The sequence below is a fragment of the Triticum urartu genome, chromosome 5A (assembly GCF_056163025.1).
Source record: "Triticum urartu cultivar PI428250 chromosome 5A, HENAU_Tu73, whole genome shotgun sequence".
Taxonomy (NCBI): Eukaryota; Viridiplantae; Streptophyta; class Magnoliopsida; order Poales; family Poaceae; genus Triticum; species Triticum urartu.
The window spans coordinates 632,467,209-632,539,297 of record NC_141877.1 but is presented as its reverse complement, the minus strand read 5'-3'; the positions used below and the strand labels follow the sequence as shown (position 1 = coordinate 632,539,297).

The window sequence follows — 72,089 nt, the reverse complement described above, 5'->3', positions numbered from 1 at the left end:
CGACCTTTCGGTCTCAGTGTTCCGAGGCCATATCTGCATATGCTAGGCTCGTCAAGTTTAACCTGAGTATTCTGCGTGTGCAAAACTGGCTTGCACCCGTTGTAGATGGACGTAGAGCTTATCACACCCGATCATCACGTGGTGTCTGGGCAAGACGAACTTTGGCAACGGTGCATACTCAGGGAGAACACTTTTATCTTGAAATTTAGTGAGAGATCATCTTATAATGCTACCGTCAATCAAAGCAAGATAAGATGCATAAAAGATAAACATCACATGCAATCAATATAAGTGACATGATATGGCCATCATCATCTTGTGCTTGTGATCTCCATCTCCGAAGCACAGTCATGATCACCATCTTCACCGGCGCGACACCTTGATCACCATCGTAGCATCGTTGTCGTCTCGCCAATCTTATGCTTCCACGACTATCGCTACCGCTTAGTGATAAAGTAAAGCATTACAGCGCAACTGCATTGCATACAATAAAGTGACAACCATATGGCTCCTGCCAGTTGCCGATAACTCGGTTACAAAACATGATCATCTCATACAATAAAATTTAGCATCATGTCCTGACCATATCACATCACAACATGCCTTGCAAAAACAAGTTAGATGTCCTCTACTTTGTTGTTGCAAGTTTTACGTGGCTGCTAGGGCTTAGCAAGAACCGTTCTTACCTACGCATCAAAACCACAACGATAGTTTGTCAAGTTGGTGTTGTTTTAACCTTCGCAAGGACCGGGCGTAGCCACACTTGGTTCAACTAAAGTTGGAGAAACTGACACCCGCCAGCCACCTGTGTGCAAAGCACGTCGGTAGAACCAGTCTCGTGTAAGCGTACGCGTAATGTCGGTCCGGGCCGCTTCATCCAACAATACCGCCGAACCAAAGTATGACATGCTGGTAAGCATTATGACTTATATCGCGCACAACTCACTTGTGTTCTACTCGTGCACAACATCAATGCATAAAACCTAGGCTCGGATGCCACTGTTGGGGAACGTAGTAATTTCAAAATTTTCCTATGCACACGCAAGATCATGGTGATGCATAGCAATGAGAGGGGAGAGTGTTGTCCACGTACCCTCGTAGACCGAAAGCGGAAGCATTAGCACAACGCGGTTGATGTAGTCATACGTCTTCACGATCCGACCGATCCAAGTACCGAACACACGGCACCTCCGAGTTCAGCACACATTCAGCTTGATGACGACCCGCGAACTCCGATCCAGCAGAGCTTCATGGGAGAGTTCCGTCAGCACGACGGCGTGGTGACGATGATGATGTTGCTACCGACGCAGGGCTTCGCCTAAGCACCGCTACGATATGACCGAGGTGGAATATGGTGGAGGAGGGCACCGCACACGGCTGGGAGAGATCAACTGATCAACTTGTGTGTCTAGAGGTGCCCCCCTGCCCCTGTATATAAAGGAGCAAGGGGGGAGGCCAGCCGGCCCTCTATGGGCACGCCAGGAGGAGGAGTCCTCCTCCTAGTAGGAGTAGGACTCCCCTTTCCTACTCCTACTAGGAGGAGGAAAGGAAGGAGGAGAAGGAGAAGGAAGGAGAAGGAGGAGAAGGAGAAGGAAGGAGAAGGAGGAAAAAGATGAAAGGAGGGCCGCCCCCCTAGTCCAATTCGGTTTGGGCTAGGGGGGCCGCGCCCTGCCTCCTCTCTTCCACCACTTGGCCCATGAGGCCCATTACTTCTTCCTCGTATTCCCGTAACCCCCCGGTGCCCCTGAAAATACCCGAATCACTCGGAACCTTTCCGATGTCCGAATATAGTCCTCCAATATATCGATCTTTACGTCTCGACCATTTCGAGACTCCTCGTCATGTCCCCGATCTCATCCAGAACTCAGAACTACCTTCAGTACATCAAATCACATAAACTCATAATATAATCGTCACCGAAACTTTAAGCGTGCGGACCCTACGGGTTCGAGAACTATGTAGACATGACCGAGACATGTCTACGGTCAATAACCAATAGCGGAACCTGGATGCTCATATTGGCTCCCACATATTCTACGAAGATCTTTATCGGTCAGACCGCATAACAACATATGTTGTTCCCTTTGTCATCGGTATGTTACTTGCCCGAGATTCGATCATCGGTATCTCAATACCTAGTTCAATCTCGTTACCGGCAAGTCTCTTTACTCGTTCCGTAATACATCATCTCGCAACTAACTTATTAGTTGCAATGCTTGCAAGGCTTAAGTGATGTGCATTACCGAGAGGGCCCAGAGATACCTCTCCGACAATCGGAGTGACAAATCCTAATCTCAAAATACGCCAACCCAACAAGTACCTTTGGAGACACCTGTAGAGCACCTTTATAATCACCCAGTTACGTTGTGACATTTGGTAGCACACAAAGTGTTCCTCCGGTAAACGGGAGTTGCATAATCTCATAGTCATAGGAACATGTATAAGTTATGAAGAAATCAATAGCAACAAACTAAACGATCAAGTGCTAAGATAATGGAATGGGTCAAGTCAATCACATCATTCTCCTAATGATGTGATCCCGTTAATCAAATGACAACTCATGTCTATGGTTAGGAAACATAACCATCTTTGATCAACGAGCTAGTCAAGTAGAGGCATACTAGTGACACTCTGTTTGTCTATGTATTCACACATGTATTATGTTTCCGGTTAATACAATTCTAGCATGAATAATAAACATTTATCATGATATAAGGAAATAAATAATAACTTTATTATTGCCTCTAGGGCATATTTCCTTCAAAAACTACTATACGTTTAGACCTGCTAATGGCCCGAGATGATTATAGGCCCACGTTTTGGCCCATATGAGTAACGGGCCGGCCTGAAGACCGACAACATTGAGATCCATTGAACCTTTCGGCCTAAATTCCATCATACCGACCAAGAATATACCTAGACTGTACAATAAAAAATTACGACATATTACATCCACTGGGAATCAAAGTTCGCCACCGGTGATAATAAAGTGCAACGTGACCGCGGATTACATACATTGGGCATCAAAGGTCGCCACCAGTGCATATAAACGCGTCGACAAAAGAATATACAAAACTGAGAGCACTTCAGAAAGCATTAGGCCTAGCCGGGACGGGCACCGCAAGCACCCGAACACGCTGATGAGACCTTAGTTGTGTCAACGGTAGATGCTCCATCCCTAGCTATATAGCACCGAAGCGCGCAAGGCAGTCCTTTGAGATCTCCATTGCATCATTGACACCAAGTCAGAGCTGAGATGAAGAAAGCCTTTCCGCTTTAAGTTGAGACTGAAGAAGTCGAACTGATTAAGGCAGCGACTGCACAAAGGTTGTCTCACAGCTGCTGGTGAGTAGCTTCAACTCACTGTCTTCATCAAGACAGGACCTTGGGGTCATCTCACTCACTTCAAGATGGTTTGGCTCACTATCTTCCCTAAAGTTCTGCCTGGCATAAGAGATACGACTCTGAAAGAGAAACAAGAAGACACGTAATAGGTTTCACAATTATATAAGCAAATAAATGGATCTGTTCTGCATAAGGAACATGTTTTTACAACTACAATTTAAAACTGGTAGTTGTTGCAAACATCCAATCAGATGTAAACACCAAAGTAAACAATAGTGGAGGAAATGATGCCTATCCAAATCTATACTAGAACAAAGTTTGAAGGCTTGAGAAGGATGAACTTACATTACATGTTAACACGGGCTGTACAAAGCCCTTCTCCATGTCGATGGAAGGATAATTCAATAAATTCCCCAAAGAAACTTCTTTATAAGCGTTGCCATTATTCTACATTTTGCAAAGAGTAAATATAGATCAAATAATATTGGAAGAAATAGAGGATAATGAAGCTCAGGTGCAGAGTGATGATACATAATCAAACAGAAATTAATTAAGTACAATGTTACAAGGAAAAAGGTACTAACAAGAGGAATGCAGACATTAACGTGTGCAGTGGCATTGGCTTTATTCAACATTTTGGTAAGAGTAAATGTAGATCTGATAATTTGGAGAAAGTGGAGGGCAGGGCAGATAAGATGCAGAGTAATGCTAGACAATCAACTATCTCGCAATGCAAGTACAGTAATACCACCACCGTTTGTTATTACTTGTCGCTCAAATGGATGTATCTAGCACTATTAAGTTCTAAATACATACAATTGATCAACAATTAATTCGATACAGAGGGAGTACATGACAACAGGTACTTACATGAGCAATCCAAAACTTCATAACCATTGTGTTAATTCTACATTTATCTAAGAGTAGATATAGATCTTGTAGTTTCGAGCAAAGGGAGGATAAAGAAGCGAACATTTACAGTGATGCTACATAATCAAACAACAATGGGTGTAAGTATGCTGACAAAGGGAAAGATGTACTGACAAGAGCGATGCAGTGCCCAGTATTGTTGTGAGATCCTACGATCCTTTGAGCAAGGAGATTCACCTGAAATTAGTTTTCATACAAGAGAGAAGGTAAGACACATGCAGAAATTTGGGAGTTCAAATTTTGAATTGATATCATAGATAGTACTTGAAACTGGGCTCCCTACAGTTCTAATAGGGGTTTGGCCAGTGGAGTAGGGGTAAAGTGTGGTACAGTTGGGCCTGTGTTTTTTATGGTTGTTGATCTATCTGATTTAACAAGTATCACTACCTTTTGCAAATACCTAGTTTGTACTCCTTGAGGATCTACACTCACCCTCTTCCTTTTGGACATCTGCTACTTCTTGAGCTTGCGTTGGTTTTTCCCTTGAAGAGGAAAGGGTGATGCAACAAAGTAGAGATAAGTATTTCCCTCATTTGAGAACCAAGGTATGAATCCAGTAGGAGACAACGCACAAATCACCGAATACTTGCACAAACAAACTTGCACCCAACGCGATAAAAGGGTTGTCAATCCCTTCATGGTTATTTGCAAAAGTGAGATCTGATAAAGATAGATAAATGATAAAGTAAATATTTTTGGTATTTTTGGTTTATAGATCGGAAAGTAAAACATTGCAAAAAGAGTAGATCGGAAACTAATATTGTAGATCAGAAACTTATATGATGGAAAATAGACCCGGGGGCCATAGGTTTCACTAGTGGCTTCTCTCAAGATAACAAATAGTACAGTGGGTGAACAAATTACTGTCGAGCAATTGATAGAAAAGACAAAGTGTTGGAAATATGCCCTAGAGGCAATAATAAAAGCATTATTATTATATTTCCTTGTTCATGATAATTGTCTTTATTCATGCTATAATTGTGTTGTCCGGAAATCGTAATACATGTGTGAATAATAGACACCAACGTGTCCCTAGTAAGCCTCTAGTTGACTAGATCGTTGATCAACAGATAGTCATGGTTTCCTGACTATGGACATTGGATGTCATTGATAACGAGATCACATCATTAGGAGAATTATGTGATGGACAAGACCCAATCCTAAACATAGCACAAGATCGTATAGTTCGTTTGCTAGAGTTTTTCCAATGTCAAGTATCTTTTCCTTAGACCATGAGATCGTGTAACTCCCGGATACCGTAGGAGTGCTTTGGGTATACCAAACGTCACAACGTAACTGGGTGACTATAAAGGTAGACTACGGGTATCTCCGAAAGTGTCTGTTGGGTTGACATGGATCAAGACTGGGATTTGTCACTCCGTATGACGGAGAGGTATCACTGGGCCCACTCGGTAATGCATCATCATAATGAGCTCAAAGTGACCAAGTGTCTGGTCACGGGATCATGCATTATGGTACGAGTAAAGTGACTTGCCGGTAACGAGATTGAACGAGGTATTGGGATACCGGCGATCGAATCTCGGGCAAGTAACATATCGATTGACAAAGGGAATTGCATACGGGGTTGATTGAATCCTCGACATCGTGGTTCATCCGATGAGATCATCGTGGAGCATGTGGGAGCCAACATGGGTATCCAGATCCTGCTGTTGGTTATTGACCGGAGAGTCGTCTCGGTCATGTCTGCTTGTCTCCCGAACCCGTAGGGTCTACACACTTAAGGTTCGGTGACGCTAGGGTTGTGAAGATATGTATATGCAGTAACCCGAATGTTGTTCGGAGTCCCGGATGAGATCCCGGACGTCACGAGGAGTTCCGGAATGGTCTGGAGGTAAAGAATTATATATAGGAAGTGCTGTTTTGGCCATCGGGACAAGTTTCGGGGTCACCGGTATTGTACCGGGACCACCGGAAGGGTCCCGGGGGTCCACCGGGTGGGGCCACCTATCCCGGGGGGGCCCATGGGCTGAAGTGGGAGGGAACCCAGCCCAAATTGGGCTGGGGCGCCACTCCCCTAGGGCCCATGCGGCTAGGATTGAGGGGAAACCCTAAAGGGGGCGCCCCCTTGCTTGGGGGGCAAGCCCCCCACCCTTGGCCGCCGCCCCCCCCTAGTAGATTCCATCTACTAGGGCCGGCGCCCCCCCCTTAGCACCCCTATATATAGTGGGGGAGAGGAGGGACTTCATACACCAGCCCCTGGCGCCTCCCTCTCTCCCCGTTACGTCTCTCTCTCGTAGTATAGGCGAAGCCCTGCTACTGTGACGCCCTGCATCCACCACCACGCCGTCGTGCTGCTGGATATTCATCAACCTCTCCTTCCCCCTTGCTGGATCAAGAAGGAGGAGACGTCTCCCGTCCCGTACGTGTGTTGAACACGGAGGTGCCGTCCGTTCGGCGCTTGGTCATCGGTGATTTGGATCACGTCGTGTTCGACTACATCATCACCGTTCTTTGAACGCTTCCGCACGCGATCTACAAAGGTATGTAGATGCATCCGATGACTCGTTGCTAGATGAACTCCTAGATGGATCTTGGTGAAACGAGTAGGAAAATTTTTGTTTTCTGCAACGTTCCCCAACAGTGGCATCATGAGCTAGGTCTATGCGTAGTTCTTCTTGCGCGAGTAGAACATAATTTGTTGTGGGCGTAGATTTGTCAACTTTCTTGCCGCTACTAGTCTTTTCTTGCTTCAGCGGCATTGTGGGATGAAGCGGCCCGGACCAACCTTACACGTACGCTTACGTGAGACCGGTTCCACCGACTAACATGCACTAGTTGCATAAGGTGGCTGGCGGGTGTCTGTCTCTCCCACTTTAGTTGGAGCGGATTCGATGAACATGGTCCTTATGAAGGGTAAATAGAATTTGACAAATCACGTTGTGGCTTTAACGTAGGTAAGAAGACGTTCTTGCTAGAACCCTAATTCAGCCACGTAAAACTTGCAACAACAATTAGAGGACGTCTAACTTGTTTTTGCAGCAAGTGGTTTGTGATATGATATGGCCAAACTTGTGATGAATGATGAATGATCTATATGTGATGTATGAGATGTTCATGCTATTGTAATAGGAATCACGACTTGCATGTCGATGAGTATGACAACCGGCAGGAGCCATAGGAGTTGTCTTTATTCTTTTATATGACCTGCGTGTCATTGAGAAACGCCATGTAAATTACTTTACTTTATTGCTAAACGCGTTAGCTATAGTAGTAGAAGTAATAGTTGGCGAGCAACTTCATGGAGACACGATGATGGAGATCATGATGATGGAGATCATGGTGTCAAGCCGGTGACAAGATGATCATGGAGCCCCAAGATGGAGATCAAAGGAGCTATGTGATATTGGCCATATCATGTCACGTTTATTATTTGATTGCATGTGATGTTTATCATGTTTTGCATCTTGTTTACTTAGAACGACGGTAGTAAATAAGATGATTCCTCATAATAATTTCAAGAAGTGTTCCCCCTAACTGTGCACCGTTGCGACAGTTCGCTGTTTCAAAACACCACGTGATGATCGGGTGTTTTATTCAGACGTTCACATACAACGGGTGTAAGACAGATTTACACATGCAAACACTTAGGTTGACTTGACGAGCCTAGCATGTACAGACATGGCCTCGGAACACAGAAGACCGAAAGGTCGAGCATGAGTCGTATAGAAGATACGATCAACATGAAGATGTTCACCGATGTTGACTAGTCCGTCTCACGTGATGATCGGACACGGCCTAGTTAACTCGGATCATGTAATACTTAGATGACTAGAGGGATGTCTAATCTAAGTGGGAGTTCATTAATTATTTGATTAGATGAACTTAATTATCATGAACTTAGTCTAAAATATTTTACAATATGTCTTGTAGATCAAATGGCCCACGTAGTCCTCAACTTCAACGCGTTCCTAGAGAAAACCAAGCTGATAGACGATGGCAGCAACTATACGGACTGGGTCTGGAACCTGAGGATCATCCTCATAGCTGCCAAGAAAGATTATGTCCTACAAGCACCGCTAGGTGAAGCTCTCGTCCCACAGAACCAAGACGTTATGAACGCCCTTGGCAGACACGTGTTGACGACTACTCCCTCGTTCAGTGCGGCATGCTTTACAGCTTAGAGCCGGGGCTCCAAAAGCATTTTGAGAGACATGGAGCATATGAGATGTTCGAAGAGCTGAAAATGGTTTTTCAAGCTCATGCCCGGATTGAGAGATATGAAGTCTTCGATAAGTTCTTCAGCTGTAAGATGGAGGAAAATAGTTCTGTCAGTGAGCACATACTCACTATGTCTGGGTTACATAACCGCTTGTCTCAGCTGGGAGTTAATCTCCCGGATGATGCGGTCATTGACAGAATCCTCCAGTCTCTTCCACCAAGCTACAAGAGCTTTGTGATGAACTTCAACATGCAGGGGATGCAAAAGACCATTCCTGAGTTGTTCTCTATGCTGAAATCAGCGGAGGTAGAAGTCAATAAGGAACATCAAGTGTTGATGGTCAATAAAACCACTAAGTTCAAGAAAGGCAAGGGTAAAAAGAACTTCAAGAAAGACGGCAAGGAGGTTGCCGCGCCCGGCAAGCAAGCTGCCGGGAAGAAGCCAAAGAATGGACCCAAGCCCGAGACTGAGTGCTTTTATTGCAAGGGAAGCGGTCACTGGAAGCGGAACTGCCCTAAATACTTAGCAGACAAGAAGGCTGGCAAAACAAAAGGTATATGTGATATACATGTAATTGATGTGTACCTTACTAGTGTCCGTAGTAGCTCCTGGGTATTTGATACCGGTGCAGTTGCTCACATTTGTAACTCAAAGCAGGGGCTGCGGAATAAGCGGAAACTGGCAAAGGACGAGGTGACGATGCACGTCGGGAATGGTTCCAAGGTCAATGTGATCGCCGTCGGCACGCTACCTCTATATCTACATTTGGGATTAGTTTCAAACCTTAATAATTGTTATTTAGTGCCAGCTTTGAGCATGAACATTGTATCGGGATCTCATTTAATTCGAGATGGCTACTCATTTAAATCCGAGAATAATGGTTGTTCTATTTATATGAGAGATATGTTTTATGGTCATGCTCCTATGGTGAATGGTTTATTCTTTATGAATCTCGAACGTAATACTACACATGTTCATAATGTGAGTACCAAAAGATGTAAGGTTGATAATGATAGTCCCACATACTTGTGGCACTCCCGCCTTGGTCACATAGGTGTCAAACGCATGAAGAAGCTCCATACAGATGGACTTTTAGAGTCTCTTGATTATGAATCATTTGACACGTGCGAACCATGCCTCATGGGTAAGATGACCAAGACTCCGTTCTCAGGAACAATGGAGCGAGCAACCAACTTATTGGAAATCATACATACTGATGTGTGCGGTCCAATGAGTGTTGAGGCTCGCGGTGGCTATCGTTATGTTCTCACGCTCACTGATGATTTAAGTAGATATGGGCATATCTACTTAATGAAGCACAAGTCCGAAACCTTTGAAAAGTTCAAGGAATTTCAGAGTGAGGTTGAAAATCAACGTGACAGGAAAATCAAGTTTCTACGATCAGATCGTGGAGGAGAATACTTGAGTCACGAATTTGGCACACACTTAAGAAAATGTGGAATAGTTTCACAACTCACGCCGCCTGGAACACCTCAGCGTAACGGTGTGTCCGAACGTCGTAATCGCACTCTATTAGATATGGTGCGATCTATGATGTCTCTTACCGATTTACCGCTATCTTTTTGGGGCTATACTTTAGAGACTGCCGCATTCACTTTAAATAGGGCTCCGTCGAAATCCGTTGAGACGACACCGTATGAATTATGGTTTGGGAAGAAACCTAAGCTGTCGTTTCTAAAAGTTTTGGGATGCGATGCTTATGTCAAGAAACTTCAACCTGAAAAGCTCGAACCCAAGTCGGAAAAATGCGTCTTCATAGGATACCCAAAAGAAACTATTGGGTACACCTTCTACCTCAGATCCGAAGGCAAGATCTTCGTAGCCAAGAATGGGTCCTTTCTAGAGAAAGAGTTTCTCTCGAAAGAAGTAAGTGGGAGGAAAGTAGAGCTTGATGAAGTATTACCTCTTGAACCGGAAAATGGCGCAACTCAAGAAAATGTTCCTGAGGTGCCTGCACCGACTAGAGAGGAAGTTAATGATAATGATCAAGATACTTCTGATCAAGCTCCTACTGAAATTCGAAGGTCCACAAGGACACGTTCCGCACTAGAGTGGTACGGCAACCCTGTCTTGGAAATCATGTTGTTAGACAACGGTGAACCTTCGAACTATGAAGAAGCAATGGCGGGCCCGGATTCCGACAAATGGCTAGAAGCCATGAAATCCGAGATAGGATCCATGTATGAAAATGAAGTATGGACTTTGACTGACTTGCCCGTTGAACGGCAAGCCATAGAAAATAAATGGATCTTTAAGAAGAAGACAGACACGGATGGTAATGTGACCATCTATAAAGCTCGACTTGTCGCTAAGGGTTATCGACAAGTTCAAGGGGTTGACTACGATGAGACTTTCTCACCGGTAGCGAAGCTAAAGTCCGTCCGAATCATGTTAGCAATTGCCGCATTCTACGATTATGAGATATGGCAAATGGACGTCAAAACGGCATTCCTTAATGGTTTCCTTAAGGAAGAATTGTATATGATGCATCCAGAAGGTTTTGTCGATCCTAAGAATGCTGACAAGGTGTGCAAGCTCCAACGCTCGATTTATGGGCTGGTGCAAGCATCTCGGAGTTGGAACATTCGCTTTGATGAGATGATCAAAGCGTTTGGGTTTACGCAGACTTATGGAGAAGCCTGCGTTTACAAGAAAGTGAGTGGGAGCTCTGTAGCATTTCTCATATTATATGTAGATGACATACTATTGATGGGAAATGATATAGAACTCTTGGACAGCATCAAGGCCTACTTGAATAAGAGTTTTTCAATGAAGGACTTTGGAGAAGCTGCTTATATATTAGGCATCAAAATCTATAGAGATAGATCGAGACGCCTCATAGGTCTTTCACAAAGCACATACCTTGATAAAATATTGAAGAAGTTCAATATGGATCAATCTAAGAAGGGGTTCTTGCCTGTGTTACAAGGTATGAAATTGAGCTCAGCTCAATGTCCGACCACGGCAGAAGATATAGAAGAGATGAGCGTCATCCCCTATGCATCAGCCATAGGTTCTATTATGTATGCCATGCTGTGTACCAGACCTGATGTAAACCTTGCCGTAAGTTTGGTAGGAAGATATCAAAGTAATCCCGGCAAGGAACACTGGACAGCGGTCAAGAGTATCCTGAAGTACCTGAAAAGAACTAAGGAAATGTTTCTCGTTTATGGAGGTGACGAAGAGCTCGTCGTAAAGGGTTACGTCGACGCTAGCTTCGACACAGATCTGGATGACTCTAAGTCACAAACCGGATACGTGTATATTTTGAATGGTGGGGCAGTAAGCTGGTGCAGTTGCAAGCAAAGCGTCGTGGCGGGATCTACATGTGAAGCGGAGTACATGGCAGCCTCGGAGGCAGCACATGAAGCAATATGGGTGAAGGAGTTCATCACCGACCTAGGAGTCATACCCAATGCGTCGGGGCCGATCAAGCTCTTCTGTGACAACACTGGAGCTATTGCTCTTGCCAAGGAGCCCAGGTTTCACAAGAAGACAAGGCACATCAAGCGTCGCTTCAACTCCATTCGTGAAAATTTTCAAGATGGAGACATAGAGATTTGTAAAGTACATACGGACCTGAATGTAGCGGATCCGTTGACTAAACCTCTCCCTAGAGCAAAACATGATCAACACCAGCATTCCATGGGTGTTCGATTCATCACAATGTAACTAGATTATTGACTCTAGTGCAAGTGGGAGACTGTTGGAAATATGCCCTAGAGGCAATAATAAAAGCATTATTATTATATTTCCTTGTTCATGATAATTGTCTTTATTCATGCTATAATTGTGTTGTCCGGAAATCGTAATACATGTGTGAATAATAGACACCAACGTGTCCCTAGTAAGCCTCTAGTTGACTAGCTCGTTGATCAACAGATAGTCATGGTTTCCTGACTATGGACATTGGATGTCATTGATAACGAGATCACATCATTAGGAGAATTATGTGATGGACAAGACCCAATCCTAAACATAGCACAAGATCGTATAGTTCGTTTGCTAGAGTTTTTCCAATGTCAAGTATCTTTTCCTTAGACCATGAGATCGTGTAACTCCCGGATACCGTAGGAGTGCTTTGGGTATACCAAACGTCACAACGTAACTGGGTGACTATAAAGGTAGACTACGGGTATCTCCGAAAGTGTCTGTTGGGTTGACATGGATCAAGACTGGGATTTGTCACTCCGTATGACGGAGAGGTATCACTGGGCCCACTCGGTAATGCATCATCATAATGAGCTCAAAGTGACCAAGTGTCTGGTCACGGGATCATGCATTACGGTACGAGTAAAGTGACTTGCCGGTAACGAGATTGAACGAGGTATTGGGATACCGACGATCGAATCTCGGGCAAGTAACATATCGATTGACAAAGGGAATTGCATACGGGGTTGATTGAATCCTCGACATCGTGGTTCATCCGATGAGATCATCGTGGAGCATGTGGGAGCCAACATGGGTATCCAGATCCCGCTGTTGGTTATTGACCGGAGAGTCGTCTCGGTCATGTCTGCTTGTCTCCCGAACCCGTAGGGTCTACACACTTAAGGTTCGGTGACGCTAGGGTTGTGAAGATATGTATATGCAGTAACCCGAATGTTGTTCGGAGTCCCAGATGAGATCCCGGACGTCACGAGGAGTTCCGGAATGGTCCGGAGGTAAATAATTATATATAGGAAGTGCTGTTTTGGCCATCGGGACAAGTTTCGGGGTCACCGGTATTGTACCGGGACCACCGGAAGGATCCCGGGGGTCCACCGGGTGGGGCCACCTATCCCGGGGGGCCCCATGGGCTGAAGTGGGAGGTAACCCAGCCCAAAGTGGGCTGGGGCGCCACTCCCCTAGGGCCCATGCGGCTAGGGTTGAGGGGAAACCCTAAAGGGGGCGCCCCCTTGCTTGGGGGGCAAGCCCCCCACCCTTGGCCGCCGCCCCCCCTAGTAGATTCCATCTACTAGGGCCGGCGCCCCCCCCCCCTTAGCACCCCTATATATAGTGGGGGAGAGGAGGGACTTCATACACCAGCCCCTGGCGCCTCCCTCTCTCCCCGTTACGTCTCTCTCTCGTAGTATAGGCGAAGCCCTGCTACTGTGACGCCCTGCATCCACCACCACGCCGTCGTGCTGCTGGATCTTCATCAACCTCTCCTTCCCCTTGCTGGATCAAGAAGGAGGAGACGTCTCCCGTCCCGTACGTGTGTTGAACGCGGAGGTGCCGTCCGTTCGGCGCTTGGTCATCGGTGATTTGGATCACGTCGTGTTCGACTACATCATCACCGTTCTTTGAACGCTTCCGCACGCGATCTACAAAGGTATGTAGATGCATTCAATGACTCGTTGCTAGATGAACTCCTAGATGGATCTTGGTGAAACGAGTAGGAAAATTTTTGTTTTCTGCAACGTTCCCCAACACAAAGTTATGACGATATCTAAGGCAATGATCATGAATATAGGCATCACGTCCGTGTCAAGTAGACCGACTCCTGCCTGCATCTAGAGTATTAAGTTCATGAAGAACAGAGTAACGCATTAAGTAAGATGTCATGATGTAGAGGAATTAACTCAAGCAATATGATGAAAACCCCATCTTTTTATCCTCGATGGCAAGAATTCAATACGTGCCTTGCTGCCCCTACTGTCACTGGGGAAGGACACCGCAAGATTGAACTCAAAGCAAAGCACATCTCCCATTGCAAGAAAAACCAATCTAGTTGGCCAAACCAAACCGATAGTTCGAAGAGAATTACAAAGATATCAAATCATGCATAAAAGAATTCAGAGAAGATTCAAATAATATTCATAGATAAGCTGATCATAAATCCACAATTCATCGGATCTCGGCAAACACACAGCAAAAGAAGATTACATCAGATAAATCTCCAAGAACATTGAGGAGAACATGGTATTAAGAATCAAAGAGAGATAAGAACCCATCTAGCTAGACCCATAGGTCTATGGTAAACTACTCACGCTTCATCGGAAGGGCAATGGTGTTGATGTAGAAGCCCTCCATGATCGAATCCCCCTCCGGCAGGGTGCCGGAAAAGGTCCCTAGATGGGATCTCACGGGTACAGAAGGTTGCGGTGGTGGAAAAGTGTTTTAGTGGACTCCTGCATCTACTACTATTACTGCACACATCGACCGCTATCCAGCATGCATCTAGAGTATTAGGTTCATAAAGAATGGAGTAACGCATTAAGTAAGATGACATGATGTAGAGGAATTAACTCAAGCAATATGATGAAAACCCCATCTTTTTATCCTCGATGGAAATAATACAATACGTGCCTTGCTGCCCCTACTGTTACTAGGAAAGGACACCGCAAGATTGAACCCAAAGCTAAGCACTTCTCCCATTGCAAAAAAACAATCTAGTTGGCCAAACCAAACTGATAGTTCAAAGAGAATTACAAAGATATCAAATCATGCATAAAAGAATTCAGAGGAGATTCAAATAATATTCATAGATAAGCTGATCATAAATCCACTCTTGGCAAACACACCGCAAAAAGTATTACATCGAATAGATCTCCAAGAACATCGAGGAGAACATGGTATTGAGAATCAAAGAGAGAGAAGAAGCCATCTAGCTACTAGCTATGGACCCATAGGTCTGTGGTAAACTACTCACGCTTCATCGGAAGGGCAATGGAGTTGATGTAGAAGCCCTCCGTGATCAAATCCCCCTCTGGCAAGGTGCCAAAAAGGTGGGATCTCACGGTTACAAAAGGTTGCGGCAGCGGAAAAGTGTTTTTGTGGATGCCTCTGGTGGTTTGGGGATATATGGAAATATATATAGGCGAAAGAATTAGGCCAGGAGGCTCACAAGGGGCCCACAATGGTGGGGGCGCGCCCTCCATCCTTGTGGCCGCCTCGTGGCTCCTCTAACTTCATCTCCAACTCTCCTGGTTTGCTTCTGGTCCAAGAAAAATCATCGTGAAGGTTTCATTCCGTTTGGACTCCGTTGGGTATTCCTTTTCTGCGAAACTCAAAATAAGGAAAAAACAGAAACTGGCATTGGGCTCTAGGTTAATAGGTTAGTCCCCAAAATAATATAAAATAGCATATTAATGCATATAAAACATCCAAAATAGATAATATAATAGCATGGAATAATAAAAAATTATAGATACGTTGGAGACATATCAAGCATCCCCAAGCTTAATTCCTGCTCATCCTTGAGCAGGTAAATGATAAAAACAGAATTTTTGATGTGGAATGCTACCTAACATATTTTATCAACGTAATTTTCTTTATCGTGACAAGAATGTTCAGATCCATAAGATTCAAGACAAAAGTTTAATATTGACATAAAAACAATAATACTTCAAGCATACTAACAAGGCAATTATGTATTCTCAAAATATCATGGCCAAAGAAAGCTTATCCCTACAAAATCATATAGTCTGGCTATGCTCCATATTCATCACACAAAATATTCAAATCATGCACAACCCCGATGACAAGCCAAGCAATTGTTTCATACTTCTGATGTTCTCAAACTTTTTCAACTTTCACGCAATACATGAGTGTGAGCCATGGACATAGCAATATAGGTTGAATAGAAGGTGGTCATGGAGAAGAAAAAAGAGGGAGATAGTCTCACATCAACTAGGCGTATCAACGGGCTATGGAGATGCCCATCAATAGATATCAATGTGAGTGAGTAGGGATTGCCATGTAACGGATGCACTAGAGCTATAAGTTCATGAAAGCTCAAAAATAAAACTAAGTGGGTGTGTATCCAACTTGCTTGTTCATGAAGACCTAGGGCATTTTAGGAAGCCCATCGTTGGAATATACAAGCCAAGTTCTATAATGAAAAATTCCCACTAGTATATGAAAGTGACATCATAGGAGACTCTCTATCATCACTAATAGAAAACAGGGCTTTGGTCCAGGCCGGGTAAGCCCATTAATCCCGGTTCACTCACGAACCGGGACCCATGGGGGCATAGGTCCCTGTTCGTGAGGCCACGGGGCCGGTCGGGCCTCGTGGGGCATTGGTCCTGGTTCGTCTAGCCCCTTTGGTCCCGGTTCGCACGAACCAGGACCAATGGTCCTTGCTCCTGGCCCACAACCACTGGTCCCGGTTCGTGGCTGGAACCGGGACCAAATGGGGTTCTTTAGTCTAGGTTCCAGCCACAAACTAGGACCAATGAGATGCCTATATATACCCCCTCGCCCACAAGTAGAGCAGTGGAGTGCTCTGTTTTTTTTGGCCGGCATTGCGTGGGAGAGCTTTGTGGTACTCTAGCTCACCTCCTATGCACATGAGGTGTTCGATGAAATGCCCGAGCCACACTTAAGCTTTCTCCTCTCGAAGCTCCTTGTCCAAGCCCCATTTTCCTCAAGAATTGTCTAGGTTCGGCGGTCCGTCCTGTCCTATCCCCGTCCTCACCGCCGTCAATCTCCCGCGCCGATCTCATCGCCAGTACCACCGTGGTGAGCCTCTTGATCTTATCTTCTTTATAAATGAAAGAAGTTCTTACTTGCATGATTTGGATAGATACTTGTGTAATTTTCTTACTTTTATTATTGTTTGTTATTATATAGTGCGATGGTTTTGGTATCCGCCTCCGTCGGCCCTCATCCTGTCTATGATTCGGATGTGGTATATATTATCTTTATAACTATTTTGGTTCATTTAGTGTTTATGACAATTATGCCGACCAACGTGACATAGATATTTTTTTATCTCGGAGGTACGTGAACTGGAAATTCCAACCGACCCTATTGTTGAGAGATTAAATTTAGTTGAAGAAGAAAACAATTACTTGAAGGAAAAATTGAAAAGAATTGAGGAGGATAGGATGATATTGGAGTTGCATGTTGCGGATGTCGTCGATGATCACAAGATCAAGATGGATGCAATGCGCTTGAAGATTAGAAAGATTAGAAAATATGCCATTCATACTGAGGCTTGGTATCATTATGTCATTGGATCAATTATTACCTTAATTGCGATTATGATCGCATTTGTTGTTGCATTGAAATGTTTTACATAGTTTCAATGTATGGTTTAATTAGATGCTCTGGAGAGCTATATGTTGTTCAATGAGAACTATGTATGTACTTTGGTTTTAGTGTGATAATGAACTTCTATTAATTTGGTCACTTATCTATTCATGATGTTCTGTAATGGTTTTTGACACACTTAATTATATATAATGCATGCAGATGAACCGGGAATGGATGTCCGGTAATAGACACACCTCCGAGTACATTGAGGGCATGCATAATTTTCACACAGTGGTTGAGGCAAACAAGCAGAATGGTTTTATGTGTTGTCCATGCCCTATATGTGGGAATACGAGGTCTTACTTTGACTCGAAAACCCTTCACACCCACCTGCTTTATAAGGGTTTCATGCCACACTATAATGTTTGGACCAAGCACGGAGAAAGAGGGGTTATGATGGAAGACAACGAATAAGAAGAGGATGATGACAACTATGTGCCCCCTGAATACGGTGATGCTGCAACGGGGGAAGCTGAAGATCAAGAGGAACTAGACGATGTGCCCGATGATGATCTTCGCCGGGTCATTGTTGATGCAAAGAGATAGTGCGAAAGTGAAAATGAGAAGTTGATGTTCGATCGCATGTTAGAGGATCACAAAAAAGGGTTGTACCCCAATTGCGAAGATGGCAACACAAAGCTCGGTACCACACTAGAATTGCTGCAGTGGAAGGCAGATAATGGTGTACCTGACAAAGGATTTGAGAAGCTACTGAAAATATTGAAGAAGAAGCTTCCAAAGGATAACGAATTGCCTGACAGTACATACACAACAAAGAAGGTTGTATGCCCTCTAGGATTGGAGGTGCAGAAGATACATGCATGCCCTAATGACTGCATCCTCTACCGTGGTGCGTACGAGGATTTCAACACATGCCCAGTATGCGGTGCATTGCGGTATAAGATCAGACGAGATGACTCTGGTGATGTTGACGGTGAGTGCCCCAGGAAGAGGGTTCCTACCAAGGTTGAAACGTCTGTTTAGAAACAAAGAGCATGCCAAGTTGATGCGACGACACAGAGAGGACCATAAGAAAGAAGGAAAGTTGAGAGCACCCGCTGACGGGTCACAGTGGAGAAAAATCGAGAGAAAGTACTCGGAGGACTTTGCAGGTGACGCGAGGAACATATGGTTTGGTTTAAACGTGGATGGCATTAATCCTTTTGGGGAGCAGAGTAGCAACCACATCACCTGGCCTTTCGGGTGAAACCGACGTTGTGGAGGCTTTTACTCCAAGTTTCGATCCCAAGGCTCAACATATAAATAGAGGGGTAGGGCTAGCACCCAAGAGACATCAAGAAACATCAAGCCGTGTGCCGGCAACCCCGTCCCCTCTAGTTTATCCTCCATCATAGTTTTCGTAGCGCTTAGGCGAAGCCCTGCGAAGATTGTTCTTCACCAACATCGTCACCATGCTGTCGTGCTGCCGGAACTCATCTACTACTTCGCCCCTCTTGCTGGATCGAGAAGGCGAGGACGTCATGAAGTTGAACGTGTGCTGAATGCGGAGGTGCCGTACGTTCGGTACTTGATCGGGACGGGTCGTGAAGGTGTACGACTACATCAACCGCGTTGATAAACGCTTCCGCTTACGGTCTACGAGGGTACGTAGACAACACTCTCCCCTCTCGTTGCTATGCATCACCATGATCCTGCGTGTGCATAGGATTTTTTTAAATTACTACGTTCCCCAACATGGGGTCCCTTTCCTTTGTCCCTTCTTCCCCTTCCTCCCCTCTCCTAGTTGGACTAGGAAAGGGGGGAAACCTACTCCTAGTAGGAGTAGGAATCCCCCCTTTGGGGGCGCACCATGAGGCAGGCCAGCCCCCTCCTCCCCTCCTTTATATACGAGGGAGGGGGCCACCCCATAGACACACAAGTTGATTGTTTAGCTGTGTGCGGTGCCCCCCTCCACATATTTCCACCTCAGTCATATCGTTGTAGAGCTTAGGCGAAGCCCTGCGTCGGTAACTTCATCATCACCGTCAACGCGTCGTCGTGCTGACGAAACTCTCCCTTGACCTCAGCTGGATCTAGAAGTTCGAGGGACGTCACCGAGCTGAACGTGTGTAGATCATGGAGGTGTTGTGCATTCGGTACTTGATCGGTTGGATCGCGAAGACGTTCGACTACATCAACCATGTTACTTAACGCTTCCGCTTTCGGTGTACGAGGGTAGTGGACACACTCTCCCCGCTCGTTGCTATGCATCTCCTAGATAGATCTTGCGTGATCGTAGGATTTTTTTTGAAATATTGCGTTCCCCAACAAGGTCTTCGACACCCCGGAGGGCTAGAGAAGAGCTACCTAGATAGTTGCCATGCTCATCACGACAGACCGTCGCTGCTATTACCTCCCTCCTTTGGTGCGTGGGCAGGGGGTAGAGGGGCGCACCAGCTCCTTGTGGGCTGGTGTGCTCTTCCCCTTTTGGCCCATAAGGCCCAATAACCTACCGGGGTTGTCCGGAACCTTCCGTTGACCCGATAAGTACCTGGTACCACCCGAAACACTTTAGGTGTCCAAATACGATTGTCATATATATCAATCTTTATCTTTCGACCATTTTGAGACTCCTCGTCATGTCCGTGATCTCATCCGGGACTCCGAACAACATTCGGTCATCAAATCATATAACTCATATAATACTACATCGTCAACGAATGTTAAGCGTGCGGACCCTACGGGTTCAAGAACTATGTAGACATAATCGAGACACCTTTCCGGTCAATAACCAATAGCGGAACCTGTATGCCCATATTGGCTCCTACATATTCTACGAAGATCTTTATCGGTCGAACCTTATGACAATATACGTAATTCCCTTTGTCCATCGATATGTTACTTGCCCGAGATTTGATCATCGGTATCTTCATACCTAGTTCAATCTCGTTACCGGCAAGTCTCTTTACTCGTTCCGTAATACATCATCCTGTAACTAACTCATTAGTCACTTTGCTTGCAAGTCTTCTTATGATGTGTATTATCTAGAGGGCCTAGAGATACCTCTCCGATACTCGGAGTGAAAAATCCTAATCTCGATCTATGCAAACTCAATAAACACCTTCGGAGATACCTGTAGAGCATCTTTATGATCACCTAGTTACGTTGTGACGTTTGATAGCACACAAGGTATTCCTCCGGTATCCGGGAGTTGCATAATCTCATAGTCGAAGGAATATGTATTTGACATGAAGAGAGCGGTAGCAATAAACTAAACGATCATTATGCTAAGCTAACAGATGGGTCTTGTCCATCACATCATTCTCCTAATGATGTGATCCCGTTATCAAATGACAACACATGTCTATGGTTAGGAAACCTTAACCATCTTGATCAACGAGCTAGTCTAGTAGAGGCTCACTAGGGACACGATATTTCTTTTATGTATTCACACATGTATTTAAGTTTCCGATCAATACAATTCTAGCATAAATAATAAACCTTTATTATGAATAAGGAAATATAAAGTAACAACTTTATTATTGCCCCTAGGGCATATTTTCTTCAGGTACTAAATGTCCGGACTGTTCGGTACCCAACCAAACCAACCCATATCTAAGAGCTCCTATTCCCCGACCAATGCAAGGGAAAGTGGGGAAAATGCGCACTTCCTCGTACGCTCTCGGCCGGCTTTTTTGGGCGGGGCGCCCCAATTTTCAATTTTTTTCCTTTTATATTTTCTTTGCTTTTAAAAAAGCATTTGGGATTTCAATAAAAGATTAAGTTTTATTTATTTCCCAAAAAATCTAAATATTAATGAAGTTTAAAAATCTTTAGTGTTTCAAAAATATTTGTCAATTTGAAAAATGTTCTGTATATAAAAAATATTCATGAATTTGAAAATTGTTACTGCATTTCAAAAGATGTCACGAATTTGAAATCGTTCCCAGATTTCAAAATGTTCATGAATTTGAAATTTTTTGAAGTATTTTAATAAATGTTCATGAATTAGAAAATTGTTCCTATATTTCAAAAAATGTTATTGAATTTCAACATTATTCCTGTATTTCAAAAAAAATGTTCACTATTTTGAAAATTGTTACTGTATTTCAAAAAAAATTATGGACATAAAAAATGTTCGTAATATGAAAATTATTCTGACATTTTGTAATGTTGATGAATTTTAAAATAGTTCTCATATTTCAAAAAACTTTCCCTATTTAAAAAATAAAATTTGGAATATGTTGAATTTTAATATTATGCCTGAAATTTCAAAAAGGTTTATTGATTTCAAAAGAAATCCAAAATTTTATAAAGTGTTCACGAAATTAGTGCCCCCACATCTGGGGTGGATATGGGGCGGACTGGACATGCCCGAACGCCGCCACCACGCCGAATTGGCCCATGCTAGCCCGTGAGGATCTAATACCGTCCCCACAAAAACCCTCTTGGACCAAACCCTAGTCGCACTCTCTCACTCTCCGCTCGGCTCCACTGCTCCACCCCGCCATCGTCTAATAGCGTCACGATGAGCGACGACGTCGATGCCCTTCCAGCCACCGACGTCTATGCGGGGGAGTACAACGGCCTCTCCGTCGATCGTAAGCAAGGAAATGGTGAGGTCCGGTGCGCCTCGCCGTTTACTTAGATAGTCTTGCTGGCGTTTCAATTAATCTATGTATCTAGGTGGATGAACTTGCTCTTTTGGGTCCGATTGTACATAACTTTAATCCCCAATCTATGTAGTATTGAATACGATATGTTTCTATGTTGCTGTTTTGACTTACGTAGCGTTCATTATGTGTGCATGGTATGTACGGATTTGAGGTGCCGGACATGAGGGCGACGACACGAGGAACTTTATAGGGGGGGGGGGGGGGGGGGGTTGTCAAATTTGACCAGTTGGGCTGTAGACGCTCTAACATGCGTGCATATGGCACGCAAATGCGAATAAAGTCTACAAGGCAAATGCGAATAAAGTCTACAAGCAACAATACAAATTGCACTACCAGGTAAAGCTATGTTGCACGTCCAAGTGAAAAATTGAACTTCATATTCTAAAGGAGTTTAAGCATGCAGCAACGGACACTTTTGTTGCTCTCGTCCCGCAAAGCACACCACGCCGAATAGCATAACAAAGTTGAAACAATCCTACCAAACAGTACATGTATTTTCTAGTACTAGATTATTTAAACGAAAGGCGCTTGCTTGCACATGATGCCTCCACCTTTCGTTCGTTCGGTCTGTTGCTCACCGGAGACGTTAGGGGAAGATTTGTTAGAATATATGCATCCGTGGCGTCGATGCATGCCCTGCGGATCGTACGTGCTCACTCCAGTGATCCATGGCCAATCCTGAAAAGGGAGTATATAAAATTATTATGAGGGGGGTAGAACAAGAGAGACAGGGGTTTGGTGTTTGCAGGTGCCAACGTCTTTATTCCCCTGCCACTCCACCAAGAATGCACCATACACATGCCATGATGGATGATGGAGATTTGGTCTCGTATGTGCGTCCAAGCCGAATCACCACAAAACTAATAACCAGGTTTAAGAAATCACAACTCGGATTGTTATTATATGATGATGAAGCTGGAGCTGAAGACTGTGTGTGGGTGATGTGTCGGCGCGCCCGACGATTCTTTGCGGCGAAAGTGCATCCATCCATCCTAGAGAGACGCCGCTCAGCTGATTGAATAAAGTGCGGAGAGAGTGAGAGAGAGAACGAGGAGGGAGGTTCCCTATATCCTTTGCTTGTGGCGTGCGTGCGTGTACCTTTCTTTGTGGTTAAGTTAATCAAAAGCCCATGTGGGGGAGGGGATCATTTCGATTGATGGGGTCCAAGTCGCCGTGTGGGTCCCCCGCTGACTCATACGTACTCTACTAATTAACGGGCTGTTTGGATTGTGGCTAAGGGGCGGTTTGGTTCGTGACTAAGTTCGCCAAAGGTTGTCATAATTAAGATTAGGCAAGTTTGACTAAATTAGATGTGTGTTTGGTTCAAACCACACATTATGCAAGACACACTAGGGTCTCGCATCACATACACTTAAAAAGTATGGTACGATTTTCTTAGGCCCTGTTTGGTTCATAAGTTTTAGGACTTTTTTTAGTCCTAACTTATAAGTCCCAAGTCCCTAAAAAATCCCTACCTGTTTGGTTCCTGAGACTTGTAAGTCTCTATAAGACCATATTACAACTATAAGTCCCCCCCTGTTTGGTTTAGATGAGACTTATAAGAACTTTTTTAAGTCCTTAAACCAATAAGTCTCTGAAAACAAACCCTCTTTTAGACTTGCCAACTTGTGGCTCTCATTTTAAAAACTAACCTTAGATAAATATGACAACATTATATAATAAAGTATGGCATTGCTAAACCTAGAACCAAACAGCCCCAACCGTCCTCGCTTTTTGCCACAAAGACTAATAGTAACATATCTTTGTGGCGCTATCATGATGGAATGACCAATCACTTGCATGCTTGGAGTAGTAAATTGACAGGAATTTACATGAGCCGGCTGGCCAGTAGAGCGCGTGGTCGGTTAGAACAACTCCAAACGGGCAATCCATTTCGTCCGCCTGCGTCCGTTTAATCGGCGTGCATAAAAATGATGGCCCAACACGTTGATCCAAATCCAAATCACATCCGTTTCACGCCCGTGTCGATGTATTTGTGGCTTAAATTTACGTTTCAAATGTGTCGGCGCAGACGCGAAACGGACGTCACGTGCGCTTTCTCGGCATCCGTCGCGTCCCCATCTGACGGCCGTCCAACTACTCGCTGCCCACGCCGTCAGTTTAATTTATGATCACGGACCCACGCGTCAGCGACGACAGGCGTCCTTTTGGATGGGAGTACTGCGCGAGTGGGTGTTCGCGCCACCGGTTTGGATGAGGGCGACGCCGGCGCAGGAGACGGCCTACCTCGAGATGTGGCGCCAGCGACGGCTGGTCGAGGAGCGCCGTCGCGGCGAGTACGAGGAGATGCTTGAGCGCGACCTCGAGGAGGAGCAGCGCCAGGCCGCGGCTGCATAGGTGGCCACACAACCCCCCGCGCCGGCACTGCCCGCGGCCTACATCGCCGTCGCCTGGAACACGACGTTCCCCTGGGCCGGCCCTGCACCGATGCTCATCGACCTCACCGACCCCGAGAAGGAGGAGGACGACGACGATGCCTGGAGCTGCGCGCCGCCTCATAGTTTAGGTTGTTTTTTATTTTTCTTAAATGCTAATGCGGACGCATGGAGTCTCATCAGCCTTCGTGACAGGCTATAATGTTTAATTAATGTTTCTTTTAAATATGCATGCGTTTTTCCTAACGCCGTTAAAATGGATCGGGCCAGCGTTGGGCGCCACGCTCTGACCCAAACGCGAAAGCGAACGTTCATGTCTGCCTAACTGATCTAAACAGACAAAAAAATAGACAAAATCATCGTCTATTTGGGTCGGCCCGTTGAAGTTGCTCTTACGGTTAGTTTACTTCACTCCGGCTTCTTGCCCTTGAGGCTGGTAGTGGTAGCGAGTAACAAAGGTGCGTGCCTCCCTCATGAGTAGAGCAGGCATGATTGTGTCTGAAAAGAGCGAGGCCGCCGCGCCGTCCGCGACAGAAGAGACCGCCGGCCCATGCACAAACGGACACGAAATGGCTTCACAAACATGTGCGGCGTGGCGCGTCTGGGCACGGCCACGCAGAATCGTGGAGCAATCAATTCCCATGCCCCCAGCGTCCCTGCGTCGAGCAGCCAGCAATTAATTTTCACACGGATTTTACTGTTTCTTTTTTCTCTCTTTCTCTCAAAAAAAAAAGAAAAACGGCCGTGAGCACGCACGGACACGGACACGGGCACGGGGTTACGTTTTGGAACACGGACGCGGAATGGTGCGTGTGTTCGGTCGTCCACCCTCGTCGAGTGAGTAGTAAGTGTCACGTACGGCTTCACCAACCGGCAGGCCAGCACTGCGCAGCACAGGAACCTCGCGCGCGCGCGTGAAGTAAAGGCGGCGGTGAGTCGACCTGAGCGAGCGGTCGCCGCCGTGCATGTGCGAGGCAGATGAAAAAGATGCCTTTTCTCCTTTTCCCTTTCACCGCCGCACCGGCGGCTGGTCCGTCCGACGTGTGCCTGTGGCGCTGTCGAGTCGGCGCGGAGTCACCCGGGCGTTGGCTTTTCTTTTGCCTGCCGGTGCGCGGAGCCAAGAGCCAAGGTTTCATTTCACACTTGCACCTGCACGGAGGCGCCGGACCATTCCACGGGTAGGCAAACAGTTAAGTAACCAGGCCAGGCCCCCTTTGGGGAGGAAGGAAGGACGGGTCGCAATGAATGAATTCCACGTTCCAGCCTCCCAGACCGGGCGAGCCAGTAAATTTCATTTCCCATCTCGTCCACCACTGCACATGCCACTGTACTACTCCTACTAAAAAAAAGTTGCTCCTGCGCCGTGGACTGGGGCTGGGGCTGGGTGGGCGACCGTTGCTCCGCGTGCGTGCGTGGCAGACTGCCGCGCGTGCTCCTCCCCACTCCCGTCGGCCTCCGCTCTACAAATCACCACCCTTCCCCATCTCGAGGACGCCACTCCCCTCCCATCCCTCTCACCTCACCTGAGTCCAGTCGCTTTCCGCTCCACTTCGCTTGCCCCGCACACCTGCTCTGCTCTCGCTGCCGCGCCACCCTCCCCACTCCCCAAGTCCCGAGGAACCAAGGAAGGAGGCGACCCACCCACACCCCCACACCCACGCACGAGCCAACGCAGCCATGGCCGCGCCGCCGCCGAAGCAGGAGGAGCTGCAGCCGCACGCCGTCCGGGACCAGCTGCCGGCCGTCTCCTACTGCCTCACCAGCCCGCCCCCATGGCGTGAGCACCCGCATTCCTCGCTCGCCGCCCGTTGCTTCATTTCGAATTTTTTTACTCCGCCCGGATCTCCCGCAACCAACTGACCTCAACTGAACCTCTGCCGTTGCGTTGCAGCGGAGGCCATCCTGCTGGGCTTCCAGCACTACCTCGTCATGCTCGGCACCACCGTCATCATCCCCACCGCGCTCGTCCCGCAGATGGGCGGCGGCAACGTACGCCCCTCCTCCCCTTCCCCTCTCCCCCTCTCCTCTCCTCTCCTCTGCTCGCCCGGCCTCACGGTGCCTGAACCGAATCCGCCCGATGCAGGAGGAGAAGGCGCGGGTGGTGCAGACGCTGCTCTTCGTCGCCGGGATCAACACGCTGCTGCAGAGCTTCCTTGGCACGCGCCTCCCCGCCGTCATCGGGGGCTCCTACACCTTCGTCGCGCCCACCATCTCCATCGTCCTCGCCGCCCGCTACAGCGGCATCACCGACCCGCACGAGAAGTTCCTCCGCACCATGCGCGGCACGCAGGGCGCGCTCATCGTCGCCTCCACGCTCCAGATCATCATGGGCTTCAGCGGCCTCTGGCGCATTGTCGTCAGGTTCGCCCCCCTTCCTCTCCCCGGTTCCCCCGCAGAGGGGGTTCAGGTTCCAGGTGTTTGGCTCCATCAGTGTACCGATTTGTGTTGACCCCTGTGCTTTCTGGTGATGCCGCAGGCTGCTGAGCCCGCTGTCGGCGGCGCCCCTCGTCGCGCTCGTCGGGTTCGGCCTCTACGAGCTTGGATTCCCAAGTGTAAGCCTTCTGTTTGTGCACACACAAATCTGCACTTCTGAATTATGTCTGTGTGTAGTTGACAGCAGTGGGGATAACAATAACATAACAGTATGAATCTGCTGTGTAGGTTGCGAAATGCATCGAGATCGGTCTTCCAGAGATCATACTGCTGGTGGCTCTTTCCCAGGTAGTACATGCATCATCAGGACAGGATGGCCAAGCTGCTGTGCTGTGTGATTTCTTACTAACAATATCTGAAGCCTTATGATTGTTATGCAATTTTTTCTGCAGTACGTACCTCATCTGGTGCCTTTGCTGGGGACTGCATTCGAGCGGTTCGCCGTTATAATGTCGGTGGCCATCGTGTGGCTTTACGCCTTCTTCCTCACCGTCGGTGGGGCGTACAAGAATGCTGCTCCAAAAACCCAATTCCACTGCCGCACTGATCGATCTGGCCTAGTTGGGGGTGCTCCCTGGTAAAAATTTAAGACCATTACAGGATAACCGTATTCATACATATTATGAATGTTTTCTGCAATTTACAGTGGAGGAATTCAGCTACTGATCAGATCATTGCCTTACAATTTGCAGGATAACTGTGCCATACCCATTCCAGTGGGGAGCACCGACTTTTGATGCTGGTGAATGCTTTGCCATGATGGCAGCTGCTTTTGTTGCTCTTGTGGAGGTATTGTGGACAACTAACTGATGATGCTTACATAGATACACATCATTTCCACATCGGAAGGCATCGAGCATTGAGTGAATAACACTCCCTGTTTTGCAATGCAGTCTACTGGTGCTTTCATTGCGGTTTCACGGTACGCCAGTGCAACGCCATGCCCTCCTTCTGTTATGAGTCGCGGCATCGGTTGGCAGGTAACAAACATCTGAATCCCTCCATTGCTCTGCATTTAGTATTATCTGAATACTGAAGGGACTTGTAAGCATCTTCTTACCTTCATTTGTTTTGTGTGCTTATGTAGGGGGTTGGCATTTTGCTGGCCGGCTTATTTGGAACGGCTAATGGGTGCTCTGTATCTGTGTAAGTGGATTGCAGATGATTGGCTCTTGCAGTGCTTATATACTTTATTCATAGTGTGATCTGAATACTGAAGATGTTTTTACACTGTTCTGGAACAGGGAAAATGCTGGGCTGCTAGGTTTGACACGTGTTGGCAGCCGGCGTGTGGTGCAGATTTCCGCTGGGTTTATGCTATTCTTCTCTATTCTCGGTAAGCCTCATGCTTTGATGTAATTCGTGTTCAACATACTCTTGTGTTAACTGAATATCTATCAAGTTTCAAAGATCTATGGTCTGAGGCTCTTCAAGCATTATCTGTATTCTTCCAGGAAAAGTTATTCGTTGTTGCAATACTGCATAAGCAGTGGAAGAGGAATACATTAATAGATAAAGCAGTTCATTTTATAAATAACCAGCTCAGGAGCAGTTAAGCCAAAAGCCTTGAAATCTGGTTTTATGATGACAAAAGAAATAACTGAAAGCAAAACTAGGTCCTGGTATCCTGTATAAATATATTGGTAGGAAAGTGTGGTCTCATGATTCCGTTTTGTTTTGCACCAGTTTTAAGCTCCTCCTGCACCTCACACAATAACCATGAAGTGTATCTGATGGCACTGCTTTTGTGCTGCATTTGCAGGGAAATTTGGAGCTGTTTTCGCATCAATTCCGGGCCCAATAATCGCAGCCATATACTGTCTTCTCTTTGCATATGTTGGTATGTATTTGAAGCTACTCGTAAATAATAGATCTTGCTTTATTCATGACGGTTGAATTGAATAAATTTGATATGTTGTTTCTGTGCAAACAGGTATGGCAGGGGTCGGGTTCCTTCAGTTTTGCAACCTCAACAGCTTCCGAACAAAATTCATCCTGGGATTCTCCTTGTTCATGGGTATATCGGTTCCACAGTATTTCAATGAGTACACCTCTGTTGCAGGCTTTGGCCCGGTACACACGCACGCAAGATGGGTAAGCTCCAGTGCAAACCAAGTGTTATTCAGTTATAATGGCTACCATCTGACACCTCGTGTAAAAAACCAATCAACATAATCATTTTCTCAGTGAAATGCGAACAATAGTGCGTAAACATTTGCTGCAGTAATCATGTGCTGCCATAATTGGCTCAGTTATAAGTTTATAACCACATAGCACTTGTAGATATGGTAATCTGACTGATATTCCAGACATGCTTTTATGTTCTGTACCATGATCTTGGTGGTGATACAGAATCTACAGGTTCTTTATACCTAGTGAGGTGATCAGTGATACACTCACTGATAGTACTTATTTGTTTTTGTGTTGTTTAACTCCTGTTCCTGAATATATCCTCCTTTCACATGCTGAATACTCCCTCCGTTCCAAAATATTTGTCTTTTTAGTGATTTCAAATGGCTACCACATACGGATGTATATAGACATATTTTAGAGCGTAGATTCACTCATTTTGCTCCGTATGTAGACTGACACCTGATGTTTCTCATTTCCTCACTGCCAGTTCAACGACATGATCAACGTGGTGTTCTCGTCGAAAGCGTTTGTCGGAGGCGCCACCGCCCTTCTCCTGGACAGCACCCTGCACAGGCACGACAGCACCGCCAGGAAGGACCGGGGCCACCATTTCTGGGACAGGTTCAGGTCTTTCAAGACAGACCCGAGAAGCGAGGAGTTCTACTCCCTGCCCTTCAACCTCAACAAGTTCTTCCCGTCCTTCTGATCGATGCTTCTAAAGAGAGAACGGAAACGACACACGATTGATTAGTCCTCGCCTCTAGGGAAGTAGCTTCTTGCGATGTGAATGCTGTTGTCCTCCCTGATGATTTTTTGTGCCTCTGAGTTCTGAATCCTGCAGATCTCGGTGTAAACTGTTATGAGAAAATAGAGAGGTGCCTCGATAGTTTCTGAATGTATATTGGGTCATCAATAAAATGAAAGATTCGTCGCTCGGTCCTGATCGATCTTTTAGCTGTGCATCTTGTTGAACCGCTGACGATGCTATCTGGAGTATCTACGTATTTAACACTGCACTATACTGAACGTTTAAACTTTGTCTCACCATTCTAAGCTGGTACCTTGGATGCAAAACATGGACGCTTGAGAGGAAGAGGATAGTATAACCCTGTCACCAAGTATCCTGTTTAGAGTATGCTAGTTGAAACATGGGCAAACAGATGTAGGCAGCGACCAAATGGTCGGCGTTCGCCATCAGCCAGCTTGTGTCCTTCCCGATCAAACTTTCAGTTGTGTGACACACTGAGCTGTACAACATTTGAACTCGTTGTAAGCTAATCCTGGGTGCAAGATGCTTGAAGCAAGCCGATTAATATAGGAAACTATGTAATTAAAAAACCATGTAAGGGTAATAATGCAAAAACTCCTCTGTATGTGCTTCTACAGTTATACCATCTACCAACAACAAAAACAACCAAGTTTTTCTGGTAGTTTCCGCATGTATGCGTGCAATTGCACTTTGTTTTATTGATTAATATAGTGTGTGCAGCTAAAAAAAAGCTTTTAGTCCCAAACAAGTTGGGATAGGCTAGAGCTGAAACCCATCAGTGGCAGGTTTTGAACAGGAATTAAAACATATTTTACATGCGAACTAGGTAAACTTTCTTAGGTAATCCTAGGTCCAATGGCAGAAGGCCAGTGGCGGCGCTAGGAATCCAATCATGTGTAATCAATTAAACCTTGTGCAGTCAGATGGATACATTTTATAAGATTTTTCACATGATTTTGCTTGTTTGTTATTTTTGCAAAAAGCTATGTAGTCAATTGACTACCCAGCTCAAGTGTGGCTTTGCCATTGGCTGAAGCTGGAAGCCTCAATGGCTATGCTGCCAAGAGGGCTCTTTTCCAGACTAACACTGAAATCACACTGGAATGCAAAGTTATGGCAGTCATGCTGGATGAAACATGGGCACCACAGGACAGTAGCATGATCATATGCAACTCAAATCAATCATAACAATTCAACAATGAACCCATAGGACAAAAATAATTTACTCGGACATAAAGAAGATGCAATAAATCATCATATAATAATTAATAGCATTCAACACCATGTTCAAGTAGGGGATTATAGCGAATTGCGGGAGAGTGGACCGCTTAATAGAGAGGAAGGAAGGTGATGGAGATGTCGGTGAAGACGGAGAAGTTATTGGAGATGATCGCCGTGATGATGGTTCCCCCTGCGGCACTTCGACGCCACCGGGAGAGAGGGGGAGAGAAGCCTCCCTCCTTCTTCTTGCACCTCCCCCTAGATGGGGAGATGTTTCCACTTCTGGTCCTTGGCCTCCATGGCGCCCGGAGGGGCTAGAGCCCCTCCCAGATTGGATCTCTCCTCCCCTGTTTCTCTCTATTTTGGAATTATTTCTGAAGAGATCCATAATCTTGATTATGCTGGAATTTTAACACAATTTTTTAATAAATTAGCTTTCTTACGACGAAAGAAGAGCCCCACCGACCTTCAAAACCCCCACGCGGGTGGGGCTTAGGTCATGCCGGGAGGCCGTGTGGAATCCCCGGGCACCGCCTTACGACGGTCCCTTTGTCCAAAAATCTGATATTTTTCATAAAAATCTCACAAAAAATTTCAGCCCGTTTCGGCTCAGTAAATTTTTGGCATATATTTTCAAAACAATAGAAAATAGGAACTGACCCTCAGCATTGGATTAATATATTAGTCCAGTATTATGCCAAAAACATAAAAAAGATGTAAATATAGCACTAATACTTTAAAAATTATAGATACATTGGTGATGTATCAAACTGTCGACACGAATCACAACGAGAGAAACCGCTCATGACGGCGTGCTGGCGGCCACGGGAGCATCAGGACGGTGCGACAACACTGTGTGGCTGGCTTTGGGATGGTGAAAACTAACCCGATAAGGTGTAGTGAGAGTATTTGGAATGGAGACAGGCAACACATTGAAGTATAAACATGCTTCATAAACAACAACACTGACCGGCGGGAAAACCGAAAGGTCAGAATTAAAGGATCAACACATATGGGTCAAATATAGCAACTTATCAGTGGAACTGTTGGTCTGTTTCAGCCGTCGGTATATGAATTTGAACATTTTGAGAACAAGACGTATGAAACTGCAGTACCCAGTGATCCATTACATCCAACTATGGGCCTCATATATGCAACTAAAAAAACTATGGGCCTTATGATTAACTGCAGTACCCAGTGATCCATCAATAAGCCCATTGAATTGTTACAGTAGACAGCCCACTTGTGTCATCACGCAGGCCGAATGGCAGAGTTGCCGGTGGACCCCTTCTTCCATCCTTGTCTAAAAAAAAACCATTCTTCCATCCCCACGGCCGGCCGCCCCCTCGCCGCCGGCTGCTGCCAGCGCAGTCCGGCGTCTCGCAGCGGTGGTCACCAGACTCCGGCCCCATCATCGCCTCCCTCCTCTGCCCGCCCGCCCCCACTCCACGCCTTCCCTTGCCGCCTGCCGCCCGCTCGACTCCCTCCTCTCCTCGCCGCGCCCTCCCACGCCCGCACTCTTCCTCTGTCCTCTCCCTCCCCGAATGCCACCGCTTTCCGCCCCCCTCCGTGCCAAGCAAGCCTCTTTCGTGCTCCGACTCTTCCCCCGCCCTGGCAGCCGGACTCCCTCGCCTCCCTCGCCTCCCTCGCCGCGTTCAACTCCCCCCTTGGCCGCGCTCGCCCGCGTCTGTCCGTGACCTCCCTGGCACGAGCCAGCTCTTTTCCTCCATGCGGGACGCCGCCGTCCGGCCCGGCGTCGTCACGCCCGGCATACTCGTCATGGGGCTCTGCCAAGCCGGCCGCGCTCAGGGCGCTCGACGGAATGCCCGGCCCAAACTCTGCCGTTCGCCCGGCTCGGATGTCGTCATTCATGCTGAACAAGGTCGTGGATGGGATGTGTGAGAGCGGGAGGACTCAGGCGGCCGTTGCGTTCACGGAGGAGGACTGCTGCTTGGCTGATGTTGCGGCCGACGGATCCTGCCGTGCGGGTAATGAGACTGCTGCTTGGCTTTCCAGGCGGCGGAGAGGATGGAGAAGGAGAGCTCTCCTCCACAATAGGAATGTGGTTTTGTTCCATGAGGTGGTGGATGAAGGGCACTCACCAGATGCAGTCATGTATTTTTCCATGATATAGGGATTCTTTAGCAGGAGGAATAGGTGCAAAGTAGGAGATTTCTCAACTGTGGATGAGTTATTGGGGAAGATGATGGATATTGCAAAGTTGGTAAAATGATGAGGCATTGATGATTTTCTGGTCCATGGATGAATCCGGTATTCAGCCCATCACTTTGATTGACTCTCTCTGCAAGAGTGGATATACTCGGTGCATGTGCATGATTTTAATTTTTCATCTTATGTTCTGATGCAGCAAATGCAGAGAGTAGCATACGATGGACGTAATTTTCTGTTGCATCGAAAAGCAAGTTAACTCGGCGTATGCAGTAGCAACTACCAACCATTCATACTGGAGCAAAGGTCCAAGTATAGATTGGACAAGAAGCAGGGTGATGCCCTTTTTTTCTGCCAACGCTGGAAGTGAGGTACCATTTCTGTCAGTTACTCTTTCCTGCAAGATAAACTTTTCACTCTCCCTTACCTGAACAACTGAGTTAGCAGCGACGAATGATTCATTGTCTTAGCAAGCTAGGCACCACAATTTGTCATTGCATTAACTTCGACGAAATAACAAGGCTAAGCTCCAACTGAAACATTTTTACTCTACACTGTAGGCCAAAAGCCCCACAACGGAAAACATTATTTTTTCTCTCCAAGAGAAACATAAGCATTACAATCCGATCCACAACACAACATCAAAGGCTTGCCTGTTCTGAACAGCCAAGGCATTATTTTTTCTCTCTAAGAGGCGTATTACATCGATTGTATATATACACTCTAGTGCTGCTTTTAGCAGCGCAGCCAAAATACAAAGGCTTGTTACAGAGACATACAAGCAAACACGAATAGGTTTCCTTGTGTGGTGGTTCTGCATCAGCCAGCAGCCATTTTCACAAGTCAGCGGCTTCAAGTAGCAGTCTCGTCATCCATGTCAGTAGTTTGCGGCCCGGTGGATGATGGGGAGTAGCTTGCGCTGGGGCTGCATGGCAAAAATTGCAAATGTCAGAACAGCAAATGGATGGTGTGTACTTTCATCACGGCTGGACAGATGAGATTGACTTGATGCATTACCTGTAGTTGGGGGAAGTTGGGCTGTAATCTGGGCTAGGTCCTCCAGAGGTAGTGTGCGGGCTGCAACACTCAGGCAATGCGTTAGGAAACCCATGTCTTGATTGTTACAATAACAGCCAGTGTTTTTTTAAGTTAAAAACAAGGATGCATGATGATCAACTGAAATGGACTCACCTTGTCGGGCTGTACGATGGGCTTGGTTGTGCATATGATGGTGAGGTGGGCGAGTAAGTCGGCGAGGCAGGGCTGGGGAAACAGAGATGTAAGCAGACCAAGCATCAACAGATGAATGAACAGATGCCAAAGCTATCAACAGAATACCTGTAGTTTGGAGGAGCTTGACTGTATGGGCTCATCATCTTTGGGCTGCTTGGAGAATAAGCATGTGAAGGACTGTACGAAGGTGACGTAGGGCTGTAGCTCGGTGACCTCGGGCAGTAGTTCGGTGAGGTAGGGCTGTAGCTCGGTGACGTCGGGCAGTAGTTCGGTGAAGTAGGGCTGTAGCTCGGTGACGTCGGGCAGTAGTTTGGTGAAGTAGGGCTGTAGCTCGGTGACGTCGGGCAGTAGTTCGGTGAAGTAGGGCTGTAGCTCGGTGTCGTCGGGCAGTAGTTCGGTGAAGTAGGGCTGTAGCTCGGTGACGTCGGGCAGTAGTTCGGTGAAGTAGGGCTGTAGCTCGGTGACGTCGGGCAGTAGTTCGGTGAAGTAGGGCTGTAGCTCGGTGATGTCAGGCTGTAGTTCGGTGACGTAGGGCTGTAGTTCGGTGATGTCGGGCTGTAGCTCGGTGACGTCGGGCTGTAACCAGGCGACGTAGGGCTGTATGATGAGGGCAATGTAGGACTGTATGATGCTGATGTTGGGCTATAGAGTGGCGATGTTGGACTATAGGATGGTGACGTGGGGCTGTATGCAAGAGATGTCCGGCTATAAACTGGCGATGTTGGACTATAAACTGGCGATGTTGGGCTATATGAAAGGGATGTCGGGCTATAAACTGGGGATGTTGGACTATAAACTGTCCGATGCCGAACTACAGATCGGCGATACCGGACTATAGATTGGCGATGTTGGCGAGTATGATAGACTGGTCGGACTGTAGGAAGGAGGGCCAGACGTATAGGATTGGCTGTAGTTTGATGGGACGGGAGAGAATGCCATGCCCCCAACATATGGCGAGAACTGAGCACCTGTAACGGGGGAAGCCCGGAAATTTGGACTCAGCACTGGCGACATCATTCCTCCATCATGGTACGGTGTCCCGGAGATGGATGAATGCGCTGATGCCATGCCATAGCCATAGTCCAGACCTTCAACATAGCTCGGGAGTTGAAGCTCAATGGCCTGCTTCAGCATCTCCTCATTCAGATACAATCCACAGCCTCCTGTACCAATAGGAGCGAGCTGGCCAAGCATAATGTTCTCGGTGACACCTCTCAGGTAATCAGACTCCGCATACACAGCAGCATCAAGCAAGATATCCACTGTTTCTTCAAAAGAACATCTCATGAGAGGTCCTGTGTCATTACGATTGATACCGTGCCTAGTAATAGCCATCAGGTGACCTCTGTATGTCATGGTATCGCAGAGAATGGCCAGATGCCTGTAGTTCACATAGGACCCATCAAAAGATATCACCACCCTCAGCTCATCCAAGAGAGACCTGCGGACAGCCTCGATCCCAAGAACCTCAATCACTTCGATCAGATGGTTACTCCTTGTCCTTGTAGCGTCAACATCCTCATGGCACATCACTGCCAAGAGGTTTACACCTTCTGTATCAAGCATCCACTCTTCTTTTTGAGTGAAACCATCATTTTCATCAAATCTATTCACCTTCTTCTCTTTGATGAAGACCTTGTTAATATCTGCAATGCCTCCAAGGGCCATCTCAGTCAACATGTTACTCTCAACCTTCTTGAGGAAGACATCATCATCCTCATCCTGTTTTGGAGTTTCATCATCATTTTTAATGCGGATACGAAGAATGAGCTTATCCGCGTTATCATCATTGAATATGCATGACAAGTCATCATCAAATTCATGTCTGATCTTCTCTGCAATTTCAGCCATGCTCAACCTCTTATCTACCATCATCTCACGGTTCAGTTCGATACGCAGCAGCCAAGGAGACAGCTTATCCGGGTCAATATCCTCATCAGGCATTTCATAATATGACTTGACAAATTCCACATCCTCTTCAATGGTGGTTCCTAGAGGATCAGGATCATACCATATCTCGGTGGCATGGGTCACGCTACGTAGCGTAGTGTACTCCAAGGCACACTGGACATTCTTGGCCAATTCTTTCTTCTTGCTCACCTCAGGCTTTAGGAAAACAGACAACGACGGGGTCTTTATCTTCTTGGCGACGTTAATGATCTCCCTTAACCTGGGGACACCAAGGGTGACATTCTTGGCGCTAACACCAGCATAATGGAAAGTATTCAGCGTCATCTGAGTTGCTGGTTCTCCAATGGACTGTGCAGCTACGCATCCAATCATCTCACCAGGAGCTACCAAAGACTGGTGGAATCTCGATTCTATCTCACCGATGACCCATTCGAAAGATTCCCTTGTGAGCTTGTATTCTTTCAATATCCTCTTACTAGCAAATGTGCTACGGAGCAGGATATTGAAGAGCAGAGTAGCATTCTTCTGAGCCTCGATGCTCATGGCATCGTCTCCTGGGACAACCTTGAGTCTTTCTTGCAACTTATCCATTGCTTCCACAATTTCCATCGGGTGCATGTCAGAAGGTCTTCTCAAATCAATCTTGAAAGTCTTTTGAGCATTCCAGATAAGCCGCTTGAGGTTGACAGGCATAGGCCATGTAATGTCGCCAGTCGCGGCAATTTCAGTCCCAAGCTGTAATCTGTCAGCTTCTAATTTCTGAATCTCTGCCTCAAACACAATTCTGATATCACGAATGGTCTTCAAATCATCAGCTTGTTCAGGCGACATGTAAGTGGGCCTCCAGTTCTCATCATCCAGTTTGTAACAAAATACGTTGTCAAACTCGGCCTTTTTCATCCCCAGGGTGTCCAATTTCTGCGGTTCAATCCAAACAGCATCCATGCCATCTTCTCCATACAAGAACTGAATGACATCACCCAGGGAGTTCCTCACGGTACCATCATATTTCACCATGATGTCCTCCATGGCCTTCACGAGCCTCCGCTGAATATATCCAGTCTCAGAAGTTTTTACAGCAGTATCGATCAAACCTTCTCTACCACCCATAGCATGGAAGAAGAATTCCTCTGGTGTCAGGCCTCGAAGGTAAGAGTTCTGCACGAATCCACGGCTTTCGGGACCGTTGTCATTTTGCGAGAAGTGGGGCAATGTACGACCAGCAAATCCAAATGGGATCCTCTTGCCCTCAACATTCTGCTGTCCGACGCAAGCAGTCATCTGCGAAATATTAATGAAACTGCCTTTTGAGCCTGCAGTAACCATAGCTTTCAAATTGTTGCTCTCAGACAAACTCTTCTGAGCACTACTACCAGCATCATCACGAGCCTTGTTAAGAACCTAGCATGGAAAACGGATATGTCAAAACAGGTCTACCAAAGAAACTGACGATGAAATAACCAAACAATGTCATTCAGCAGTAGTACATGATTCACTCTATTTTCAAATGATTCCATCATTGTGCGTCCTGGCTCAGGTTCCAACTTCTTGTCACGCGCTTCCTTGATAAGCTCATTCACAGCCTTCTTAGCATCTGCAATTGTATCATTAATCTTACCCATAGTACCTGCATCTGCAATTGTATCCCCGATTCCAATACTGAAACCATTTTGCAGAAGCCAGTAGTTGACCAGCCACTGTGTATGACCCAAGAACTTGCGCGCAGCATCTGGCCCTACCTCTTCCCTGCAAACAGTTAAACCAAAATTATTATTTAGCAGTGGAGAACATCTGTACTAAAAAGAGAAACTGCAGTACGACTTTTATAACTTACCAAATAACATGAATAAGACTTCCCATTGATGTCCCAAGTGTTTTTTTGCAAAGTATACCAGACAGAAGCTCTCCCTTCTCTATCCGTACCATAGTATCGCTGGGAGTAATATATCCGCTTTCTTTTTCAGCATCAGCATCATGCCAGGCTGAAAATCTAATTAAATTGATTTGCTTGGGGATAATCAAGTTGAAAACTTGTTTGCCTGTCCAAATCGGCTTTGGTTTCAAAATGGCAGGGGTAGGGACCTTCCCATCAAAATCTTCCCACCACATTAAGATGTTCATAAATACATCCTGGAAGAAATTTCACAACATTAGTTATAAGCTACAAAACTACAGAGACAATACTACTACTGAAGGTGTTGTTTAAGGAGTATTGTTAGTTCACCTTTTCGATGAGAGTATCCCTTTTGGTAATTTTTCGACAGCCAAGAAGTGTGTCCTGGACAATACCCATAACAGGTTTATTCGCCTGAGGTGACACAATACACTTTGGCACCATCATCAACTCTAAAACCTCAGCTCTGGTTTCAAATGACTGGGGAACATGCATATTCATTTCATCCCCATCAAAATCTGCATTGTATGGTGATGTGACAGACAAGTTGAGGCGGAAAGTTGAGTAGGGCATGATTTTGATGCGATGCCCCATGATAGACATTTTGTGAAGACTGGGCTGCCGGTTGAAAAGAACAAAATCTCCATCAACAAGGTGCCTTTCCACCTGAGAAGTCAAGCACAAAATGGGTGAGCACTTTTTGTGATGTCACCATTAGTTAAAATAGTGGATGCTGCAACTGTGACTGTTAGTACTAACCTTGTAACCCAGCTCCAAATGCTGATCACTACTTTTCTTCAGATAGCGAAGATCCAGCCTCTGGCCATCTTCCCTGATAATGTACTTGGCACCTGTCTTACCTGGGGGAGGGTGAGGCCCATATTCTACCAGTTCTTTCAACCTGGTATAATCAGATCAGATTTAGACATGACTTATCAAATACTCCCTCCATTCACAAATGTAAGATGTTTTGGATATTTCAATATGGACTACATACGGACTGAAATGAGTGAACAAACACACTAAAACGTGTCTATACATCCGATTCACAAAAAAGTTAGAACATCTTATATTTGTGAACAGAGGGAGTATCAATGAAAGAACAGTGATTACATGTTAATGGCAAATAAATTACGTACCTCTCGATGTTATATGGAGTAACAGTTTCTGGGTATGTCAGATTCAAAGCAATACTCCATGGCACCCCCAATTCATCAATGTTGATATTCGGGTCTGGTGTGATGACGGTACGAGCTGAGAAATCAACGCGCTTCCCCATTAAGTTTCCTCTAACCCGGCCTTCTTTTGCTTTCAGCCTGCTGCAGATTGACTTGATAGGCCTTCCAGAACGCTGAGTGGCCTGAATATTTCGGCAGAAGATAATCAGGTCAACCACATAGCATTAGTGATTAATTAATGTGGAAAGTGCACTTGTAGACTGACTACTCACCCTTGGTTGCCCTGGAAGATCATTGTCGAAGTATGTTGCAATGTGAAACTGCAACAACTGAGCAAACTCTGTTATAATGTGGGCTGGGGCTCCATTTCTCTCTTGCCTCCTCAGATTCTCATTATGCCGAATTATCATCGCTAATTGATGAGTCAAATCGTCCTGTAGGAACCGGCAAGATAAACAAACAGTGAGTGAAAGGGTGCCATCTGCCATGTCAACCAACAAACCATTGGATTCGTAGTCATAATTTACTAGTACTGGGCTAACCTCACTTCTGGAGTAAGTGTCCATCATGACAGATGGTCTCACAGGCGGCGGAGGAATTGGAAGGACTTGCAGTATCATCCAATCAGGACGAGCATATTTAGGATCCAGGCCCAACAAAAGACAATCCTCATCACTTATGCGCTTGAGAACATTAAGAACCTGCCCCAAGAAATTTACCATGAGGTGGTTAGATGATTTTTTTATAACCTAGTATTTAATGGAGTAAATAAAGATAATAGTGTACATACCCTATTGGCAGAGAGAATTTGCTTTCGCTCCACTGGTTCAGGGAGTTGATCTTGATCGCCGTTCTTCTTGTTTGTTGCTTTAAACTCTGCAACCATCTTCATACCATCAACTGTGATCTTTGGCTGCTGAGCACCACAGCCACCTCTTTTCTTCACTGGCTCATCGGTGTCCTGACCCTCAAGATCATCCTCACCCGCAGAGCAAACCTTTTTGCTCTTGCAAGCCTCCTGTATTTTTCGTAATCTATTTTTTGGGTTCTTGATTTTCAGAGCCTGCTTGAACTTGTTATTACCCTTCTGCAAGAGATACCAGACTGGTCAATAACATGCCAAGATCAAGAGAGGCACTCAGGCACACAAGGATATATAGATGCCCACCCTATGACAGTGCTTAATTAGCAGCTAACATGCAAGAACAACCTTTTCAGAATTGGTTCAGATGAAACTGTAAAGTTGTTTGTAATTAATTATGCTCCATGGTACTTGATTATTTTACCAAAGACAACAACTGATGAAACATGCACTGCTAGGGGGGCACGTCATCAATGCATTCTTATTTTGTTGTACCAATAGCAGGCTCTATCAAAGAGACCGAAAATTCACAAAAATATTCTTGGCTTCGGATGTGACTTGCAGGTCCATAACAAAGATGCAAGCAGTCTATCTAAAGCAATTGCATCTACAGGTCCATCACACCAAACCGTCGGAAAGATTCTATAAAGTTCAAATTTACCATGCATGTTGAGTGAACAGGTGCAGAATTGGACAAACATAAATATAGCTAGTGAATGGTGAGAACTAAGATTATTATGATGTCAGTTTAGCTAGATGATGATATGCACCGACCAACAATTAACCTGGTAAACTTAAATACTTAATGCGCAGGTACATGTCTTAAAAGGAAAGGAGACCTCATCCTCATCCTCGTCGGCGAGGATCTTGGAGCAGTTGAAGCAGACGCAGCGCATGATGGAGAGCACGGTCTTGATGAAGCCGATGTGGAACATGGGCTTTGCGAGCTCGAGGTGGCCGAAGTGGCCCGGGCACTCGGCCATCCCGGCCATGCATGTCTCGCACTTGGTCCTGCGGTCAATGGTGCCCAGGCGAGGGTCGCTCAGACCACCAGGCTTGGGCTTCCCCTTCTCCATGGTCTCTGCATGCTCTATCACCGCCACCGACATTTGTCTCTGCAAACAAGCAAAGCAACACAGAATCTGTCAAATTCGATTCATCCTAAAATTTGTGATACCTACACATTACTGACCACCTGCCATCATTACAATGGTCAATGTTCATTTAAACCCAGCCATTAAATTGTTAAACCCTGCCAAATCCATCTTATTACACGTACTTCTGCAAGTAGCACCAGACGTGTGTACTTTTATTCAAACTTGTATTGATCATGGCCCAATCAAAGGGCTGGCATACTGTAGTAAAATCATGTGTATCAGCAGTTGTTATACCCAAAACTGTGCAAACTGCCAAGCTCAGAGTTATCCAAATAACTTACAGCAGTTAATAAGAGCATTTATTAGCATTTTGTTAGACGGGTCAAAACTTTTTTTGTGTCCCATATGTGATACAACTGCATGCCAAGTTCAACTTGACCAAATTTCGGACCCCACTTCAGTAGTGTTGATATTGACACACCGAGCACAACTTGTAACTCAAAACGAACCATGAATGTCACGAGTTAAAACCAAGTAGTAATTAATCCTGCTCGAGTTCAACTACTAGTTCCCTGTTCGAGTTAGCAAAACGCACACCGACTCAGCCAAACAGCAACCACAGGTACTGTTCCCTCTGTCAGAATTAACAACCACCCTTGGTAAGTTGGTTTTTCACTTTTTCGTAATTTTGAACTTGGGTAAGTTACAATGATTCTGCTTCATCTAACTCGGCCAGTTCGTTCGCAGCCCAACCAAACCGACACCACACATCAAATCCAACAACCAGTTCGTTCATACATCCATCCAGACTTCGACCGGAAACCAGTTCCCTCCCCAAACTGACACCGCAGATTTGAAGCTAACAACCAGCACCGGCGCCGTGCCCCCATGGCGGTTCGTTCGTTCATCTCAGATTTCGAGTTCGACCGGAAACTAGCCCAACCACACAAACCAGACCCGCTCGAGTTGCTACTTCCGACTCCACCCGAAAGCAGAGAGAGAAGAGGAACGAAACAGAGCAAGGCGGCGGCGGGAGGCGGGGCATTACGATTTCGTCGGGGCTGAGGATGCCGAACTGCACCAGCTGCACCTTGGCCGCCTCCGCCGGCGAGTACGCGAACCGCGCGTCCATCTCGCCCCTCGGATTTTCGACCGACCTCGCCGGAGGCGGAGGGGATCTCGATCTTATCCGGTCCCCTCCGCGAGAGAGGAGAGGAGGAGAGAGGGGGAGGGGAGGGGCGCGTCTGGGAAAAGAGGAGAGGGGAGCGTGGGCGGGGCTCGTTTTATAGGGGCAAGTGGAGGCGGTTCGGGGTAGGAAAGCCGGTGTGACGGCGAACCGCCTATGGTGGGGGTGCGTGCGGCGTTGGATGCGCGGTGGACGGCGGAGATGAGGGGTCTGGGGTGGGGTGGGCTCGCTTTCCGGTCGACGCGCAACGGCCGAGTGCCAGCTGTGCGGTGGTGGGCCAGTATTCTGAGCCAATCGCTATCGGAGAGGAGCCGAGGCCGCGTCACCTGGTTGTGAGTGAGGCGTGGCAGCCAAGCAATCTGGACTAGGGCCCGCGTGGTGGAATTGTTAGCATGTGCTGCGCGTGTAGTGTGTGCGTGATATCCCTGTCTCCTAGTAGTCTTTAGGATCTTGACCGATGCTCCTACCGTCCTACATCAGTCAAGAGTCAATTGATACAAGAGATTAAGGAGTTGTTGAGTGAAAGGGAGCATGTTTTCTTATGTATTGATCGTTTGCAGAATAGGGCTACAGATCGGCTAGCTTATATGTCGAGAGCGGAGCATCGAACCGACTTGTGGTTGCAAGATGCCCCACATGCTCTGAATAACTTGCTGGCTGCTAATTGTAATCCTATCATTGTTTAATAAAGCTCCTTTTCCACACACAAAAAAAAAGTCAACACACAGAGTGGAAACACACACACATAGTGAAAGGCTTTGACTCGTTAAGATGGTGGCTAGCTATCTCTCGCAAAAAAAAAGATGGATGGCTATCCTATTGTACTTGGTAAGCACGAAACCGATTCCGATTGTGAACGGGGTTCCAGCAAGAAGCTTTTCTCACGCGAGGACTGTGGCAGGGGATCCAATTTCCTTCTTGCTCTTTGTGATCGCCACGGAAGTTCTTAGAGTATCTACGGCCGGACCTGACAAATCGACCCTTCAAGACTGCGGACGCATCCGGGCAGTAAACAATCACACCTTGGATAGTCGATTTCACAGTTAAACACCTCAGTTAGCATACTTCAAATCCATATAAACTCATGGAACTACGTAAACGAAGCATTGACACATCATCCGGCCACTACATCAGTACATGCCATCGGACTACCAAAATTTGACATGTTTAACCTACATGCTACCTATGGAAAAGATCATCCACGCCTGCCTTTGCCCTTTCTGGCGCCCTTGTTGTCCTTATCGTGCAAGTAGCGATCGAAGACGAAACATGGATCGAACCGGATTTGCTCATAGCCGCAGCTGTCCGACCCATCACTATGCTCCTTCTTCTCCTTAGGGGGCAGTCCGACGATGGTACGGACCGCTCGATTTCTGCTCTCGGGTGAGGGCGTGTGTGTTCCTTCGCTGTTGCTTCTTTACAATGCGGGCGCAGATGGCTTCCTCATCTGCCGTAGCCCACGTCGCCGCATCAGCCGACTCCGCCACCACCATTTCAGCTGCGAGGTGGGCCTGCCCACCCTCATCCCCTCCTGCCCACGGCGGACACACCAGTCCCGGGTGGACTCATACTTCAGCGAATCGGTGATGGGGAAAGGAAGATTGGACTTGCGTAGGGCAGATCCTGCCGTTGGCTGGGCGTTGTCCTCCCGGGAACGGCAACGTGCAATTCGGACGGTCATTGCCTCCTCCAAACCGCACGGGACGACACCCCAGTCGACGAATCCGTACTGGTCGTCGTCAGATCCGCTGTGCGCCATGCCGGAGAAGTTCGGAGATCGCCGAACGGGAACTTGGGTGGCGAAAGGGAGTGGCTAGGGTTTGGTCCGCCGAGCGGATGAGAACGGATATATGTGGGGTCGGGTGGGCCAGCATGGGCCGGGTCCGACGTGACGGACACGCCTGGTCACATCATATCTGTCCTATATTTGAGCTGGATACAAGGGTGTTTGAGGCTCATTTGAGGCGCCCGTTTGAGCCGCATTTATTTTTGTGACCGCTCGCTAACTGAAGTGTCTGCCCGGGCGTTTGAGACGGGTTTGAAGTGCCCGGCTTTCTAAGATTTAACCATGTTTTTCTGATACAATAATAATTAATGCTGACGCTGATACTCACATGGTCATATTTGCACCAATATGCAGGTGCGGCTTGATCATTTTTGTTCCGGATAAGCAGGATTGCATCTCAATAAATGCACGCAGCAACAGCTCTATTAATCAGGTTAGCTAACTCACAGGATATCTGTATTATACTGGAAGCATCGGTCAGGTGTTTAAGCTCTGAAATTTGTTACACATCTATCTCATGAGACCCAGCAAAATTATACGTTTTCTTGCTGTATGCTTTTTAAAATTTGACCCCGCTTGATGATTTTTAGGGCTCCCAGCGAATGCCCTTAAAGCCGCCGGATCATGGTCGAACGGATGACAATTTTTCTGCGCAGTGGCAATTTTTCTGCCATTTTTTGTGCTACATGACAACTCGCCTCCGATCATGGAAAATCTTATAAAGTTGCCATGGCCAGTTTAGTTGGTATGGCATGGTCCCATATATTCAGGCCAATGGTCATGACGAAGTTCCTGATGTATAAGAAATTAGTCATCAAGAAAATCTTATAAAGCACAAGGCACAATATATTCTGGCCAATGGTCATGACGAAGTTCCTGATGTATAAGAAATAGATGGACATACTCATTAGGTAGGCCATGGTTCATAGTAAGCACCCAAGACTAATTTCTTGATGACTTTCTTTTTCACGTGAAATGGTCAAAAGCCACCTATCGTGGATGAAACGCTCTCTTGTTCCTAGATGTGCGACATGCCAATGTTTTTTTTTCGAAAAAGGGTGTTTTTTATTGACTCATACAATAACATCGAGGGATACAATCATAATGAGTACATCCGGCCTCTGCATAACTAAGATGCACACAGCCAGCACAACACACACACACACACAAATGATCACGCCGGCAAAGGCAAAGTCATGCAAAGACCAAAGCTATGCCTAGGCGGAGGAAGAAAAGAAAAAAAAACCGAAGCAATGAAACAACGATTGACGATGTACAACGGTGACCATCGGCCCCAGTCATCTCTTGACATCATAAAGACTCCGAGAAGGGTTCTCCAAAAGCGACGCCTCCAACAAGGGAACGACGCACAAGCGCCGCCGTCGCCAAATCCAACCACCAAGGGTTGGCTCATGGGTTTTCACCCTGAAGAGCAAATCTGAGCAAACTCCGAGCAATGCCGTCATCAGGGTAACGACGTAAAGAACGCCGCCATTGCCAGGTATAACCAACTAGGTCAGACCAGAGTTTTCACCCCGGAGCTCTAGATTGGGTACTCGAGAAGTACCACCCAATGGAAATCATTTTATGTTGTCTCCTTCACTTGCCTCGATCCCAATAGTTGCATGTGTGCACGGTCCTTACGGCGAGTGATGACCATGCCCGGACGAGTAGGCTGACGAGACTCGACAAGAGCCACTCGCCAACACTCGAAGAAGTCTTTGACGGAGACGAAGGACAGCAGCACCACGAAATCCCTAGTTCGGGACACTCCGAAGGCCATGCACCATCCTCACAAATGGCAGCGTAGGCTGATCTATATGAGACGACAACAGACTCGCGGCCACAAACTCTGTGTCGTCCTCGCTAGACACAGATCATACAGGTCCAAACCTCTTGAGGTGACCACCGCCTGGCCGAAGACCGCCCAGCGGCATGCTGGCCAGATTCACGGTGTCACCTTGACCTGGCGGCCGAGCCAAGTAAGAGACCAACACGCCGGAGATGCAGGTCACGGCCAGGGCCACTGCTTCAACACCACAGAGGTAGCCCAGGAGCAATGACTATGGTAAGAGCAAGTTCTCAGGTTGGACCTCGGTTTTCCGTACACGCACCGGCTGGGCTGTCCCTAATGGAGGTGCCGCAGCAGTACTAGACACGACCGCTTGGACGACCGCGGGCGGATCTCCACTCAATGACGAGGAAGAGACGAGCGGTTCATGTGCTCCATCCGAGGAATTGACGCCGCCGTTGGTGACAGCCCCGTCCATGGCGTCCACGGGTGCGGCGGCATGGTGCCGATCTGGCCACCCACAGCCATGCTTCCGCCGGATCCATCCCCGCGTGGATTGCTGCTGCAACTCCCGCCTTCACAGCATCCAGCCACCGCCTGCACTACGCCAAACGCCTGCTCAAACCGCCACAGGAATGGAACCCTGCCGCCACCGTCAGCCGCGCGGGCGAGCCCGGCGGCGCCAACCGGTGGCGGCGAGGGGAGGGCTCCCAGGGACGGCTACCGGGAAAACCGGATCGAGTCGCCGCCCGAGCCGCCCAAAACGGACGACGCGGGGGCAGGTGGAAAAGATAACCGAGGACATGCCAATGTTTAATACAGTGCTTTTGTATATGAAAAGGAGATGGCAACAGCGAAATCTAAGGTAACAACTATAATCATTTTCCATACGATCAATCTGTAGGCTTCTTTTCTCCAAAAGCAAATAACAACCAACTAGGAATGCTTACCTAAATCTTCGGCTTGGGCTATTCAACACTAATGATCAAGCACAACTAATTAAAAATAAATAATATAACGTTGGAAAATAGTTTTTGGACTAATCTGAAGCTTGCAACACCATTTGATCATCTCCTTGGAATCATCTCGATCTCGCCTGGTGAATTTGCCAAAGACACTCACCTTATCATGCAACAGGACATGAGCACGCTCACAAGGGAAATCGATCCGTGCCAGTTCCTCTAGGGTGAGCTCCGAAGGTTGGACTTGGTTCTCCAGGCACAAGTGAACCAGGCCATATGCGGTTTCCATAGCAATTCCCTGTATCATTTGCAAAGATTGATCCTCCTATTAGTTATGTGATTACAAATTAGTGAGCTGTCCTTAACTGAAACTTATTACTCCCTTCGTCCCATAATATAAGAGCCCTTGAATATTTTTAGCACTTCCAAGTGTTCGTCTGCAATGAAAGAACTTTCATAGGACTACTAAACGACAGGCGGCTGAAAATAAGTGAAAAACCAATTGGTTCTTCACTTTCCCTTTACAGCCAGGACTTTTCCTAATATTAATTAAATTCAAATACTTACTTTCGTACTTCTAAACCAGAAATTTTGCATAATATGTTTAATTCTAGCATTGCTTCTATTCCTAAAAATTCACAGAAAACAATACAAAGAAAATTTAAAGTGCGATTCACCAGTTGTTAGTTCGACAAAAAAGTTGCAGGTACACCACAAAAAAGTGTGAATGCACAATACAATACTAAACAAAATTATGTACATGTACCAAAAAAAATCAAAACTCTTGCAAATACAGTTGAAAACGGTTTTACAATACATACACAAAACTGAATCTAGTCTAATGGCAGTGCACTAAGCAAAGATGGCTTAGATCACCCGTCTCCGCATAGATCCAATGGCTAAAACACAACCTTTTTATAACAAAGTAACTCTTTAGTACTTAAAACAAAGTGACTGAGATTTATCTAGGGCGAATATTAAAAATCTTCTAACAGACCCTAGAACCTACTAAAGCCTAGAAAGTTACTTAAAAAGGTGAGAACATAAAACTAAGATTAGGAGCTCACCTTGCTAGTCAGGAAATGTGCAAACCCCAGAACATCATCGTAGCCTCTTGGATGGGAAATTTGCACCTTTTCCAGACGGACGGACATATTTTCCACAAATTTTATGAACACCTTGATCATTTCTAGCACAACTTCACCACTAGAAAATAAATGGTACTTAGCATCCTGCTCAACGAAAAAACACATTGTTAGAACCAAATGCTACCATGCATCATGTCTGATGTTTCGAACAACATACTGCCTCCAAGTATGATGATGCACCATGACAATATTATCATTATACCTGGATTTCACAATCTTGAGGTAATTCACTAATTCCAATCTTTAGACATTTTAATAAAGCTAAGTGTCTGTTTTCCCTCGTCTGTTCCTCTATAGTGAATTTTCTAAGCATTTTCTCATATGTTGCTGCTTCACCATGTGGTGTGACTAATGGCCAATTCCTCCATGAAAAGAACTTCTCAAGCAATTGTAGTAGATGTCCAGGAATGCCATAATTGATTGATCTTGCAAAATCAGCAATGGTAGAACATTTGGAAACCGAAAAATCCTCTGAAAGTCTGCACAGTTTAGAAAAGGGGGGAAGTAAAATAATCAACTATCAATACTTCTAGTAGGCTGAAATACTCAAAAAGATAATCATTCCTCATTAGTTTGACTATTTTTTGGAATTATCACGTAACAAGTTGCTTTTTCCTCAATAGGAATATTTATCTTTTTAAGCAGGAATAGCTACAGATAGAAAAATGTACAATCAGATGTCAATTATCAACATTCCATGACTAGAAAAAATACAGTAGTACATTCGAACGTAATATTTGATTGATTAAAAGAATGTAGAAGTGTACATCGAGCTAGTTGTCTAAATAATTAAAGAAAATGTAAAATAGGGAGGAAACATGTTCCTGAGATTAATGACACCATCACTTGATGAATAAATGAAACCAAGGAAGGCAGAAAGATCTGATGCATCATGCTCTAGCTGTATGCATGAAAAAAGAGAGTCAAATAGTATAAATCCTCTTGGGCATCCAATGGTTTATCCTTGTGTCTTGGAATAAATAGGATTTTTGCATTTTACCCATGGGAGGGTTTCAACTTTAACACAAGGTACATTATTTTAGCAAATGGTCTCTGTGCTGGAAATGCTAAGTACCGAAAGATGTAATAGACAATTACCATTCTAAGACTTGGTAAAACAAGAGTCTTTAGCAATGTATTGTTATTAACTTCTCTTCCACTCGGAAGGACCAAGCAATCATTTCTTAGTGCCAAGAGAACTAGAGCAACCTGCAAGATCGTCAGACAATTTAACTAACCTTATATACTAACTGAATAGAGTATTTAACAAAAAACTATCACATTTCACGGAACTGTGTCTATAAACTACCACTTTACAAATTTGTGCCGAAAACTATCATTTTTTGACTAATCTTTGACTGAAAACTACCATGCCAGGAAAGTGTTCGATTCGCGTCTTCTAAACGCCTTTCTGACAGGATGGGCCCACCTGTCAGCATTAATTTTCTTCCTCCTCCTCCTCCTCTCTCTCTGGCATTTCCTGGAACACATCGTGTACACTCCGCGCTCTTTGCCATGACGACGCCCCGGCGAAGCACCTCTCCAACGCTGGTCGGGACTGGAGACGGCGGCGCAACCACGCCGGCTGGAGCCACCTCGGTCGTGCTGGCGTGCCGCGGCCTTGCGTGCGTGCGCAGCAGCCGCCGCCACCGCGTGCTGGACGTCGTCGCCGTGAGCGTGCGTGCAGCCGCCGCCGCTTGCTGGCCGGCTGGAGCCGCCTCGGCCGTGCTGGCGTGCCGCGGCCTTGCGTGCGCAGCAGCCCCCGCCGCCGCGTGCTGGCCGTCGTCACCGCGAGCGTGCGTGCAGCGCCGCCGCTTGCTGGTCGGTTGGCTGGTTTGCATGCGTGCTGGCTGGCCACCGCTCACCACTCACGGCTGCCTCCGCCACAAGCGGCCATGGTTGGCCACAGCAACGGCTTGGCCGCTGCCATGGCCAGGGGCCGGCCACAGCCACGACGCGCTACATGACTGGATTGCTTTTTTGAAAAGGAAACTAGGGACCCGATTGCTTTTTTAACCCGCTTACGTATGGGCTCAACTAGTCAGAAACACGTTTAAAAGAGCCAAATCGGGCTCTTTTCAGACTTAGTAGTTTTTAGTCAAGAATTAGTAAGAAAATGGTAGTTTTCGGCACAAATTTGTAAAGTGGTAGTTTGTAGGCACGGTTTCACGATTTGTGATAGTTTTTTGTTAAATACTCAACTGAATATGCTCAAATAAGCAAGAAATAAGCTCGAATATGAGTTAAAATATGGTGAAATTGTAATTAAACAATAAACATCTGGGATCGAAAGTACTCCTAGATCATGAAGCAAGAAAAAGGAAGAACCTGAAATTGTTTCATCTGTGTCCTAATTTGATCGATGTAGGTCTTGCACCACATTTCGAGGATCATGAGACAACTGTCATGTTTATTTGTTATGACTAGATCCTTTGGTATGTGTCCAACCTTATCAGCAAGTGCTTTCACAATATTTGTATGTACATCCACACCATCATTCCACTCAAACTTTCCTAGCTTAATGTCATCTTCTATATTCCCAAGACAACAGATAATTTTATCTCTGTGACAAGCAGATATGGCACCCTACACGAATGCAACGTTTTGTGTAAGAAATAGTTTAGAAATTCATAATAAACTGACCATTTCTGCGTTAAAAAAAATAGTGCTTATCATATGGCGCTGCTATATATCTATCGCCCTTAGCGAGCGCCAAGGAGCAGTCGCCAACAAGGGCCGGTCCAGGAAAAAAACACAACTGTTCCTTTTATTAATTTTCTCCCTTTCGTCTGAATATTTTCGTTTCTTTAATAAAATAAGTAAGAATATTAGCGTGTTATAGACTTGTTTGCGAGAAAACCTTCAATCTATTCATTTTCAATCATGACAGCGCAACGAATAGCAGAAATAATAAAAATTGCATCCAGATACGTAGACAACTTAGCGACGACTACAAGCACTGAATCGAGCTGAATGCGCGTCGCCCTCATCGCCCCTCTCTCGCTGGAGTCAGACAAAACCTGTTGTAGTAGACAGTCAGAAAGTCGTCGTACTAAGACTCCATAGGATCAGCGCAGCAGAACAGAATTCGCCGCCGATGAAGAGTAACGTGTTATAGAAATTGTTCACACATATGAAAACATAAATATATACATGTACTGTTAAAGTGTTCACATATTTTAGAAAATTATTTAATAAAAAGTGGTTAGTAATTTAGAAAAAGAACTTCATGAGTTAAAAAATCCACTCATTTTTACTAAATGTTTATGTAATCTAATAAAAAAAATACTTACTTTCCTAAAAAAGGATCATGTAATTAAATTAAGTATTCCACAATTTAAGAAATGTTCATGTAATTCAAAAGGGTATTCACACATGTTTGATTTTTTATGAAATAATAAAAAGTCATCATGTATTTAAAAAAACTTTCCTATTATTTGAGAAGGTATTCACACCTTTAAAAAAGTATCCATGCAAGTTTGTAAATGTGTTCACACCTCTGTAAAAATTGTGTATTTTTCTAAATTATTTATATATTTATAATAATAACATAGAAAAGAATAATGAACAAGATAAAGGAAACTGAAAATAGAAAAAATGCAAGAATATCCCATATCAAAAACACCGCACGAAAAAAAGGAACAAGATTAGACACAAAAAATGCATGAAAAATGAAAGAAAAAATTGTTAAAAATCCCATATCAACCGCACGAAAGTCGACACTATTAGGACCATGCGAGAATACTATAGGCGGCCAAGGCGGGTGCACACAAGCTGCTCATAAATTGGCTTGCCTTTTTTCCAGGGAGTTTTCAATCTGGCGCTTCTTAATGAATGCATGAACGCTGCCATTTCGAAGAAGAAAAAACTGGCGCAAAGGAGAGTAGAGGCACCTGGTGTCGTGCAGTGCGTTGAGATTGAAGACAATGATGCATCAAGCGGTTTCTATATGGCACAACGGGTCATTAGGGTGGCGTTGTGAGCCGTTGCATGATGGACGGACGGGAAGGGATCCAGCTTGCCTGCTTCCTCCTCATATTTTCATCCGTGCTTCCACTTCATCATACAACTATTTTTTTCTTTTTTTCTAATCTAATCATCTCTCCCCCCTGATTTTAAAGGGATGAGGCCGGGCCTTATTTTGTTCCAATCAAATCAAGTCACGTACACGGGAGCACGGATGGGAGCACACGCGGGGAGCAGACAAGTCTCGTTCGACGGGAAGTGCTTGGTGATGGAGCAAGCGACTGCTTTTGGGCAACTAGAAAAGGCCACATGTATGCTACAAAATGGGAGGAGGATACTATCATGCATATCACAAAGCCCGCTACCACAAATAGAGGAAACAACCCCCCCCCTCCTCGCCCAGACGAGGCGACTCAGGCGCTCAAAGAAACCTAGCACCACCAACCCTTATTTCCTCCCCTCCTGCCGTTCCACCGCCGAAGGAGGCTGCCGGCAAAGCCCGCACGACAAACGGCAACAGCGGGACCTCTTCTCACGGCGGTGCCCAAGCTGTAGGGCGGCAGCTCCGTGGCTGTGTGTCAGCGCGCGCTTGGTCGGGATGGCCCAGCGGTTGGCTACCGGTCTCAGCGTCCAGTGGAGGGATCACTAGTAGAAAAAGGCCCATTTGTCCCGGTTTTAAAGGGCCTTTAGCCCCGGTTCTCGGTACTAAAGGCCCCCCCCTTTAGTCTCGGTTCTGTTACAAACCGGGACTAAAGGCCCTCCTGAAAGTGCTAGTGATCGACTAGAGGGGGGGGGGTGAATATGCGATTTTTATGAAAGTCTTCAAAACATGGAAGTTTCGAAGACAAACGATAGAAATAAATCTATTACCATGCAGCGGAAGGTAGACTACACTAAGCAAGCCATAGTCAAGTATTCAATGAAATGAAAGCACAAAGACTAATAGCAGTTAGGCAGTATAGATTAGGATGGAAGATAGTATGAAGCCAATCAGAACAAACAGTCACACAGTGAAGACAAATAGATAATGCAAATAGGCAATGACTTCACAAGGAACAATCTGCAAATAAAGAGATGGGAAGGATAGAACCAGTGGCTCGTTGAAGATAGTGATTTGTTGGACCAGTTCCAGTTGCTGTGACAACTGTACGTCTAGTTAGGGAGGCTGAGATTCAACTCAGAAGACCGCGTCTTCACCTTATTCCCCTTGAGCTAAGGACACCCAGTCCTTGCCCAATTACTCTGGTAAGTCTTCAAGGTAGACTTCCAAACCTTTACAGACTTCGTTCACGGGCGATCCACAATGACTCTTGGATGCTCAGAATGCGACGCCTAACCGGCTGGAGGATTCACAGTCCTCAAGTGTAATAAGTCTTCAGATCACACAGACAAGAAGACTTAAGTGATGCCTAACACTCTTTGGCTCTGGGTGTTTAGGGCTTTGTCCTCGCAAGGATTTCTCTCTCAAAAGTTTCGAGGTGGGTTGCTCTCAAACGAAAAAATCCGTGCACTAACTCTGAGTAGCCAACCAATTTATGGTGTAGGGGTGGGATATTTATAGCCACTAGGCAATCCAACCTGATTTGTCCGAAATGACCCTGGGTCACTAAGGAACTGACACGTGTTCCAACGGTCAGATTTCAAACACACACGACAACTTTACTTGAGCTACAAGCAAAGCTGACTTATCCAGCTCTGGATAAGATTTGCTCTCATTGTCTTCGCTCGAAGACATAGGATTTTGGTTAAGCATCACTTCAGTCATTCTGACTGGTTTACTTGGACCCCACTTAATAGTACGGTGGTTCCTATGACTCAACAAAGAAGAAAAAGAACGACGAAACAACTAAGTCTCCGCGCTCCATAGTCTTCACGCGATGTATTCTCTTGTCATAGTCTTCAATGTGAATGTCTTCACATACCACCTTTGACTTCAATGTCTTCATACATTTTTAGGGGTCATCTCTGGTAGGAAAACGAATCAATGAGGGACTTCTACCCGTGTTATCCTGCAATTCTCACAAACACATTAGTCCCTCAACCAGGTTTGTCGTCAATACTCCAAAACCAACTAGGGGTGGCACTAGATGCACTTACAATCTCCCCCCCTTTTTGGTGATTGATGACAAACTGGTTGAAGTTTTCAACAGGGATAGAAATATGTGAAATTGTAAAGGATTTAAGTATTGTCTTCGTAAGTAGCAGAAAGGCTCCCCCTGAAGATGTGCATATAAGTATTTTGCTTTTGAATGCAAATGCACATGGCAGGTTGTACTTGCGGAGCTCCTCTTTTACTTATGAAGACAATTCATCATGCATGAAAGGATATATCGAAGATAATGACATGCATAATGAAAGTGGACGTCTGCCAAATGACTTCGTGCGGAATTTCTCTTCGCACATGCGGAATTTATCATCGCATCACATAGTGTCGAAAAAGGTAGCAGACGACCACCAAGTTTAAGTGTTACAACTCAAAACAAACCAAATGTTTCAAAAGCGAGAGTTGTAAGCACTTGGCAAAAGTAGCAAAAAGCAAAGCTACCACCCATATGGACCCGCTTGAAGACTATCAACTCATATGCTTCTCCCCCTTTTGTGAGTAAGGACCAAAAAGGTTTGAAGACATAGAGCTTCTACTCGTTCCCATGAGGTGCAGGCGAAGCAGCAGGGTCGTCGTTGAGGTCCGGTGGTGCAGAAGAACTTGGTGCAGTGTCGAGACGTGCTGAAGGTGGGGGTGGTGAAGTGGCATCATCTTGATCATCGATAACTCTGGCATTCATCGTGGCAACCGAGGAAGAATAGTCAGAATCTTCAAGGGAGAGAGTCCGACACAAGTAAGCATTCCTTGGAGGAGTGGAGTCAAACTTGAATCTTTCTGTGAAGCCATCGTCTTGAAGATCTTCTTCAGCAGTGAGCAAAGTCAAACTCTTCCAGGACCTTCAACAGGTTTCATGTGTAACAAAGGCATTCTTGGTGGCAAGATTGCGAATGCGATTGACGTCCACCAAGAGGCTTTGCATCTGACGCTTAAGCCAGTCATGATGCTTATCATGTTTCTGATGTAGCGCGACGAGAAGCTCTCGGTCATTGAGAACACGAGATCGCTTCCGAGGCCTTTGGGAAATGATGCTTCCAGTGGCGTCAGTTTGGGCGTGAGGGGCACGTGTGTTACCAGCCAAGGGATAAACACGAGAGACTGCCTGAACTCCTTCAATGGGCTGGGTGAAGCTTTGACGATCAACATTGTGAAGATAAATCGGATCCTTAGCAGGCTCTGGGTAAATAGCTTCAACATACAGATCAACCTCTGGCAAGAACACAAGATGATTGCGTGCAGACGACTGATAGTTGAAGGCAGAGTGAAGCTTGATACGACGCATTACCCATGGAGCATAGAACTTCAGACCAAAAATGTCGAAGCCAGATGCAGCCAACTACCTGACGAAGAAGTCTTGAGCATTGAAGCTGATGCCATTGAAGATATAGAAAACCAAAGTCTTCATTGCTCCTTCAAGCTTCGCTGCAGATGAATGTCCTTTGACAGGCCATAGAGTTTTTCTGATGATATGGTAAATGGTACGAGGCAGATACTCTAGGTCTTCAACAAAGAATTCGGTTGGGTATTCAACGTCGCGTGGCAAAGGCTTCATCATGCTCAGCATTTGACTCATGTTGGGTTCTGGCTTCTGGAAAATGCTCTCCAAAGCACTCTGGTGTTGTTGACAACCTGGTTCATAGTATTCACCAGGAGTGGGCAGGGCTGTGAGCTCAATGATGTCTTGAGCTTTAGCTTCATGATGAACATCTCCTGTCATCCACTCAAGGATCCAAGTCTTCGGATCCCTGTTGTATCCATGAATGTGGAGGGTAGCATAGAATTGACGTAGAAATTCTTCATTCCAGTGTTCCTTTACAGTCACAAAATTAAGCAGACCCGCATCACGGAAGCAGTCAAGGGCTTCTTCAAGGCATGGCAGTCCAACAATGGCTTCACAATCAAGATGCATGTGAGGGAAGATGCGTCCCTGATTGTACAAGATGCATGAATAATAGCTTTGCTGCTGATAACTCCAGAATCGGTCCGAAGAGATTCTTGGCCTTGTGTAGGGGTTCTTGGCACTGTTGAAGAATGTGTTGTGTGCCTTGAATCCATTCAGATTAAATGATCTTGGTGAAGTTGCAGTACCTGGAAACCGTGGTAGCCTTGGCTTTGGCTTCTGGACCTGAGGCCTGTGCTCCACATGATAGGCAAACTGAGGTCCGGGAGCAGGCGGAGGAACCAGCATTGGCCAGCGGACAGTAACAAGCTATCCACGATCATATGCTTGCTCGATGGTGTGTGGCCTTGGAGGAGGTACAGGAGCAGAGGCATTGGCTTCAGGAAGCGGATTTGCTTCGGGTGCTGCATTGGCTTCAGGTGCATTCACTTCTGGCACCACATTAGCTTCAGGCGCCACATTAGCTTCAGCCATGACCACGTTATTGGCTTCAGTGTTGATGTTGGTGGCCGCCTTAGTATTGGTAACCTCCACTTCAGGAGCTGGAGGGTCGGACACGTTCTCCTCGAGAACAACTTCAGGGTTGGACGGGGGTGTACCAAAACGTTCTTCTTCTCTTGGTTCTTCTTCATGGTCATCGGCCGATGCAGCCGGAATATCTTCAGCCGTTTTGACTTCAAATTCAGGAATGTTCACAGTAGGAGAGGCTTCAGGAAAGACTTCGCGTGAAACCGATTGGCACTCTTCTCCTTCTGGAACACTTGACAATGTGACCTGTGGCCTTGGTCCTTTGCGAAGCCTGCGAAATGCTGGCGACGCCTGTGGAGATGGAGTTGGTTGGGCCTCAAAGTCTTCACTGTCAATCACGGGAGTGGTGACCTATGGTGGGGGAGTGACTGGTGTTTCTTCAGCACGAGGGGATTCTTGAGGGTGATCGGCCCATGATTCATCCTGAGCAATTGGCGTCAATGGACGACCAATACTGACGAGTTCGCTGTTCGTGAGAACAGGCGATGATACCAAATTGTGCTTGATCTGAGGAAGGACTTCATCATCTTCAACATTGTCGTGAGGACCAATTGAAAGTGTGTTATATCGACTAGAGGGGGGGTGAATAGGCGATTTTTATGAAAGTCTTCAAAACGTGGAAGTTATGAAGACAAACGACCGAAACAAACCTATTACCCTGCAGCGGAAGGTAGACTACACTAGGCAAGCCATAGTCAAGTATTCAATAGAGTGAAAGCACAATGACTAAGAGCAGCAATGTAGTGAGGATCAAGTAGGAAGAAATTATGAAGCCAAACAGAACACGCAGTCACTCAGTGAAGATAAAAGATAGTGCAATCATACAATGTCTTCACAAGGAGTAATAGTACGTAAAGAGAAGGGAAGGATGAAACCAGTGACTTGTTGAAGACAATGATGTGTTGGACCAGTTCCAGTTGCTGTGACAACTGTACGTCTGGTTAGGGCGGCTAGGTATTTAAACCTGAGGACACACAGTCCCGGACACCCAGTCCTGAACACGCAGCTCAGGACACCCAGTCCTCACTGTATTCCCCTTGAGCTAAGGTCACACAGACCTCGCCCAATCACTCTGGTAATTCTTCAAGGTAGACTCCCAAACCTTCACAGACTTCGTTCACCGGCGATCCACAATGTCTCTTGGATGCTCAGAACGCGACGCCTAACCGGCTGGAGGATGCATAGTCCTCAAGTGTAATAAGTCTTCAGATCACACAGACAAGAAGACTTAAGTAATGCCTAATTCTCTTTGGCTCTGGGTGGTTAGGGCTTTATCCTCGCAAGGAATTCTCTCTCAAATGCTTCGAGGTGGGTTGTGTTGGGTTTCGTAGTAATTTCAAAAAATTTCCTACGCACACGCAAGATCATGTGATGCATAGCAACGAGAGGGGAGAGTGTTGTCTACGTACCCAACGCAGACCGACTGCGGAAGCGCTGACACAACGTAGAGGAAGTAGTCGTACGTCTTCACGATCCAACCGATCTAGCACCGAAACTACGACACCTCCGAGGAGCACACGTTCAGCTCGATGACGATCCCCGGACTCCGATCCAGCAAAGTGTCGAGGAAGAGTTCCGTCAGCACGACGGCGTGGTGACGATCTTGATGCACTACAGCAGCAGGGCTTCGCTTAAACTCCGCTACAGTATTATCGAGGACTATGGTGGCAGGGGGCACCGCACACGGCTAAGGAATAGATCACGTGGATCAACTTGTGTGTTCTAGGGTGCCTCTGCCTCAGTATATAAAGGACTAGAGGGGGGAGGCTGGCCGACCAAGGTGTGGCGCGCCAGGAGAGTCCTACTCCCTCTGGGAGTAGGATTCCCCCCAATCCTATTTGGAATAGGAGTCCTTGAGGGGGGAAAGAGAGAGAGAGGGGGGTCGGCCACCTCTCCTAGTCCTAATAGGACTAGGGGAAGGGGGGAGGCGCGCGGCCACCTTGGGCTGCCCCTTTCTCCTTTCCACTAAGGCCCATCAAGGCCCATATGGTTCTGGGGGGGGGGGGTTCCGGTAACCTCCCGGTACTCCGGTAAAATCCCGATTTCACCCGGAACACTTCCGATATCCAAACATAGGCTTCCAATATATCAATCTTTATGTCTCGACCATTTTGAGACTCCTCGTCATGTCTGTGATCACATCCGGGACTCCGAACAACCTTCGGTACATCAAAATGCATAAACTCATAATATAACTGTCATCGTAACCTTAAGCGTGCGGACCCTACGGGTTCGAGAACAATGTAGACATGACCGAGACACGTCTCCGGTCAATAACCAATAGCGGGACCTGGATGCCCATATTGGTTCCTACATATTCTACGAAGATCTTTATCGGTCAGACCGCATAACAACATACGTTGTTCCCTTTGTCATCGGTATGTTACTTGCCCGAGATTCGATCGTCGGTATACCAATACCTAGTTCAATCTCGTTACCGGCAAGTCTCTTTACTCGTTCTGTAATACATCATCCCGCAACTAACTCATTTAGTTGCAATGCTTGCAAGGCTTCAATTGATGTGTATTACCGAGAGGGCCCAGAGATACCTCTCCGACAATCGGAGTGACAAATCCTAATCTCGAAATACGCCAACCCAACATCTACCTTTGGAGACACTTGTAATGCTCCTTTATAATCACCCAGTTACGTTGTGACGTTTGGTAGCACCCAAAGTGTTCCTCCGGCAAACGGGAGTTGCATAATCTCATAGTCATAGGAACATGTATAAGTCATGAAGAAAGCAATAGCAACATACTAAACGATCGGGTGCTAAGCTAATGGAATGGGTCATGTCAATCAGATCATTCTCTTAATGATGTGATCCCGTTTAATCAAATAACAACTCATTGTTCATGGTTAGGAAACATAACCATCTTTGATTACCGAGCTAGTCAAGTAGAGGCATACTAGTGACACTTTGTTTGTCTATGTATTCACACATGTATTATGTTTCCGGTTAATACAATTCTAGCATGAATAATAAACATTTATCATGATTATAAGGAAATAAATAATAACTTTATTATTGCCTCTAGGGCATATTTCCTTCAGTCTCCCACTTTCACTAGAGTCAATAATCTAGATTACACTGTAATGATTCTAACACCCATGGAGCCTTGGTGCTGATCATGTTTTGCTCGTGGAAGAGGCTTAGTCAATGGGTCTGCAACATTCAGATCCGTATGTATCTTGCAAATCTCTATGTCTCCCACCTGGACTAGATCCCGGATGGAATTGAAGCGTCTCTTGATGTGCTTGGTTCTCTTGTGAAATCTGGATTCCTTTGCCAAGGCAATTGCACCAGTATTGTCACAAAAGATTTTCATTGGACCCGATGCACTAGGTATGACACCTAGATCGGATATGAACTCCTTCATCCAGACTCCTTCGTTTGCTGCTTCCGAAGCAGCTATGTACTCCGCTTCACATGTAGATCCCGCTACGACGCTTTGTTTAGAACTGCACCAACTGACAGCTCCACCGTTTAATGTAAACACGTATCCGGTTTGTGATTTAGAATCGTCCGGATTAGTGTCAAAGCTTGCATCAACGTAACCTTTTACGACGAGCTCTTTGTCACCTCCATATACGAGAAGCATATCCTTAGTCCTTTTCAGGTATTTCAGGATGTTCTTGACCGCTGTCCAGTGATCCACTCTTGGATTACTTTGGTACCTCCCTGCTAGACTTATAGCAAGGCACACATCAGGTCTGGTACACAGCATTGCATACATGATAGATCCTATCGCTGATGCATAGGGAACATCTTTCATATTCTCTCTATCTTCTGCAGTGGTCGGGCATTGAGTCTTACTCAATTTCACACCTTGTAACACAGGCAAGAATCCTTTCTTTGCTTGATCCATTTTGAACTTCTTCAAAAGTTTGTCAAGGTATGTTGTTTGTGAAAGTCCAATTAAGCATCTTGATCTATCTCTATAGATCTTAATGCCTAATATGTAAGCAGCTTCACCGAGGTCTTTCATTGAAAAACTCTTATTCAAGTATCCTTTTATGCTATCCAGAAATTCTATATCATTTCCAATCAACAATATGTCATCCACATATAATATCAGAAATGCTACAGAGCTCCCACTCACTTTCTTGTAAATACAGGCTTCTCCAAAAGTCTGTATAAAACCAAATGCTTTGATCACACTATCAAAACGTTTATTCCAACTCCGAGAGGCTTGCACCAGTCCATAAATGGATCGCTGGAGCTTGCACACTTTGTTAGCTCCCTTTGGATCGACAAAACCTTCTGGTTGCATCATATACAACTCTTCTTCCAGAAATCCATTCAGGAATGCAGTTTTGACATCCATCTGCCAAATTTCATAATCATAAAATGCGGCAATTACTAACATGATTCGGACAGACTTAAGCATCGCTACGGGTGAGAAGGTCTCATCGTAGTCAATCCCTTGAACTTGCCGAAAACCTTTTGCGACAAGTCGAGCTTTGTAGACAGTAATATTACCGTCAGCATCAGTCTTCTTCTTGAAGATCCATTTATTCTCAATTGCTTGCCGATCATCGGGCAAGTCAACCAAAGTCCACACTTTGTTCTCATACATGGATCCCATCTCAGATTTCATGGCTTCAAGCCACTTTGCGGAATCTGGGCTCACCATCGCTTCTTCATAGTTTGTAGGTTCATCATGATCTAATAACATGACTTCCAGAACAGGATTACCGTACCACTCTGGTGCGGATCTTACTCTGGTTGATCTACGAGGTTCAGCAGTATCTTGTTCTGAAGTTTCATGATCATCATCATCAGCTTCCTCACTAACTGGTGTAGGTGTCATAGAAACAGTTTTCTGTGATGTACTACTTGCCAATAAGGGAGTAGGTACAGTTACCTCGTCAAGTTCTACTTTCCTCCCACTCACTTCTTTCGAGAGAAACTCCTTCTCCAGAAAGTTTCCGAATTTAGCAACAGAAGTCTTGCCTTCGGATCTGTGATAGAAGGTGTATCCAATAGTTTCCTTTGGATATCCTATGAAGACACATTTTGTTGGGGAACGTAGCAGAAATTCAAAATTTTCCTACGTGTCACCAAGATCTATCTATGGAGAGACTAGCAACGAGGGGAAGGAGAGTGCATCTACATACCCTTGTAGATCGCTATGCGGAAGCATTCAAGAGAACGGGGTTGATGGAGTCGTACTCGTCGTGATCCAAATCACCGATGATCCTAGCGCCGAACGGACGGCACCTCCGTGTTCAACACACATACGGAGCAGCGACGTCTCCTCCTTCTTGATCCAGCAAGGGGGGAGGAGAGGTTGATGGAGATCCAGCAGCATGACGGCGTGGTGGTGGAAGTAGCGGGATTCCAACAGGGCTTCGCCAAGCGCTGCGGGAGGAGGGAGATGTGTCACGGGAGGGAGAGGGAGGCGCCAGGGCTTAGGTATGGTTGCCCTCCCTTCCCCCCACTATATATAGGGCCAAGGGAGAGGGGAAGGCACAGCCTTGGCCCTTCCTCCAAGGAAGGGTGCGGCCAGGGGAGGAGTCCCTCCTCCCCAAGGCACCTCGGAGGTGCCTCCCCCCTTTAGGACTCTTCCTTTTCCTCTTCTCTTGGCGCATGGGCCTCTTGGGGCTGGTGCCCTTGGCCCATATAGGCCAAGGCGCACCCCCTACAGCCCATGTGGCCCCCCGGGGCAGGTGGCCCCACCCGGTGGACCCCTGGGACCCTTCCGGTGGTCCCGGTACAATACCGGTGACCCCGAAACTTGTCCCGATGGCCGAAACAGCACTTCCTATATATAATTCTTTACCTCCGGACCATTCCGGAACTCCTCGTGACGTCCGGGATCTCATCCGGGACTCCGAAGAACTTTCGGGTTACCGCATACTAATATCTCTATAACCCTAGCGTCACCGAACCTTAAGTGTGTAGACCCTACGAGTTCGGGAGACATGCAGACATGACCGAGATGACTCTCCGGTCAATAACCAACAGCGGGATCTGGATACCCATGTTGGCTCCCACATGTTCCACGATGATCTCATCGGATGAACCACGATGTCAAGGACTTAATCAATCCCGTATACAATTCCCTTTGTCTAGCGGTACGATACTTGCCCGAGATTCGATCGTCGGTATCCCGATACCTTGTTCAATCTCGTTACCGGCAAGTTTCTTTACTCGTTCCGTAACACATCATCCCGTGATCAACTCCTTCACATTGTGCACATTATGATGATGTCCTACCGAGTGGGCCCAGAGATACCTCTCCGTTTACACGGAGTGACAAATCCCAGTCTCGATTCGTGCCAACCCAACAGACACTTTCGGAGATACTTGTAGTGTACCTTTATAGCCACCCAGTTACGTTGTGACGTTTGGCACACCCAAAGCATTCCTACGGTATCCGGGAGTTGCACAATCTCATGGTCTAAGGAAATGATACTTGACATTAGAAAAGCTTTAGCATACGAACTACACGATCTAGTGCTACGCTTAGGATTGGGTCTTGCCCATCACATCATTCTCCTAATGATGTGATCCCGTTATCAACGACATCCAATGTCCATGGTTAGGAAACCGTAACCATCTATTGATCAACGAGCTAGTCAACTAGAGGCTTACTAGGGACATGGTGTTGTCTATGTATCCACACATGTATCTGAGTTTCCTATCAATACAATTCTAGCATGGATAATAAACGATTATCATGAACAAGGAAATATAATAATAATCAATTTATTATTGCCTCTAGGGCATATTTCCAACAGTCTCCCACTTGCACTAGAGTCAATAATCCAGTTCACACCGCCATGTGATTAACACTCACAGGTCACATCGCCATGTGACTAACACCCAAGAGTTTACTAGAGTCAGTAGTCTAGTTCACATCACTATGTGATTAACACTCAATGAGTTCTAGGTTTGATCATGTTATGCTTGTGAGAGATGTTATAGTCAACGGGTCTGAATCTTTCAGATCCGTATGTACTTCGCAAATCTCTATGTCATCTTGTAGATGCAGCTACTATGCTATATTTGGAGCCATTTCAAATAACTATTCTACTTGGAGCTATTCTAAATTGTTACTCCATTATACGTATCTGGTATCTCTACTCAGAGCTATCCGGATAGGTGTTAAGCTTGCATCGACGTAACTCTTTACGTCGAACTCTTTATCACCTCCATAACTGAGAAAATTCCTTAGTCCACTAGTTACTAAGGATAACTTTGACCGCTGTCTTGTGATCCATTCTTGGATCACTCTTGTACCCCTTGACTGACTCATGGCAAGGCACATTTCAGGTGCGGTACACAGCATAGCATACTGTAGGGCCTATGTCTTAAGCATAGGGGACGACCTTCGTCCTTTCTTTCTATTCTGCCGTGGTCGAGCTTTAAGTCTTAACTTCATACCTTACAACTCAGGCAAGAACTCCTTCTTTGACTAATCCATCTTGAACACCTTCAAGATCATGTCAAGGTATGTGCTCATTTGAAAGTACCATTAAGCGTTTTGATCTATCCTTATAGATCTTGATGCTCAATGTTCAAGTAGCTTAATCCAGGCTTTCCATTGAAAAACACTTTCCAAATAACCCTATATGCTTTCCAGAAATTCTACGTCATTTCTGATCAACAATATGTCAACAACATATATTTATCAGAAATTCTATAGTGCTCCCACTCACTTCTTTGGAAATACAAGTTTCTCATAAACTTTGTATAAACCCAAAATCTTTGATCATCTCATCAAAGCATACATTCCAACTCCGAGATGCTTACTCCAGTCCTTAGAAGGATTGCTGGAGCTTTGCATACTTATTAGCATCTTTCAGGATTGACAAAACCTTCCGGTTGTATCACATACAACCTTTCGTCGAGGAAACAATGTTTTGACATCCTATCTGCAAGATTTCATAAATAATGCAGTAATCGCTAATATAATTCCAACAGACTCTTAGCATCGCTACGAGTGAGAAAGTCTCACCGTAGTCAACTCCTTGAACTTGTCGGGAAACTTCTTAACGACAAGTCGAGCTTTCTTAATGGTGACATTTACCATCATTGTCCGTCTTCCTTTTAAAATCCATCTGTACTCAACAGCCTTACGACCATCGAGCTGTTCTGCCAAAGTCTACACTTTGTTTTCATACATGGATCCTCTCTCGGATTTTATGGCCTCGAGCCATTTATCGGAATCCAGGCCCACCATCGCTTCTCCATAGCTCGTAGGTTCATTGTTGTTTCCAAGACAGGATTACGTACCACTCTGAAGTAGTACGCATCCTTGTCATCCCATGAGGTTTGTTAGTGACTTGATCTGAAGTTTCATGATCACTATCATAAGCTTCCACTTCAATTGGTGTAGGTGCTACAGGAACAACTTCCTGTGCCCTGCCACACACTAGTTGAAGAGACGGTTCAATAACCTCATCAAGTCTCCACCATCCTCCCACTCAATTCTTTCGAGAGAAACTTTTCCTCGAGAAAGGATCCGATTCTAGAAACAATCCCTTATTGCTTTCGGATCTGAGACAGGAGGTATACCCAACTGTTTTGGGTGTCCTATGAAGATGCATTTATCCGCTTTGGGTTCAAGCTTATCAGCCTGAAACTTTTTCACATAAGCGTCGCAGCCCCAAACTTCTAAGAAATGACAGCTTAGGTTTCTCTAAACCATAGTTCATACGGTGTCATCTCATCGGAATTACGTGGTGCCCTATTTAAAGTGAATGTGGTTGTCTCTAATGCCTAACCCATAAACTATCGTGGTAATTTGATAAGAGACATCATGGTATGCATCATATCCAATAGGGTGCAGTTATGATGTTCGGACACACCATCACACTATGGTGTTCCAGGCTGTATTAGTTGTGAAACAATTTCCACAATGTCTTAATTCTGTGCCAAACTCGTAATTCAGATATTCATCTCTATGATCATATCATAGATATTTTATCCTCTTGTCACGACGATCTTTCAACTTCACCCTGAAATTACTTGAACCTTTCAATAATTCAGACTCGTGATTCATCAAGTAAATATACTCAACATCTACTCAATATCATCTGTGAAGTAAGAACATAACGATATCCACTACATGCCTCAGCACTCATTGGATTGCACACATCAAAATGTATTACTTCCAACAAGTTGCTTTCTAGTTCCATTTTACTGAAAACAAGGCTTTCAGTCATCTTGGCCATGTGGTATGATTTGCATGTCTCAAGTGATTCAAAATCAAGTGAGTCCAAACGGTCCATTTGCATGGAGTTTCTTCATGCATATACACCAATAGACATGGTTCGCATGCCTCAAACTTTTCAAAAACGAGTGAGCCCAAAGATCCATCAACATGGAGTTTCTTCATGCGTTTTATACCGATATGACTTACGTGGCAGTGCCACAAGTAGGTGGTACTATCATTACTATCTTTTGGCATGAACATGTGTATCACTACGATCGAGATTCAATAAACCATTCATTTTAGGTGTAAGACCATTGAAGGTATTATTCAAATAAATAGAGTAACCATTATTCTCCTTAAATGAATAACCGTATCACGATAGACATAATCCAATCATGTCTATGCTCAACGCAAACACCAAATAACAATTATTTAGGTTTTAATACCAATCTCGATGGTAGAGGGAGCGTGCGATGCTTGATCATATCAACCTTGGAAACACTTCCAACACATATCGTCAGCTCACCTTTAGCTAGTCTCTGTTTATTCCGTAGCTTTTATTTCGAGTTACTAACACTTAGCAACCGAACCGGTATCTAATACCCTGGTGCTACTAGGAGTACTAGTAAAGTACACATCAACACAATGTATATCCAATATACTTCTATCGACCTTGCCAGCCTTCTCATCTACCAAGTATCTAGGGTAATTCTGCTCCAGTGGCTGTTCCCCTTATTACAGAAGCACTTAGTCTCGGGTTTGGGTTCAACTTTGGGTTTCTTCACTAGAGCAGCAGCTGATTTGCCGTTTCATGAAGTATCCCTTCTTGCCCTTGCCCTTCTTGAAACTAGTGGTTTCACCAACCATCAACAATTGATGCTCCTTCTTGATTTCTACTTTTGTGGTATCAAACATCGCGGATATCTCAAGGATCATCATATATGTCCCCGATACATTATAGTTCATCACGAAGCTCTAGCAGCTTGGTGGTAATGACTTCGGAGAAACATCACTTTCTCATCTGGAATATCAACTCCCACTCGATTCAAATGATTGTTGTACTCAGACAATCTGAGCACAAGCTCAACAATTGAGCTTTTCTCCCTTAGTTTGCAGGCTAAGAAAATCATTGGAGGTCTTATACCTCTTGACGTGGGCACGAGCCTGAAATCCCAATTTCAGCCCTCGAAACATCTCATATGTTTCGCGATGTTTCAAAACCGTCTTCGATGCCTCAATTCTAAACCGTTTAACTGAACTATTACGTAGTTATCAAAATGTGTATGTCAGATGTTCGCAACATCCACAGAGACGTTCGAGGTTCAGCACACTGAGCGGTGCATTAAGGACATAAGCCTTCTATGAAGCAATGAGGACAATCCTCGGTTTACGGACCTAGTCCGCATAATTGCTACTATCAACTTTCAACTAAATTTTCTCTAGGAACATATCTAAACAGTAGAACTGAAGCGCGAGCTACGGCATAATTTGCAAAGATCTTTTGACTATGTTCAGGATAATTAAGTTCATCTTATGAACTCCCACTCAGATAGACATCCCTCTAGTCATCTAAGTGATTACATGATCCGAGTCAACTAGGCCGTGTCCGATCGTCACGTGAGACGGACTAGTCAACATCGGTGAACATCTTCATGTTGATCGTATCTACCATACGACTCATGCTCGACCTTTTGGTCTTCTGTGTTCCGAGGCCATGTCTGTACACATGCTAGGCTCGTCAAGTCAACCTAAGTGTTTCGCGTGTGTAAATCTGTCTTACACCCGTTGTATGTGAACGTTAGAATCTAACACCCGATCATCACGTGGTGCTTCGAAACAACGAACTGCCGCAACGGTGCACAGTTAGGGGGAACACTTTCTTGAAATTATTATGAGGGATCATCTTATTTACTACCGTCGTTCTAAGTAAACAAGATGCATAAACATGATAAACATCACATGCAATCAAATAGTGACATGATATGGCCATCATCACTTTGCTCCTCTTGATCTCCATCTTCGGGGCTCCATGATCATCATCGTCACCGGCATGACACCATGATCTCCATCATCATGATCTCCATCATCGTGTCTTCATGAAGTTGTCTCGCCAACTATTACTTCTACTCCTACAGCTAACGGTTAGCAATAAACTAAAGTAATTACATGACGTTTATGTTGACACGCAGGTCATAAATAAATTAAGACAACTCCTATGGCTCCTGCCGGTTGTCATACTCATCGACATGCAAGTCATGATTCCTATTACAAGAACATGATCAATCTCATACATCACATATCATTCATCACATTCTTCTTGGCCATATCACATCACATAGCATACCCTGCAAAAACAAGTTAGACGTCCTCTAATTGTTGTTTGCATGTTTTACGTGGCTGCTATGGGTTTCTAGCAAGAACGTTTCTTACCTATGCAAAACCACAACGTGATATGCCAATTGCTATTTACCCTTCATAAGGACCCTTTTCATCGAATCCGATCCGACTAAAGTGGGAGAGACAGACACCCGCCAGCCACCTAATGCAACTAGTGCATGTCAGTCGGTCGAACCAGTCTCACGTAAGAGTACGTGTAAGGTCGGTCCGGGCCGCTTCATCCCACGATGCCGCCGAATCAAGATAAGACTAGTAACGGCAAGCATATTGAACAAAATCAACGCCCACAACTACTTTGTGTTCTACTCGTGCATAGAAACTACGCATAGACCTAGCTCATGATGCCACTGTTGGGGAACGTAGCAGAAATTCAAAATTTTCCTACGTGTCACCAAGATCTATCTATGGAGAGACTAGCAACGAGGGGAAGGAGAGTGCATCTACATACCCTTGTAGATCGCTATGAGGAAGCGTTCAAGAGAACGGGGTTGATGGAGTCGTACTCGTCGTGATCCAAATCACCGATGATCCTAGCGCCGAACGGACGGCACCTTCGTGTTCAACACACGTACGGAGCAGCGATGTCTCCTCCTTCTTGATCCAGCAAGGGGGGAGGATAGGTTGATGGAGATCCAGCAGCACGACGGCGTGGTGGTGGAAGTAGCGGGATTCCAACAGGGCTTCGCCAAGCGTTGCGGGAGGAGGGAGATGTGTCACGGGAGGGAGAGGGAGGCGCCAGGGCTTAGGTATGGTTGCCCTCCCTTCCCCCCACTATATATAGGGCCAAGGGAGAGGGGAAGGTGCAGCCTTGGCCCTTCCTCCAAGGAAGGGTGCGGCCAGGGGAGGAGTCCCTCCTCCCCAAGGCACCTCGGAGGTGCCTCCCCCCTTTAGGACTCTTCCTTTTCCTCTTCTCTTGGCGCATGGGCCTCTTGGGGCTGGTGCCCTTGGCCCATATAGGCCAAGGCGCACCCCCTACAGCCCATGTGGCCCCCCGGGGCAGGTGGCCCCACCCGGTGGACCCCCGGGACCCTTCCGGTGGTCCCGATACAATACCGGTGACCCCGAAACTTGTCCCGATGGCCGAAACAGCACTTCCTATATATAATTCTTTACCTCCGGACCATTCCGGAACTCCTCGTGACGTCCGGGATCTCATCCGGGACTCTGAACAACTTTCGGGTTACCGCATACTAATATCTCTATAACCCTAGCGTCACCGAACCTTAAGTGTGTAGACCCTACGGGTTCGGGAGACATGCAGACATGACCGAGATGACTCTCCGGTCAATAACCAACAGAGGGATATGGATACCCATGTTGGCTCCCACATGTTCCACGATGATCTCATCGGATGAACCACGATGTCAAGGACTTAATCAATCCCGTATACAATTCCCTTTGTCTAGCGGTACGATACTTGCCCGAGATTCGATCGTCGGTATCCCGATACCTTGTTCAATCTTGTTACCGGCAAGTTTCTTTACTCGTTCCGTAACACATCATCCCGTGATCAAGTCCTTGATCACATTATGCAAATTATGATGATGTCCTACCGAGTGGGCCCAGAGATACCTCTCCGTTTACACGGAGTGACAAATCCCAGTCTCGATTCGTGCCAACCCAACAGACACTTTCGGAGATAACTGTAGTGTACCTTTATAGCCACCCAGTTACGTTGTGACGTTTGGCACACCCAAAGCATTCCTACGGTATCCGGGAGTTGCACAATCTCATGGTCTAAGGAAATGATACTTGACATTAGAAAAGCTTTAGCATACGAACTACACGATCTAGTGCTACGCTTAGGATTGGGTCTTGTCCATCACATCATTCTCCTAATGATGTGATCCCGTTATCAACGACATCCAATGTCCATGGTCAGGAAACCGTAACCATCTATTGATCAACGAGCTAGTCAACTAGAGGCTTACTAGGGACATGGTGTTGTCTATGTATCCACACATGTATCTGAGTTTCCTATCAATACAATTCTAGCATGGATAATAAACGATTATCATGAACAAGGAAATATAATAATAATCAATTTATTATTGCCTCTAGGGCATATTTCCAACACATTTCTCCGATTTGGGTTCGAGCTTATCAGGTTGAAGCTTTTTCACATAAGCATCGCAGCCCCAAACTTTTAGAAACGACAACTTTGGTTTCTTGCCAAACCACAGTTCATAAGGCGTTGTCTCAACGGATTTTGATGGTGCCCTATTTAACGTGAATGCGGCCGTCTCTAGAGCGTATCCCCAAAACGATAGCGGTAAATCAGTAAGAGACATCATAGATCGCACCATATCCAGTAAAGTACGATTACGACGTTCGGACACACCATTACGCTGAGGTGTTCCGGGTGGCGTGAGTTGTGAAACTATTCCACAATTTTTCAAATGTACACCAAACTCGTAACTTAAATATTCTCCTCCACGATCAGATCGTAGAAACTTTATTTTCTTGTTACGATGATTTTCAACTTCACTCTGAAATTCTTTGAACTTTTCAAATGTTTCAGATTTATGTTTCATTAAGTAGATATACCCATATCTGCTTAAATCATCTGTGAAGGTGAGAAAATAACGATATCCGCCACGAGCCTCAATATTCATCGGACCACATACATCTGTATGTATGATTTCCAACAAATCTGTTGCTCTCTCCATAGTACCGGAGAACGGCGTTTTGGTCATCTTGCCTATGAGGCACGGTTCGCAAGTACCAAGTGATTCATAATCAAGTGGTTCCAAAAGTCCATCAGAATGGAGTTTCTTCATGCGCTTTACACCGATATGACCTAAACGGCAGTGCCACAAATAAGTCGCACTATCATTATCAACTCTGCATCTTTTGGTTTCAACATTATGAATATGTGTGTTACTACTATCGAGATCCAACAAGAATAGACCACTCTTCAAGGGTGCATGACCATAAAAGATATTACTCATATAAATAGAACAACCATTATTCTCTGATTTAAATGAATAACCGTCTCGCATCAAACAAGATCCAGATATAATGTTCATGCTTAATGCTGGCACCAAATAACAATTATTTAGGTCTAATACTAATCCCGAAGGTAGATGTAGAGGTAGCGTGCCGACTGCGATCACATCGACTTTGGAACCGTTTCCCACGCGCATCGCCACCTCGTCCTTAACCAATCTTCGCTTGATCCGTAGTCCCTGTTTCGAGTTGCAAATATTAGCAACAGAACCAGTATCAAATACCCAGGTGCTACTGCGAGCATTAGTAAGGTACACATCAATAACATGTATATCACATATACCTTTGTTCACCTTGCCATCCTTCTTATCTGCCAAATACTTGGGGCAGTTCCGCTTCCAGTGACCAGTCTGCTTGCAATAGAAGCACTCAGTTTCAGGCTTAGGTCTAGGTTTGGGTTTCTTCTCTTGAGTAGCAACTTGCTTGCCGCTCTTTTTGAAGTTCCTCTTCTTCTTCCCTTTGCCCTTTTTCTTGAAACTAGTGGTCTTGTTGACCATCAACACTTGATGCTCCTTCTTGATTTCTACCTCCGCAGCTTTCAGCATCGCGAAGAGCTCGGGAATAGTCTTGTTCATCCCTTGCATATTATAGTTCATCACGAAGCTCTTGTAGCTTGGTGGCAGTGATTGAAGAATTCTGTCAATGACGCTATCATCTGGAAGATTAACTCCCAATTGAACCAAGTGATTATTATACCCAGACATTTTGAGTATATGCTCACTGACAGAACTGTTC

General features: G+C 45.7%; 3 protein-coding genes and 1 long non-coding RNA gene across 4 annotated transcripts; 2 read left to right on the top strand and 2 right to left on the bottom strand.

Moving 5' to 3' along the window:
• The first annotated feature begins 25,995 nt into the window (after window positions 1–25,995).
• On the top strand, window positions 25,996–30,013 carry LOC125511227 (nucleobase-ascorbate transporter 6). The gene is made up of 13 exons (XM_048676551.2): window positions 25,996–26,289; window positions 26,404–26,501; window positions 26,596–26,873; window positions 26,989–27,064; window positions 27,174–27,233; window positions 27,338–27,522; window positions 27,638–27,734; window positions 27,839–27,925; window positions 28,033–28,091; window positions 28,190–28,281; window positions 28,708–28,785; window positions 28,879–29,039; window positions 29,566–30,013. The coding sequence occupies exons 1-13, from the start codon at window positions 26,190–26,192 to the stop codon at window positions 29,782–29,784; spliced, it is 1,590 nt and encodes a 529-aa protein (XP_048532508.2). The 5' UTR covers window positions 25,996–26,189; the 3' UTR covers window positions 29,785–30,013.
• A 2,333-nt stretch (window positions 30,014–32,346) lies between these two features.
• On the top strand, window positions 32,347–41,777 carry LOC125511226 (uncharacterized). Its single transcript, XR_007284933.2, has 4 exons — window positions 32,347–33,339; window positions 33,437–33,608; window positions 40,880–41,034; window positions 41,129–41,777. It is a non-coding gene; the product is annotated as an uncharacterized LOC125511226 (long non-coding RNA).
• On the bottom strand, window positions 33,823–42,679 carry LOC125511225 (DNA-directed RNA polymerase II subunit RPB1). The gene is made up of 15 exons (XM_087522117.1): window positions 42,461–42,679; window positions 41,155–41,430; window positions 40,244–40,540; window positions 39,996–40,154; window positions 39,726–39,887; window positions 39,415–39,635; window positions 39,035–39,176; window positions 38,606–38,941; window positions 38,216–38,511; window positions 37,869–38,127; window positions 35,286–37,782; window positions 34,576–35,245; window positions 34,429–34,500; window positions 34,255–34,314; window positions 33,823–34,162 (listed from the first exon to the last, which is right to left on the bottom strand). The coding sequence occupies exons 1-15, from the start codon at window positions 42,542–42,544 to the stop codon at window positions 34,090–34,092; spliced, it is 5,604 nt and encodes a 1,867-aa protein (XP_087378243.1). The 5' UTR covers window positions 42,545–42,679; the 3' UTR covers window positions 33,823–34,089.
• A 4,496-nt stretch (window positions 42,680–47,175) lies between these two features.
• Window positions 47,176–51,276, bottom strand: LOC147973566 (argininosuccinate lyase, chloroplastic-like). The gene is made up of 7 exons (XM_087524722.1): window positions 51,241–51,276; window positions 50,615–50,872; window positions 49,385–49,495; window positions 49,105–49,187; window positions 48,489–48,765; window positions 48,206–48,370; window positions 47,176–47,436 (listed from the first exon to the last, which is right to left on the bottom strand). Exons 1-7 carry the CDS (start codon window positions 51,274–51,276, stop codon window positions 47,176–47,178), a joined length of 1,191 nt encoding a protein of 396 aa, XP_087380848.1.
• Window positions 51,277–72,089: the final 20,813 nt, after the last annotated feature.

Coding starts and splice junctions, on each gene's coding strand:
- LOC125511227 (XM_048676551.2), top strand. CDS start 26,190: ATGGCCGCGCCGCCGCCGAAGCAGGAGGAGCTGCAGCCGCACGCCGTC. Junction 27,065..27,173: donor ACGAGCTTGGATTCCCAAGT/GTAAGCCTTCTG, acceptor TCTGCTGTGTAG/GTTGCGAAATGCATCGAGAT. Junction 28,786..28,878: donor TCTTCTCTTTGCATATGTTG/GTATGTATTTGA, acceptor CTGTGCAAACAG/GTATGGCAGGGGTCGGGTTC.
- LOC125511225 (XM_087522117.1), bottom strand. CDS start 42,544: ATGGACGCGCGGTTCGCGTACTCGCCGGCGGAGGCGGCCAAGGTGCAG. Junction 40,541..41,154: donor CCGACGAGGATGAGGATGAG/GTCTCCTTTCCT, acceptor TATCTCTTGCAG/AAGGGTAATAACAAGTTCAA. Junction 38,942..39,034: donor ATTTGGAGCTGGGTTACAAG/GTTAGTACTAAC, acceptor TTGACTTCTCAG/GTGGAAAGGCACCTTGTTGA.
- LOC147973566 (XM_087524722.1), bottom strand. CDS start 51,276: ATGAGGGCGACGCGCATTCAGCTCGATTCAGTGCTT. Junction 49,496..50,614: donor CACAGATGAAACAATTTCAG/GTTCTTCCTTTT, acceptor ACGATCTTGCAG/GTTGCTCTAGTTCTCTTGGC. Junction 47,437..48,205: donor CACATTTCCTGACTAGCAAG/GTGAGCTCCTAA, acceptor CAAATGATACAG/GGAATTGCTATGGAAACCGC.